Source organism: Neoarius graeffei, chromosome 24, assembly GCF_027579695.1.
Source record: "Neoarius graeffei isolate fNeoGra1 chromosome 24, fNeoGra1.pri, whole genome shotgun sequence".
Lineage (NCBI taxonomy): Eukaryota > Metazoa > Chordata > Actinopteri > Siluriformes > Ariidae > Neoarius > Neoarius graeffei.
In genome coordinates, this window is record NC_083592.1 from 30,795,294 (window position 1) to 30,867,382 (window position 72,089).

Here is a 72,089-nt window from a genome sequence, read left to right on the forward strand (position 1 = left end):
TTGCCAGAGTGGCTAGCATTAGCATCTGCCCACAGATACCTACACAAAGCACACATTAGCCACAGAGCTAATCCTTTGTTCTATTTAGCTAACATTCCTTTGTTTTAGCTAACATTCCTTTGTTTTAGCTAACGACAAGCTAGGTCACACACACACACACGCATCGGCTTGCCCTAGCCTCACACACGCACACACAAGGGATTCTTTTCTTTTTCCTTCTATCTCTTTCTCTCTCTCTTTCCCTCAAATTTATAGTCCAGGTGTAATTGTTCCATTGTTTTGTCTTGTTATTACCTTTGCTGACATTGAATGTATTTTGAGTTTATTATTATTAGTGAGTAGTAGACAAATAAAAGCTAATAAAATTGAATTGCATTTTACTTGTTCCTGTTGTTTATTCACAAGGTCAACTATTTAGAACTCCTTTTTCCTTCAGAATTTAGCTTTTGTATACAACTGGGTTTCCCATCTAATACAGAGCTACCATTAATCTTGAGTGTAACCATTCACGGTGAGTATTAAGATTAATAATTTAAGATTTTATGAGACTGATCTTTATTTATAAATTGATTAATTTAATTATCAATTATTACATAATTTATAATTTAATTAATCCCAATTCAACCTACATTAAAGTGGTGCCCCGTGTGAGGCATAGTTTAATGACCTTGTGAATTTCTCAACAATAACTTGTAAACTGCTGTATACCCAAAATCAACTGCCAAGGTATAACACAGATGACTTTAATGGTGAATCATTAACAGTGTGTTAATCACAGAACTGAAATTCAGCTGCCAACCACAGTTAGCTGATAAACTGGTTTAATTGATTAGTACATTAGAGTAATATCTAATCCAAGTACTTAATTAATATTATTAATAATAATAATCATTATTGTTAACTAATTATTAATTGAGCTAATTAATACAAGTGAAACATTAGTGAAAACAAAGTAGCTAAGAAACCACATCAATTATTTAGCAACTTGGATTAAATTAAATTCTAACCTAATCAACCCCTAGTATTAATTTCCTTTAAGTTAATTAATACATTTCGAACAAAATGTCGCGTTCCCCATCAAGGGAGTCAGAAGGGCCCCTCCTCTCTCTCTTCGACGTTGTAGGCGATTTAGGCCAAGTCCTGGAGGATAGGAGAAATTACTTCTGTGATCTGGACCAAAAGGCTCGCTTTGATGAAATACACATAGCCGTTAGGGAACTTAAGGAGCGTACTATGACTCTTCCAGAAGGGCTACCCAAATTGTTCATGATCTACTATAAGGAAATGGAACATGTGTGTATGACCCTCGAACAAGAGAAAAGAACACTAAAACGACAACTGGCCGAAGCTCAAAGGAGAGCAGAAAGCGCGGAGAGTAGCCTCGTGGGCCTGAGAGCCACACAAGATGAACTAAAGCGCGAAATAGAATACCTCAGAGAAGAAGTGACGCAAGCACGTCGCTCAGATGAGGGATCGGCCAAACCCTCCCAAGAACAGAGTTCCGCTCTGGAGGAGGAAGAACCTGAGCTTAGAACGGTAGATCAGACACCGCACTCAAGCTCAACTCGCGTGAAAGTCGTGCGATCGCCACCTCGTGGCGCTGGGAGTTTTTACTTTACTCCCCACTACACCCCCTCGCGCTTCAATATCGCTGCAGCCTCTAGCCCGCAGAAAACGCCGCGCTACGTACCCTCGGACTCCTCTGACGGAGAGGCCGCCTACAAGCCGAAACGCAGACATAGGCGATATGAGAGCAGCTCAAATAGCGAAGACAGCGAGGACCCCTACGGGTCAAAATCAAAACGCCTCGTCGCAGAACGCAAAACTAGGATCCGCCAAATCGACGTCCTTGCGAAAGACATAGAGCGTTTTGAGCCGGAAAATCATAGACACCGAAGCGTTAATGATTATTTCCGGGAAATCGAGCGTAGCCTCCTGGACCTGCCAGAGGCTACATCGCATGAAAAGGCCAGACTAGTCTGGAAAACTTTAGGTAGTGGCGTACGAGCATTCGTTGAGACCTTACCGCAGTCAGTCCTCGACAACTACAAGAAGATACGCAAGTACTTGAAAGAGGAATACTCGTTGTACGAGGACGAGACTGCTGCGACGATGGGTGCCATTCTGATCAGACAGAAACGAAGCGAACACCCTCGCGAGTACTACCGTCGGCTCCGTGCAGCGTACTTTCAGGGCAGAAGCGAGCCCGGGCTAGAGGAAGATCGCAACTTCAAGTCCCTCTTCCTCCATAACCTTCACCCGTGCATCCGTAACCAAGTAACACTCGCGTGTCGCCAGCGCCCCCATACTATGAGAGAAATGCGTCGCACCGCACAACTAACGTGGGAGACGTTCGTCCGACCCACAGACCGCCACGAGGACGATCCCAGAGTCCTCAGCCTATATGAGCAGGAAGATCAGTCCTTAGGCCTAGAAGGGGGTGAAGCCCCAAACCGCGGGCCCCCTTGGGCGAACCCAAACCCCGGCCACCGGACGTCGAGTCAACCCAAAGGTAACTGGAAAGTTCGACAAGCTGGAGCCAAGGGGGAACAGGGCCCCAACGCCAAAGGACAAGGTAACCGCAAACCTGGCAGTCACGGCCCTAAATCTCAGAATAGCGGACAGTCAAGGCCCCATCGCAACTCCTCTCGAAGGGAGCGGAGCCCTAAGCTAGCTACCGCTAAACAAGCCAACCAAGAGCCGCTTGGGATGGCAGAACTGAGGGCTGAATTAGCACGGATTAAACAAGCCAACCAAGAGCCGCTTGGGATGGCAGAACTGAGGACCGAATTAGCACGAGTTAAACAACTGCTGAGCAATAAGAACAGGAAGGGTAAGCCGAGCAAGGACAGGGACGAACCGTCAGCATGACTAGGCCGGGACCCATCCCCACCACCACCGCGTGTCTACCTCGTGGGGTGGGGAAAGGACCCCTGCCCAATAGGCAGCGATGAGTTGAAACCACCCCCTCCGTTAGTGAAGCCTGACCCGCAGGATGCACCCCTGACGCAGTTTCTTGGAGATTTGGTTAGGAAAGGCAACGCCAAGCGTATCTATACCCCAGTTGTGGTAGAAGGCAACGTTTCCCTCCAAGCTCTCTTAGATACCGGGTCAGAAATCACCCTGATGTGTTCCAAAGTCTTCGCAGAGGTTTCTGATGCGCGGCGCGCGCAAGGTAGACCCATCAGAACCGAACGTTGTGACGTCAACTTGGTTAGCTTCACCCAGAATCAAGCCCCAGTAACAACCATTGCATGGTTAGAACTCACCTTCCAGGGCATGTCCATCACTCACCCCACTTACATCTGCTCTGTTGGTGTAGAACCGTTCCTCATTGGCCAAGACCTACTAGATAGGCTAGCGCCCCTCATTGACTGTCGTCGTGGGCAACTGTGGGCCCAGGTCGCGTCCCCACAGACCCCAGATCCTCGTCGTCACGATCGAGCCTGTTGCGATGAAGTTAGGGTGGAGGCTACTCCACCGATAGCTGAGTCAGGGCAGGTCCCCGAGAACCTCGAGACCACTCCGCTCCACCCTGAGCCGAGTCAAGACGCACCAAACTCAACCGACACTCCTCTCAACCGCAACGCGCTTGATGGCCACCCGTCTTTCCTTTGCTTTCTTGGCGAATCTGCCCCAACCAGGTACTACCCCTGGATATCTGGCAACATTATTGTCAACGGCGTCACGGCACCTGGCGTCAGGTTAGCGCTTTGGTCAGAGAAGTCAGCCATCAGCCAAACGTGGTTCGACATAGTGCGTCAGAGCACTCCTTCCCCTGTCTTTGTGCAGAAGAGCCACCGGCTACTGTCAGCCGAACAACCCCAGAGCCCCATCAAAGCCACAGGCGTCTGCGCCGTGTCGCTCGCCATCGGTCAGAGAGAATTCCTTCATTTCTTGAGTGTCGTCCCCGGACTTCCTGACCCACTGGTCATTGGGGCAGACATCTTGGTCAGACTGGGAGCCCAACTGGACCTAGTCAACCGGGTCATCTGGACCCAAGCCGACGCTGCTAAGCACCCGTTCCAAGCTGACCTGGAACAAATGCGGTCAGGACAAACGATTCCCCAAGCCTGCCATGTCGCTAGCGAATTTGACATTGTCATTCCCGCTAGGACTGCTGGTTCCCCTCTTAAGCTGGTCATCATGAAAGACCAACAGTTTCGTAGCCCCCAGGCGTTCTTCCAGCCTCTCAGATTCTTCATGGAGCTCGATTTAGCCGTGTGTGGGACTCCGCTGCTTGAAGTGAGTCATCGTTCCGCTTACCTCCTGGTTCAAAACTCCACGCGGGACGCCATCACGATCCCCGCCCGTCGGCCTTTAGGCCTTCTGATAGACCAGGCATTCCATGACTTTGAACTCACCATTCCAGTCATTGGTGAGCTGCCAACGCCGGACACTCATTCCGATCCAGTGGAACCTCCCTGGATCACTCTTCCTTTCCACATGATCCGCATCGAACCTCACATCATGCTTTGCGACGAGCGCATAGTCATGACCAAAACTGACACCCCGAAACACATGCTGGTGTATGCTCTTGCCACGCAATCGAGCAACGACACCCCTGCAACTGAGGTCGTTGATTCAGCTCTAGGTGAACCGTACCCAGGCTTTGAACGAGAAGTTCAACAACAGCTGGTGAAAGCTGACAGCCTGACCACGGACGCCCAGAGACGACAGCTCCGTGAACTGTTCTACGACTTCAAGGCGATCTGGGCGCGAGATTCCAATGACTGCGGAGTCACGGACATCCACACCGTCCGAATCCCAACAGATCCGAACGCTCCACCGACGTTCGTGCGGCAATACAAAATCCCGTTAGCCGCATACGACTCAATACAAGAAACACTGGACACTCTGCTGGAAAAGCAGATCATTCGTGAGTGTAACTCGACTTACAACTCCCCCTTATGGCCAGTGCTGAAACCGAACGGCAAGTGGCGTCTCACCATTGACTATAGGCAGCTGAACAAGCAAGTGCCCTTGTCAAGATGGCCCATGATCCATCTGGATCAAGAACTTGCCAAGGTGAAGGGTGCAAAGTTCTTCTCCACCGCCGACGTGGCGAGTGGATTCTGGACCATGCGCGTGGATCCAGCTGACCAGCACAAGCTGGCCTTTTCCTTTGGGAACCGCCAGCTAACTTTCAACCGATGTCCGTTCGGCTACGCGAACTCCCCCGCTGAATTCAACATCTTCTTGCATAAGGCAATGAGCGATGCCGCAGCTCGTGGCAACTTGATCTATGTCGATGACATCCTCATTAGGTCACAGACTTTTGATGCACACCTCGAAGAGATACGCCATGTTCTGTCTCAGCTGTCCAGAGCAGGAGCGAAGCTCTCTGTCACCAAAGGGCAGTGGTGTCGCACCAAAGTTGAATACGTTGGACTGTGCGTCGGGCCAGATGGCATTGAACCCCAGTCAGGGAGGGTGCGGGCTATCCAAGACATCAAAGCCCCATCCAACGTACCCGAACTCAGGAGCTTCTTAGGGGTCTGCAACTACTCCCGACAGTTCATTGAGGACTACGCGGACATAGCACGACCGCTCACCGAGCTCCTCCGGAAGGATAAACCCTTCCAGTGGAGTGACCCTCAAGAACTCGCGTTCAAGAGCATGAAGCAGAAGCTCTGCTCCGCTCCCTGCCTCGCGTATCCCGACAAAGACAAACCGTTCTTCTTGGAGGCTAGTTTCTCCACCCACTGCCTGAGCGCTGCACTGTCACAGCAGCATGACAAAGATCGCCGTGTCGTAGCATACGCCAGTCGGCCCCTCAGTGCTGTGGAGTTTAAATTTTCAGACTGCGAAAAAGCCCTGCTGGCCACGGTCTGGGCCGTTGAACACTTTCGCAGTTACATTGGTGGCCAGAAGGTGGTGATAGAGACCAATCATCAACCGGTCTTGTTCTTGAACAGCCAGAGGCTGAGAGAGGGAAGAGTTTCGAACAGTCGCATCGCAGCTTGGATGATGGCACTACAGGGCTACAACGTCGAGGTGAAGTACGCCCAGAACCACAAGATGGCGCTTGACCGAGGCCTGGCGGAATGCCAGCATTGCGACTGTGAGAATAGTCCGGATCAAACCGAACTAACAACCGTACCTGCTCTCCCCTCCGACCACCACTACTATGACGAGAACGTCTGCAAAGACCTCCCCACCGCTTACATAGATGGATGCTCATTCCATCATGAACGCAAAGTCCAAGCCGGTGTCGGTATCGTATGGGCGAACGGCCCTATACAAGGGAAATACCAACACCGACTTGGGGCTAAGACTAGCCAATATGCGGAGGTAGCAGCCGTGCTCATCGTCCTGCAACAAGCTGCCCGTGAGAACATCAAGCGGTTAGTCCTCTGCTCTGATTCAAATTATGCCAGGCATAGCTTCGTCTCACACTTTCCCTCGTGGAAGGTGCAGGACATGAAAAACGCAAGGGGCAAGGAAGTGAAACACTCCGAACTCTTCCTAGCATGCGATCGACTCATAACCGAACAGGGAATGTGCGTCTATTGGAAGAAGGTGAAGGGACATTCTCAAGTCCCAGGACCTGACAAAGTCGGTAACGATGAGGCAGATGGCCTCGCCAAAGCGGGAGCCGTAGACGGCCCCCTTTGGGAATTCCAGCCGTCATGGCTTCCCGAGACGCCACGCCATAACGTAACCGCGATTACTCGCCGACAGGCTAGAGCAGGTCAAACTGACGCAGTACCCCAAGCAGGAACCGTGCAACTCGGCCGACTGCCCCAGGACGCCGACCTGGTGTCTATGCAGGAAAGGGATCCCGTGATCCACCAAATCCGTAAGTTCCTTGCGGACCCCGTGGCGTCCCCAATTTCCCCACAAGAGTTGCAACAGTCCCGAGACTTAAACCACCTTCACAATCTCAAAAACTGCTTAAAACTCGAGAAAGGACTCCTGGTGTACACACCACGCAACCAGGGACCTCCCCGGTGGGTCGTGCCCACAGATCATAGGGGGGTCATGTTGCAGTACGCTCACGACAGCCCGTGCGGGGGCCATAGGAACGCTCAGGCGACCTACCAGACACTCCAACAGATTGTCTATTGGCCCTTCATGATTCAGGACGTTACCGAGTATGTTAAAGGGTGCTTGATTTGCTGCCAATTCCGACCAGCCCAACCGTTGAACCGCGCCCCACTGCAAAGCAAAGGCATCTCATTCCCCTGGTCTAATCTCCAGATAGACTGGGTCGGACCGGTGCCGAAATCAGCTCGAGGTAATAAGTATCTCCTGACCGTCACTTGCGCGTTCACGAAGTGGGTGGAATGCTTGCCCGCCCCAAACGAAACCGCAGAGACCACCGCTCTCCTTCTTATGAACCATGTGTTCAGCCGTTGGGGCTTGCCCCTATCCATTGATTCCGACCGAGGTACTCATTTCACCGCAGAGGTCATGAGAGTGTTGTGGGAGATGCTCGGAGTCGAGGCAAAATTCCACATCGCGTATCATCCTCAGTCTTCCGGTCAGGTCGAACGCGCCAACCAAACCATCGTGAGCATGCTTCGCAAGTATGTGAGTCACCATGGCAAAGATTGGGACATCAAACTCCCTCTGGTGCTGATGGCCATTCGGTCCACTCCTCACCGCACCACCGGAGTCACCCCGTTCGAAATGATGACTGGCCGTGAAATGGTTCTTCCCTTACACCTCCTCTACCGACCAGAGGACCTAAGCGTTGCCACCGCGTACACTGCACACCAGTACGTCACCGACTTGCAACGCCACTTGCAGGCCACATTTGCGTGGGCCCAGGAACACCTCGAAAAGAGTGCGAAAGGACAGAAAGCTTACTACGACAGAAAGGCGACACACCGTGAGTACGAAGTAGGCGACAGAGTCCTATACTTCAATTTCACCAAACCGGTAGGAGTAGCCAGAAAATTCTTACCCCGTTGGTCCGGCCCTTTCGAAATCGTCGGTAAACTGTCCCCCGTCGCCTACCGCATCAAAACTTCGAAGCCCAGCCAGGCGCCTTCGTATAGATGGGTCCATAGCAACCAAATAAAGCTTTTTGAGCAGTCCACACTCCATAGGGGGGTGGACAAACAATAAGTTATAGCCTGCCCAACTTAGTTGCATGCCTCTCAATCCATAAGCGTGCATCTATAAGTAACCACCCTCGTTACCACTCAAATCGGAATAACAAACTCCTGTATGTTGCAGAATGGCCCCTCTCTGGATCCTCGGCATCTTCCTAGTCCTGCAGACCACATTGGCCGGTAACATAGTGGAACCAGGTCCGCCGAGTGGCATTGTTCTCCAAGATGCCCCAGGACTGCTCCTCACCAATTGCCGCGTCCATACCCAGCGCGTGTACACCCGCCTCGATCCTTGGGACGTGTACCGTAAGCATTTTAGATCGCCCACACAAACAAACCTCGAAACCGGGCCTGACTCCGAGATTGGGTCCAACATCGAACACGCCAAGCGTACCACAGTTCACATGCTCGAACAGTTACAGAAGTTCATAGTCACTGAGGAGGAACTCAGCGGCAAAACACGCCCTAAACGGTTCCTCGGAGGACTACTTACTGCTGCATCCGCCATTGGCTCTCTGTTCTCAATGGGCCTCTCTGCCATTAACACCGTTAGCCTAACCGCGGTCAAACGAGAAATGAACATTCTTAAGGAAGAAATGCCAGAAATCCAGGGTAGACTACTAACTCAACAGGAGGAGCTGCAGGGCCTAGGCAAAACCCTGCAGGGAACCATACTAACCGTTAACATGCATTCTACATTAATCAAGAACACAGTACATGCCGTAGACAGGCTAGCAGCAATCATGAGAAGCGAAGTCAAGTACGTCCGAGTAATCCGAGACCTAATGCAGGACCTGATGAGAGAAGTAAGTAGCTCTCTCAGCACCCTGAGTGGAGGTAAAATCCCACCATATTTGATACCCCTCAGCATGGTTGACAGCATACTCCGATCTACTACCACGACTAACGTTTACTCATCACAGATTCATCTGGCTTATAGTCTTGGCAGTGCTATCCCCATTTTTGTGAACCCTCAAAACCTAGAAATAGGCTTCATCCTCAATCTCCCTGTTATTGAACGGCAAAACATATACAGAATCAAATCTGTCCTTAATGTAGGTTTCTGGAACAACGACGTACACGTACGTTTGCAGACACCTTCCACCATAGCCTATCACGATGACAACCCCTCTATCTACCTCGTCCCTAATTTAGACATGTGCACCTCTACCAAAGATATCCACTGGGTCTGCCCCAGCAATCCCTTTATCCGAGACACCACAGGCCGTCTCTGTGGATTGACAAAAGTCCCCGAGCAGAAGTGTGCAGGCAAATTGTCTATTAAAGATGAAGGAATAGGAACTAGAGTAGAAAGAGCTGGTAATCGGTGGCTAATCAACACTCCCCAAACTGAGATTCTGGTATCATATGATCAACATAACACTGCCACTAGAATGAAGATACCTAACGAAACCTCTCTCCTAAGTGTCCCACTTGGAGCCACTGTTCACGTGGGTGACATCACCCTCCATCACCTTAGCGCTGACCAGTATGAGACCGAGATAGAAATGCCCGATGCCTTCCCAGGTCACGAACTTGAGATAAACTCCACCCTCCAAGCACAACTACTGCTGGAAGGGACCAAAACCGTGCAATTCGATCTTAAGCCCACTGGCATCGCTACCACTTTCTTGAATAACCGCGCAAACCCTTCTTCCGATCAAGGATCTTTAATAAGCCGAATTGCGCTGGGATTTCTAGCTAGCGGTTGGGTTATCACAGTCTTCATAGCCATCACTCTACATAGGTACATACTGACACTACACCGCAAACTGGACAAAATGATCTACGCACCTGAGAAATTAGATCGTGGCATTGTCCGATTCTCCATCAGGCCTAAGGCCTCCACTAACTTTCTTGAAGAGTAGGCTTGCTAACACGCTAACTAACCCCTCTTTTCCATTTTCCTTTATGGAGTTTTGATTATTTTTGTTTGCTGTGTGAAATATTGTATGTAGAAGGTAGTTAAGTAGCCATAGTGTAATTGTTTTCATGTCCAAGTGCCTATGCTTTCATGCCCAAGTGCCTATGCATCTTATGGACTGTATGAAATGAATTGAACTGTTGAACTGTGTCTGAAAGACTTTTCACAGAAAGGACCCTTGGAACTACCTCATTGTGGAACTACCTCATTGTGGAACTACCTCATTGTGGATTACTAGGGACCGTGGGCCGCAGACTAAACACCATGTGCCCATAGGGTATCACTCCTTTCAGCGCCTATGGCCAAGGGGGGAATGTTGGTAACTCGCCAGCGCCCCCTATAACGATCCCACAATTTCCTTGCGCGCTCCACCCGGATGTGACGTGAAGTGGAACTGCTTTAACTGTATCGAGAGCGCCTCGATTCGCTCTCTCATGTTCTGACTACTGGAGTGGTCGGACGGACTGTAGGCACGCAAGCTACAGTGTTGAGACTAACCGCTATTGTCTGAGAACAGCCTGTTCAAATTAGTTTCGGCCGAACTTTTGAACGACCCGCTAAGTTTCAGCGATATAGTGGTTTCGATTCTAAACCTTTGCAAAGTTTAACTACAGTTAAGTAGTTTTCCACGCTAAGAGGCATTTGCGGACAGCTTCGCTCCTCTCAGCCTTTTTCTCGTCGACGCATCACCGGAGGTTTCTCCTGAAGCACCGTGGGCCAGCTAGGCCTTCATCTCCCTGCTTCGTTAGCCGCGGTTGGACGCAGCGCGCCGCTAACCTCCTCTCCTCGGACCGCGACCCTCAGCGCGGACATCGGAGAAAGAACTTCCATCGCATTGAGTAGGCACTTGGGAAAATTTTTAATTTGTAGCTTATTCAGATGGTTGTTAGGGTCATGTTTGAGCTTTGAGCTATTTAGCATACCCGCTCAGACACGGAAGGTGTTTGTTTGTTTTTATTGTTTGTTTGTTTGTTTTTATTGTTTGTTTTGGTTCTGTTTTTTTTCTTTGAACTTGTTAGACAGGGTATCTTGCATGATATCTTTCCTTAACTCCATTGCTAGCTTCCCTATCTGATTAGCAGCGCAGCGACAAGTTTGTTATTTTAAGCTCCGAGGCTAGACCGCTACAAGGCCTAGTTCTCTCCATCCAACACATATACACACTCTCTCACACTCTTTCTCTCTCTCTCTCTCTCTCTCTCGCGTTGAGTTCTTTGCCTAGATAGTCTGTTGGAAATTGTTGTTAAGTGCAGTGTTTGGATCCAGCTGTAGCGTGGTCAGATTCTCCTTAGCAACTTATTGCTAGCTACCTCAGGGTGATACGCTAGCTGGTAGGCTTGTGTTCTCGACTAGGCCTGCAGGCGCCATTTTTCCGACGCCATTTTGATACCTTCCTCATTGAGTTACCTGTGATACGACACCTAGGCACTGACCGCCATTTTGTTTAAGCATTGCCAGAGTGGCTAGCATTAGCATCTGCCCACAGATACCTACACAAAGCACACATTAGCCACAGAGCTAATCCTTTGTTCTATTTAGCTAACATTCCTTTGTTTTAGCTAACATTCCTTTGTTTTAGCTAACGACAAGCTAGGTCACACACACACACACGCATCGGCTTGCCCTAGCCTCACACACGCACACACAAGGGATTCTTTTCTTTTTCCTTCTATCTCTTTCTCTCTCTCTTTCCCTCAAATTTATAGTCCAGGTGTAATTGTTCCATTGTTTTGTCTTGTTATTACCTTTGCTGACATTGAATGTATTTTGAGTTTATTATTATTAGTGAGTAGTAGACAAATAAAAGCTAATAAAATTGAATTGCATTTTACTTGTTCCTGTTGTTTATTCACAAGGTCAACTATTTAGAACTCCTTTTTCCTTCAGAATTTAGCTTTTGTATACAACTGGGTTTCCCATCTAATACAGAGCTACCATTAATCTTGAGTGTAACCATTCACGGTGAGTATTAAGATTAATAATTTAAGATTTTATGAGACTGATCTTTATTTATAAATTGATTAATTTAATTATCAATTATTACATAATTTATAATTTAATTAATCCCAATTCAACCTACAGTCTGCATGCACAATTTTCACAGCATGGCCAGCGAGCGTATGATATGCCTAATATTACTGATAAAAATATTTGTCTGGCATGCTTGAAACTGATATTAGCTTTCTCATAGCACTTACTTATGGCCCATATGCTGGTATGACTTGTGAATGCCACTTATATAACCGTACCATTGCAAAACCTCAAACTTAAAGACAAGGAAAGTCCAGTGTTGCAAGCATGCATCAGATCCTTTCAGGATCTAAGAGGGCATTGATAAAAATATATGTTTGGCATGCTTGAAACTGGTACAGGCGGTCCTGATTACTACTTGTTTTGATTAGTTCAATCCTTGAGATTTGTCTTCGTTTGGACATTCTGCTGTCTGCTTAATGAAGGTTATGTTGACCAGTAATGTATTTTTCTTTTCATAAGACTATGATCTTAACGGGTGATGTAATGGTACATAATTTCTCTCTTTTTTATACACTAGTGTAGTCTAAACCAGTGTTTCTCAACCACTGGGCCGCGGCCCATTAGTGGGCTATGAAGCACCATGGGCCTCAATTTTTTTTTTCAAGTTGAAGCTAATTTTTATTAGGGTATAATTTTTACAGTTTATGGTATTATTGCTGGGTTGCATCCGATGTCACATCTGCCTCATTAGATATGCAAGACGCGAAGTGGTGGTCAGCTACTGTAAGCTCACTGTTTACAAAGCATTACTATCGCTAGAGTACTTTGCTAGTCATTAAAATGCCATAGGCTTGCGTTGTTTAAAAAAAAGGGTGAAAGAGCAAAAGATTTTGCCAAAAGACGACGAGAAAAGTGGTTCTTGAACCTTTCACTGTGACGGAGGGGAGCGGAGTCAAAGAACTGCAGTGAGCACTTCGTGAAAGATTTGTAAATTCATCTGATTTATTTTGTTTGGATTCATAAAATACTTTTCTCGCCATTTTCCGTTATTTTGTGATGTTTTGAAGTTCAGGAGATGCTTAAGTCTTCAGATGTGTTTTTGTTTACTGCTTGATCATGGTCGCCATATTGTAAACTAACACGTCTACAGTGGGGAAAATAAATATTGAATGCATCAACACTTTTCTCAGTAAATATATTTCTGATGGGGCTATTGGCATGAAATTTTCACCAGATGTCGGTAACAACCCAAGTAATTCACACGTACAAAGAAATCAAAACATATATGTCCATAAATTAAGTGTAATAAAGTGGAATGACACAGGGAATAAGTATTGAACATGCTTACTGAAATTTATTTAATACTTAGTAGAAAAGCCTTTGTTCGTAATGACAGTTTCAAGACACCTCCTGTATGGAGAAACTACATTGTAGTTGCATGCATTGCTCAGGTGTGATTTTGGCCCATTCTTCCACACAAACTGTCTTCAAATCTTGAAGGTTCCGGGGGCCTCTCCTATGAACTCTGATCTTCAGTTCTTCCCATAGATTTTCAATTGGATTCAAGTTGGGTGATTGACTGGGCCATTCTAGCAGCTTTATTATTATTTTTTCTCTGAAACCAATTGAGAGTTTCCTTGGCTGTGTGTTTGGGATCACTGTCTTGCTGAAATATAGATGGCAGCAGATTCTTATCAAGAATGTCTCGGTACATTTCTCCATTCATCCTTCCTTCCATTATATGAAGTCTGCCAGTACCATATGCTGAAAAACAGCCCCACAACATGATGTTCCCACCTCCAAACTTCACTGTTGGTATGGCGTTTTTGGGGTGATGTGCAGTGCCATTTCTCTTCCAAACATGGTGTGTGCTATGACATCCAAAGAGTTCAATTTTGGTTTCATCTGTCCAGACTATATTCTCCCAGTATTTCATAGGCTTGTCCAAATGTTGTACAGCAAACTTTAAATGAGCTTCAACATGCTTTTTCTTCAGCAATGGAGTCCTGCGCGATGAGCGTGCATAGAGGCCATGGCGGTTGAGTGCATTACTTCTTGTGTTCTTTGAAACAACTGTACTTGCTAATTCCAGGTCTTTCTGAAGCTCTCCGCGAGTGCTCCTTGGCTCTTGGACAACGCTTCTGATTATTCTTTTGACTTCTCTGTCAGAAATTTTGCGAGGACCTGGCCATGGCCAGTTTATGGTGAACTGATGTCCTTTCCACTTCCGGATAATGGCCCCAACGGTGCTCACTGGAACATTCAGAAGTTTAGAAATACGTCTGTAACCAATGCCATCAGTATATTGTGCAACAATAAGGTTGTGAAGGTCTTGAGAGAGCGCTTTGCTTTTACCCATCATGAGATGCTTCTTGTGTGATACCTTGGTAATGAGAAACCTTTTTATAGGCCATCAATTAGGACTAAACCAGCTAATATTAATTTGCACTGATAGGGGGTAGGATTGCTTTCTAAATACTGACAGATTTCAGCTGGTTTCTTGGTTTTCTATGCCTTTTTGCACCTCCTTTTCTTCATGTGTTCAATACTTATTCCCTGTGTCATTCCACTTAATTTATGGACATATATGTTTTGATTTCTTTGTATGTCCGAATTACTTGGATTGTTACCAACATCTGGTGAAAATTTCATGTCAATAGGCCCATCAGAAATATATTTACTAAGAAAAATGTTGACGTGTTCAATACTTATTTTCCCCGCTGTATAATATGAGTAATACCCAGGTCTTTAAAGGTGTTTCTCTGGATCTCTGTGAATGATTTACTTGGAAGAGAAGAGCAGGGAGGATTGAGAATTGAGTAGCTGTGGTTTGTTTACACCCGATACTAAAACTTGTATCGTTCAAGCAATCATTGCAAAGATGTGTACAAAAAGCCCAAAAATGCCTACTTACCCAGGCATAAATGATACAGGATTTATCTTGTAGTGTCCTGATCCCCAGATCTTTAACCCTACCACAAATAAAAAGTTGTACAGTGATGTAATGGTACATAATGTCTCTCTTTTTTCATACAGTAGTGTAGTTTAAACCAGTGATGTAATGTTTCATCACCCATTTACATTATACTTAGATAGCTTAGCTTCATCAATGAAATCATCATCATCCAATCACATAGCTACAACACACTCTTGAATGTGAATATATACTCATGTTTGTCCTAGTTTAATCACCATTTACTTTCAAGGTTTTATGGTTTGACCTGTATCTGTCTCATCTCATCTCATTATCTCTAGCCGCTTTATCCTTCTACAGGGTCGCAAGCAAGCTGGAGCCTATCCCAGCTGACTACGGGTGAAAGGTGGGGTACACCCTGGACAAGTCGCCAGGTCATCACAGGGCTGACACATAGACACAGACAACCATTCACACCTACAGTCAATTTAGAGTCACCAGTTAACCTCTTTGGACTGTGGGGGAAACCGGAGCACCCAGAGGAAACCCACGCGGACACGGGGAGAACATGCAAACTCCACACAGAAAGGCCCTTGCCGGCCCCGGGGCTCGAACCCAGGACCTTCTTGCTGTGAGGCAACAGCGCTAACCACTACACCACCGCGCCGCCCACGTATTTTACTGAGTCTACAGAATCATGACCAAATTCCTTACAGGTGATAAAATGATAATAAAATAAAGCAATCATCCTGCACAAAGATTCATAAAGACCTCAGGTTACTGATTATGGGAGAGGCAGTCCAGTCAGTTCTTCCTAAAACCTAACCTGATTTGACTCTAAGATTTTCTATACAGTGATATTACTTAACATCAGCATAGTAAGTATCCTAAACCACACAAACCTATAACTTTCTTGCGAAAGTAATGAGACCTTTAGATGATTATTTTACACTAAATAAAATTGTTGGATCAGCCATGTTGCTCTTTGTATTCAGCAGCACTCCCTGCTACTATAATTTGTTCTAGCAACATTGCAAGGTTTTTGGAAGAGATCAGTGTTGAATGTGTATCAGGACAGGCTTGAACAAAAGAGCACATTAGTTCATAAGCACACTTTTGAACCCATACTGTATGTGGATCGCCAGGCTACAAGAGCACCATTTACAAAAGGGCTAGTTTTTTTTACCAGTGACTAAAACTGAGAAATTAGCGTGGTTTATTTTTTTGTATAACATAGTGTACATAATGTTTTGAATATCCATTTACATGATGGAATTAATCACTCATACAATATACATTATTTATACAATGAGTCCATGCCCTCTGAAATATCTTGGTAGGTAAAAATATCTTAAATATAGGCAAAATGTAAGTAATATTTCTCTTTATTAGTGTTTTCAAACAATATACAGTTTTTAAGCCTATTTCTAGATACTTTTATATTTATTTCAAGTTTGAAATTGTCTTGATTTATTGGCTGTCAGCTTACTACCAAATCTGTCTTGGTGTGAATTTGGTTCTCCTGTTTGTTTGTTTGTTTGTTTGTTTGTTTGTTTGTTTGTTTGTTTGTTTGTTTTTGACAGCCCTGACCTTTAAAAAAAATCATACAAGTTATTGACTGAAGTACATGCCCAAGATGGGATCATTTGCAATTTAGTCTTTTTCATACAGTCAACTTTCAGGCTTTCAGACATATTCATTCAGTCGTACTTCAATAATTGTTTTATTTTTGAGTAAAGCTGAGGCAATAGTGACAGGCCTGTCATAAAATTCAACTCATGGCCTTTCCACGGTGAAGGTATGCTGCAACCCCTCTTCTGAAACTTCTCTTTTGAAAGAGTATTGCTCAAGAGAGTTTCAAATTGTCAAATGGTACAAAATGCCAATATGCCATCCAATGTGGTCACATTTTCACATTTAACATCATTTAAAAATATATATATTATACACCATACAGTTGCCTCTGTTGTTCTAAATTCTGTATTAATTTCATGTACATGGGCGGCACGGTGGTGTAGTGGTTAGTGCTGTCGCCTCACAGCAAGAAGGTCCTGGGTTCGAGCCCGGGGCCGGCAAGGGCCTTTCTGTGTGGAGTTTGCATGTTCTCCCCGTGTCCGCGTGGGTTTCCTCCGGGTGCTCCGGTTTCCCCCACAGTCCAAAGACATGCAGGTTAGGTTAACTGGTGACTCTAAATTGACCGTAGGTGTGAATGTGAGTGTGAATGGTTGTCTGTGTCTATGTGTCAGCCCTGTGATGACCTGGCGACTTGTTCAGGGTGTACCCCGCCTTTCGCCCGTAGTCAGCTGGGATAGGCTCCAGCTTGCCTGCGACCCTGTAGAAGGATAAAGCGGCTAGAGATAATGAGATGAGATGAGAATTTCATGTACATGAATAAGCAAACCAAAAATTCCATGAATCTTTGAATCATCTCACTATATAATGTCATTACCATATTTAATATCTTTTATATTATCATATTATATCATGTTTTCAACTGTGCATACAATCTCAGAAATAAAGTACTGTACTTGTCATTGTGTCTGGAGTGGAACCATCAAAGTGTTACTTTAAGGTGTTACTTTAATCATGTTTAAGGTCTTAGGATCCTTAAAGGGGTGGGCTCACCCTTCCTAAAATACAGTTCTTTGTTTTTGTTTTGAAAGCACATGACCACCACTGTGCTAGCTTTCTGTGCATCAAAATATCTGCAAATTGTGGGTTAGCGATCCCTTCAAATTCCATCTCAAATATTCCATCGACATATGTGGAAATTTTGAGTAGAATATGCCCGATATTTCCTTTCCTCTGTGGGTGTCCACAAGAGAGTCGAGGCCAGTTCTAGTCTATTACAGTGGAATAACCAAATGAAAACAGAATGGATTGGTCAAAAGAATTTAAAATATAGCTACTTTGAAAAAATATCTTCAATTTCATGTTACAATTTATGATCTGTGGCTTAGGATGTGGCTAGATTTTTTTAAGGTCCAATAATGCACCTTATAAAAGGTTTCCAGGAAAAATAATCATACTAAAGGTACAAAGTATGGGGCGGCACGGTGGTGTAGTGGTTAGCGCTGTCGCCTCACAGCAAGATGGTCCGGGTTCGAGCCCTGTGGCCGGCGAGGGCCTTTCTGTGCGGAATTTGCATGTTCTCCCCATGTCTGTGTGGGTTTCCTCCGGGTGCTCCGGTTTCCCCCACAGTCCAAAGACATGCAGGTTAGGTTAACTGGTGACTCTAAATTGACCGTAGGTGTGAATGTGAGTGTGAATGGTTGTCTGTGTCTATGTGTCAGCCCTGTGATGACCTGGCGACTTGTCCAGGGTGTACCCCGCCTTTCGCCCGTAGTCAGCTGGGATAGGCTCCAGCTTGCCTGCGACCCTGTAGAACAGGATAAAGCAGCTAGAGATAATGAGATGAGATGAGGTACAAAGTATGTCCCCTAGGTGGCACCAGACCAATGACAGGCAAAGGTGACAACTTGGTCCTTTTATTTTAGAGAGTTTAAGGCAAAACTGAACGGATACTTATCGTGTTTGAAATTGTCCCTGGTTCTACATCATTTCATTATGAATTATATTACTTTACATAAAATTACATTTGTATGGGTGGCACGGTGGTGTAGTGGTTAGCACTGTTGCCTCACAGCAAGAAGGTTCTGGGTTTGAGCCCAGTGGTCGGCAAGGGCCTTTCTGTGTGGAGTTTGCATGTTCTCCCCGTGTCTGTGTGGGTTTCCTCCGGGTGCTCTGGTTTCCCCCACAGTTCAAAGACATGCAGGTTAGGCTAATTGGTGACTCTAAATTGACCGTAGGTGTGAATGTGAGTGTGAATGGTTGCTTGTCTCTACTGTATGTGTCAGCCCTGCGATAATCTAGTGGCTTGTCCAGGGTGTACCCCGCCTCTTGCCCATAGTCAGCTGGGATAGGCTCCAGCTTGCCTGCGACCCTGTAGAACAGGATAAGCAGCTATGGATAGATGGATGGATGGAAACCCTATATTTCATTGAAAATAGTACAAAGACAACATATCAAATGTTGAAACTGAGAAATTTTATTGTTTTTTGAAATATATACTGTATGCCCATTTTGAATTTGATGTCAGCAACACATTTCAGAAAAGTTGGGACAGGGGCATGTTTACCACTGTGTTGCATCACCTCTACTTTTAACAACACTCTGTAAATGTTTGGGAACTGAGGAGGCCAACTGCTGTAGTTTTGAAAGAGAAATGTTGTACCATTCTTCCCTGATATACAATTTCAGTTGCTCAACAGTTCGGGGTCTCCTTTGTCATATTTTGTGCTTCATAATGGAAGACAGGTCTGGACTGCAGGCAGGCCAGTTTAGCACCTGGACTCTTTTACTACAGAGCCATGCAGTTTTAATAATTATGTGCAGAAAGTGGTTCGGCATTGTCTTGCTGAAAGAAGGAAGGCCTTCCCTGAAAAAGATTTTGTCTGGATGGCAGCATATTGCTCTCAAACATGTATATATAATTTAGCATTAATAATGTCTTCCTAGATGTGTAAGCTACCCATGTTATGGGCACTAATGCACCCTCATACCATCATAGATGCTGAATTTTGAACTGTGCACTGATAACAAGCCAGATGGTCCCTCTCCTCTTTAGCCTGGAGGACGTGGTGTCCATGATTTCTAAAAATAATTCCTACTTTTTATTTGTCAGACCTCTGGACAGTTTACCACTTCGCCTCAGTCCATCATAAAAGAGTTTGGGCCCAGAGAAGGTGGCGGTGTTTCTAGATATTGTTTATATCTGATTTTAACTTGCATTTGTGGATGCAGTAATGAACTGTTTTTACAGATGATGGTTTTCTGAAGTGTTCCTGAGCCCATACAGTGATTTCCACTACAGAAACATGTCTGCTTTTAATGCAGTGTCACCTGAGGCCCTGAAGATCACAGGCATCCAATGTCAGTTTTCAGCCTTGTCTCTTGCATACAGAGATTTCTCCAGATTCTCAGAATCTTTTCATGATATTATGGACCATAGATGATGTGATCCCCAAATTCTTTGCAATTTTACATTGAGGAACGTTGTTCTTAAATTGTTGCACTGTTTGTCCATGCAGTCTTTCAGAGTGGTGAACCCCTCCCCATCTTTACTTCTGAGAAATTCAGCCTCTCTGGGATGCTCTTTTTATACACAATCATGTTACTGACCTGTTGTCAATTCACCAAATTAGTTTCTTTTCAGTCTTTTGTTGCCCCATCCCAACTTTTCTGAAATGTGTTGCTGACATCAAATTCAAAATGAGCATATATTTTTCAAAAAGCAATAAAATTTCTCAATTTCAACATTTGATATGTTGTCTTTGTACTATTTTTCAGTGAAATATAGGGTTTCCATGATTTGCAAATTATCACATTCTGTTTTTAGTTATGTTTTACACAGCGTCCCAACTTTTTTGGAATTGGGGTTGGATATCTGTAAAGCTTTTAAACTGTTTTCATTTCACCCTTTTCTGCTTATTGTTGAATTATTGTACATTTACCTTTGTCATTCAGTATCTTATTTAGCTAAAATGCACAGTTGAAAGATATTGTAGGTTGCCAATTTATATGCCATCTGTACCTTCTGAAATGATTACTCTTCTGCTCCAACACTCTTGTACATATACTTACTGTAATATGACACTAACAGTTTTAGGTTTTTTGTTTTTTAAATATGACGTGAGATGCAAACCCTGAGCCAAAATGTTTCACATTATAATAAGATGTAAAGAAGTACTTTTATTACAATGAGCCTGAAACAGGTTCAGCAACTATGAATGAGAGTGAGATGTAATTGGACAGGCTTTTGTGTAGAGGCGAAATAAAGCCATTCTATACAGAGCCACACTACAAGATAGGAATGTGTAAGTGAACATGATCACTTTCTTCACCTGCACCTGTTAATAGTTTTGATGTAATGGATCAAGTGGAAAAATAAGGAGGCATTAATGAGATGCTTTTCTTCAATATACATGTCTGATTTGTTTTTAATTTAAGAATTGTAAGATTTCTTTTCAAAAATAAAATCATTTGAAAGTTCATACACACACACACACACACACACACACACACACACACACACAAGTTCAAACATATATATTAGAAGTTACATACATATTTCTTGAGTACACTGAAAACATGTTAACTTCAGGGTCATGCAATAGCATCTGTTAGTATTAACTGAACCATAATATAGCATAAAATGCACACATACAACATTACATATCAGTAAGGATGCTCACTTTGGAATTTGAACTGTGGCCAGAGTAAAACCAGTCACTCTTGGGCTTATTTTTTAAACTTCTATTGTGAGGCATTTAACATTTACAAAGCTCTTTACCATAAATTATATGGATGGTATGGAAAGTATAAATAATTTACTAAAAATAGATAACAAGCTCACTGGGATCATTATTTAGTTGCTAAATGCAATTTTATTCCTTCCTTTGTGGCAAATCTAAACTTGTTGCATCTGAATGGTTTAACAAATAGCAACTGATGCCATCTGAAAAGAATAAAGCAGCTTGAGGCAGTTTTTAAGTAGTAAAAAATATTGCTACAGACACAGCAAGTGAACACGGGTGTGCAAATTTTCGGGTACTAGGTTTAGCTGTGATCGAGGTTAGTCTGTACCAAATGTCCAAGCTACAGCAGAAAGTCTTCTACATATGTGGATGCGTTGAGATGAGAGAGGCACTCCTGTTAGTTGTGTATGTGGTGGAGTGAGGAAAGGCCAATACAATATTTACCAATGCAAAAGGAACTGGATGTGCATGAGATTTTTTATCCAGCTTTTGATGTCCTCAACTCAAATTAGTCAACTAGAAGAAGTTATACTTCATAAAACTTGTCGATTTCTTCTTTGTACATTTCTGAGACAACTGGCCTTTTGAGCTTCATAGTAGGACCTGAAAAAGGCACATACAGGGAGAACAATATTTGTCATGAAACCTGTAAGCTTTTCCAGTTAATATACTGTGGAATGGATTTAAATTATAACATGAGCTGTAAAATAATTATAAACGCTCTGCAATAAGCTTCAGGAACAATATAGAGTCCTTTAGGATTTATTCTTTTTCATTCATAGCAATGTTTTTATAAATTCATTCATCCTCAGTAATTGCTTTATCCTGCTCCGGATCTCATGCTGGATCTGGAGCCTAAAACTAGAAATGGAAAAACAGTTTCTTGTAAGGCACCATGCATATTTATACACTAATTCACACCAAGGGACATTTTAGTGTAGTCAGTCCACCTATTGGCATGTTTTGGGAGGTGGGAGGAAATCGGAGAACCAAGAGGAAACGCCACATGCGAAACACCACAAAGACAATAAACCAAAAACTCAGGATAAAACCAAGACCCTGGAGCTATGAAGACGAAATGCTATACCCACCATGCCTCGCACAATGTTTTTAATCTCATCTCAATACTGCAATGATTTGCTCATATATTTTGTTGTCCAACTATTATTACAATATGAGTATAATTATCGAATTGCATACCAAAGTGTCTGGTCTATTGTATTTGCTGTTTGCAGAGTCGCAAAATACTCTTACTTGACTACTGTGCTTTGAGTGGTGGGGTTTTTTTGTTTTGTTTTTTGCCTCTGTGTCAAGCCTTTCACAGGAAAGCTATTTTATATATAAAGACAAATGTGTGTGTGAACATCTATTATTTGGTTTTCACAGTATTATCATCCAGAAACACACATACATTGAAAAAAATGGGCTGATGTCCCTGTCTTACAAATTTCTGACATAATCAAATCATGGCATAATCCAAGGCATGTATGTACTAATTAATAAATCCTTACCAAGCTCGCCTCCAGATATCGAGAAATCATGCAGTAAGAGTGTCCACTTCTGGACCTTCTGAGCATTGGATATGGCCTTGGCATTGACCCTGTCCACACCCTCCTGGATGACTTTGTAAATGACTGGCTCTTTGTTGTCGATGATCTCGGAGACTTTGCCTGCTGTGACGCCATGTTTCCTGCAGAACTCGACAGCCAGTGGGGTCAGCTCATCTGTGGGGTCTCCATTGTCATCAACCTTACACTGTGGATTGCAAAAGGACTGACTTATGAATTTTCTGAACGAGCGCTTAATTAAAGATACTTTTTCTTCGAAGCTGTTAAAAATGAATGGGGCCATGATAAGCATTTGTCTCTTTATCTGTTACAGTAAGGCAGTTATCATTTTTGGATGGAATAGCTTGAAAGACATATTGCTTGTCTTACTTTGAGAGTGAGAAGCATGGAGAGGAATTTCTTTTTGTCTCCCACCAACATGGCATTGCTAATGATGGGCAGTTCCTCCTTGACTGCATCCTCAATGGGGACTGGTGGGATGTTCTCACCTCCAGCAGTGATGATTAGCTCTGTTAAAAAAAAAAAAAGCATGCAGCAAGCATTCTTGTTTTAGTTTAAGAAGTCATACCTCCAAGTTGTTCTCAATATGTAGGTAAATAAATCAAGGACTACAGTTTTCAGTATAGGTGTAGTAATTTCCTATTTTTAGTAATAATTCCAAATTGGAGCCATTTATTTTACAAATTTGGCAGCTCTATTAGTGACTAATGGCACTAACCATCTGGTCATAGTAATGAATGAATCAAGCAAAACCTGCAGTTTAAGCGTTCCTACCTTTTATCCTGCCTGTAATGTAAAGGAAGTCATTTTGATCATGCTTTCCCAGGTCTCCTGAATGCAGCCAGCCTTCTGAGTCCAGTGTCTCTTTGGTTTTATCAGGCATATTCAGGTAACCCATGAAGACATGACGACCCCAGAAACACACCTCCCCAATTCCTTCTGCATCTGGCTTGTCCAACTTTGTTTTGCAGCCAACCATTACCTTACCACAGCTGTGGAAATACATTGAGATTATGAATAAATTTTATGGTTGCATGAATTATAAGTAAACTTGTGCGTTTTTGTGGTTTCTGGTGAATTGCAATCAGTAGTTGTTAGTTGTTGTTTTTTTAAGTTCACATTATTTGTTTGATAAAATTAATTTTAGTAACATTATATTGTACAGTATCACTGAGTGCATTTACATGCATACAGTACCTTGCAAAAGTATTCATCCCCCTTGGTGTTTGTCCTGTTTTGTTGCATTACAAGCTGGAATTAAAATGGCTTTTTAGAAGGTTAGCACCATTTGATTTACACAACATGCCTACCACTTTAAAGGTGCACATTGTTGTTTTATTGTGACACAAACAATAATTAACATGAAAAATCAGAAATCTGGAGTGTGCATAGGTATTCACCCCCTTTCATATGAAACCCCTAAATAAGAGCTGGTCCAACCAATTCACTTCATATGTCACATAATCAGTTGATTAAGAGCCACCTGTATGCAATCAAAGTGTCACATGATCTGTCACATGATGTCTGTATAAATCAACCTGTTCTGGAAGGACCCTGACTCTGCTACACTACTAAGCAAGCAACATGAAAACCAAGGAGCACTCCAAACAGGTATGAGACAAAGTTGTGGAGAAGTATAGATCAGGGTTGGGTCATAAAAAATATCCCAAACTTTGAATATCCCAGGGAGCACCATTAAATCCATTATAACAAAATGGAAAGAATATGGCACCACTACAAACCTGACAAGAGAAGGCCGCCCACCAAAACTCACAGACTGGGCAAGGAGGGCATTAATCAGAGATGCAACAAAGACACCAAAGATAACACTGAAGGAGCTGCAAAGATCCACAGTGGAGATGGGAGTATCTGTCCATAGGACCAATTTAAGCCATACACTCCACAGAGTGGGGCTTTCTGGAAGAGTGGCCTGAAAAAAGTAATTGCTTAAAAAATCACGTTTGGAGTTTGCCCAACAGCATGTGGCTAACTCCCCAAACACATGGAAAAAGATTCTCTGGTCAAATGAGACAAAAATTGAACTTTTTGGTCATCATGGGAAATGCCATGTGTGGCGCAAACCCAACACCCTGAGAACACCATTCCGACAATGAAACATGGTGGTGGCAGCATCATGATGTGGGGATGTTTTTCATCTTCAGGGAGAGGAAAGCTGGTCAGGACTGAAGGAAAGATGGATGGCACTAAATACAGGGCAATTCTGGAGGAAAACCTGTTTGAATCAGCCAGAGTTTTGAGACTGGGATGAAGGTTCACATTCCAGCAGGACAATGACCCTAAAGATACTGCTAAAGCTACACTTGAGTGGTTTAAAGGAAAACATTTAAATGTCTTGGAATGGTCTAGTCAAAGCCCAGACCTCAATCCAATTGAGAATCTGTGGCATAACTTGAAGCAGTTTTGCCTTGAGGAATGGGCAAAAATCCCAGTGGCCAGATGTGTGACGCTAATAGTCACATACCCCAAGAGACTTGCAACTGTAATTGTAGCAAAAGGTGGCTCTATAAAGTATTGACGGGGAGTGAATACCTATGCACACTCCAGATGTAAGGATTTATTTCTTTGTAAGGATAAATAATTGTAAGAATTTATTCTTAATAATTGTAAAGGATTTAGTCTGTGACCCTCTGTTTTGTTTAAAATGACCTTCTGTCTCAGCTAGACACAGTATCTTTGTTTAAAAATTCCATTCTGTCTGAACATTGCTATCATATCATGAGATCAGGCTGTGCGTCAGGGACAACCCTGTGCTATCATATCATATCATCAGAATATTCTGCTTATTTTGATATGAAATGTGTATTATTGATCAGAAATGTGTCTGAACAGCGCCAAGGTTTCACTCACACACACACACACACACACACATCTGAACATTCATCAGAACAGTGATGTAATTAAGATGTGACCTGCTCAAGGTTTCACTACAGTCTCTGAAGCATGCAATGATGTCATACACACACATAGACACAGATATCAAAATGATGTTACTCACTCACACCCCCCATACACACACACACATACACACCCTCTGCAGTGATGTCACTTCATCCACACAGATAACACACATATATAAAATCCCCTGTATTTTCTTGTCTCTTTGGGGACTTGCGAATAAAAGATTGTGAACTCATGGGGTTCCTGTCTTTTTTTTGCGACTCACCCCCAGAGCTCTGTGTGACGCGAGGGGACTGATCTCGAGATGGTGAAGAAACCCTAACACCAGATTTCTGTTTTTTCATCTTAATTATTGTTTGTGTCCACAATAAAAAAAAACAGTGTGCACCTTTAAAGTGGTCGGCATGTTGTGTAAATCAAATGGTGCTAACCCCCCAAAAATCCATTTTAATTCCAGCTTGTAATGCAACAAGACAGGACAAACACCAAGGGGGATGAATACTTTTGCAAGGCACTGTACTATTAAAACATTTGAATACAAATTGAACAAAAAGCAAACAAAAATAATCTCAGGCATCTACAGGAAGTAAAAGTAAGGGACAAACCTCATAATGCGGAAGTTATCAGGCCAGGATAAGGTGTGAGGGCCTGTACTCTCACTCATGCCATACAGCTCATAGATGGGGATGTTCAGACTCATGAAGTATTCCAGTGTGTCCTTAGTGATTGGTGCTGCCGCTGTAAAGCAGTGTGTGCAGCGATCCAGCCCAAGAGCAGCACCTACCCTCTTAAAGAGTATATTATTAGCCAGTGTGAAGCCCCAGGGCACTGAGGTATTGCTGGAGATCAGAGCATTGGAACATTACTCATTCACATATTTCTGTAAAATACTCCAAACTTTAAGAAATACCTCTATAAGGTAATTATTTGAGCCAAAACATACTTGTTCATTGCGTTGTAGCTGGCCTTTAGTCCTATACCCTTGGCCCAATTTGCAATTGTCTTCTTCATGAGAGAAGACTTTGCACCGGTGTCTTTCATTGCTTCATGCATCTTCTCCCACACACGTGGAACACCCAGGAAAATTGTGGGACGTACTTCTCTCAAAGTGGTGGCCAAAGAACCCTGCAGGGACATAATATTCATCTCACTTCCACTTACCCCACATAAAACAACTGCAGTGTGACAGTACATCATACACTCTTGTATCACTGCCATTGCTTAGCATGTATTTTTATACTGGGATGTAATGAAGATTATAACTAGAATCTAAATCTAAATTCAATGAGTATAAATACGCAGGTGATTATAGAAAATTGTGCATGCTGACTGGTTGAGAAATTTGGACTGTTTCTCGATAATCACCGAGAGTGACTCAGCAAAATGGTGGCCAATTGCTTCGTCACGAGTGAGGAAGAATTCTAAACTATGAAAGAAAATGTTGTTTCTAAAAGAACTAAAGATGCAACAAAGTTTGGTCTAAAACTATTCAAAGGTAAGCTGGAATTGTGATTTATTTTATGTATTTTATGTATTTCATAACAAAGTGACTTGGCATTGATGAGTGACAAGTTTGCGCCGCGTCTTTATTGCATTCGAATGCCGCCTTTGAAGTTTGAAATCAATAATTTTTAAATATGATTTTTTTTAAATAAACACCTGTGTATTTATACTAAAACAATTATCCGCCCCAGGCTCAGTGAATATTGGTGAATAATAACTTCGACTTCATCTCGGTTATTATTCATCAATATTCACCTCACCTTCTGCGAATAACTGCTAATATTAACTGTACCGTTTATGCTTCTTTAATATTTGATCTGCATTTATATAAATAGGAGGCACGGTGGTGTAGTGGTTAGCGCTGTCGCCTCACAGCAAGAAGGTCCGGGTTCGAGCCCCGTGGCCGGCGAGGGCCTTTCTGTGCGGAGTTTGCATGTTCTCCCCGTGTCTGCGTGGGTTTCCTCCGGGTGCTCCGGTTTCCCCCACAGTCCAAAGACATGCAGGTTAGGTTAACTGGTGACTCTAAATTGACCGTAGGTGTGAATGTGAGTGTGAATGCTTGTCCGTGTCTATGTGTCAGCCCTGTGACGACCTGGTGACTTGTCCAGGGTGTACCCCACCTCTCGCCCGTAGTCAGCTGGGATAGGCTCCAGCTTGCCTGCGACCCTGTAAAACAGGATAAAGTGGCTAGAGATAATGAGATGAGATGAGATGAGATGAGATTTATATAAATACAGTACTAACCTTCAGTGCATCTGGTTGGGCAAAATAGGTGGTGCCTGCATATCTAATGCAGATCCACATGTCGATTAATTGGGCAGCCACATGACTGAGGGGCAGATAACTCACTACAGATTCCTGTCCATTGTTCAGATTGATTGTAGATCCTGCTGCGGTTGTAATCCAAGTGATCTGAACAGAGGAAGGGCATCAGATTCCATGTATTAACCGAAGCTCTTCTTTTGAACAACGAAATAGCACCTTATTAATTAAAAGTTGATTTACTAACAGTTGGTATAAACAATGTTATGTTCAAGGATCTCTCAAAGCCCTTTTATGAAAGCACTTCAGTTATAACTTACATTGTCGTGACTGAGCATGACCCCTTTAGGGTTTCCTGTGGTTCCTGAAGTATAGATAAGGGTGCAGCATTCATTAGCCTTCTGACTGTTAATTACTGCATCCAGCTGAGCATCTGAAACTTCCTCCCCAACCTTCATAAACTCAGTCCACTAAAAGAACAGATAATACATCAGTTAAACTTTGTGTGTGCGCGCACACACACATTATATATATATATATATATATATATATATATATATATATATATATATATATATATGGGTGGCATGGTGGTGTAGTGGTTAGCGCTGTCGCCTCACAGCAAGAAGGTCCGGGTTCGAGCCCTGTGGCCGGCGAGGGCCTTTCTGTGCAGAGTTTGCATGTTCTCCCCGTGTCCGCGTGGGTTTCCTCCGTGGGTTGTGCTCCGGTTTCCCCCACAGTCCAAAGACATGCAGGTTAGGTTAACTGGTGACTCTAAATTGACCGTAGGTGTGAATGTGAGTGTGAATGGTTGTCTGTGTCTATGTGTCAGCCCTGTGATGACCTGGCGACTTGTCCAGGGTGTACCCCGCCTTTCGCCCGTAGTCAGCTGGGATAGGCTCCAGCTTGCCTGCGACCCTGTAGAAGGATAAAACGGCTAGAGATAATGAGATGAGATGAATTATATATATATATATATATATATATATATATATATATATATATATATATATATATATATATATATGGGCGTCACCACTATTGAATGTGAAGGGGGCGTGTCCCCTTCACATTTCATAATTCTTCGTTTGGACCCGCCCACACACACACACACACATAACATAAAATATTAGTTCACCCAGCACCGTTTCTATTGCTTCGTGAAAGAATCCATTCCACTTGATCGATAAGAGAATACACAGAGCACTGAAAATCCATTCCGGGTTTTCTGGGCGTTCCCTACAACAACTCACCGCACGCGAGTGAATCTCAAAGCGAGCAGAGAAATGTTGATGCAGCTGCTTGAAAGTAGAGGAGGTGACGTCAGCCCCATTGGCACCTCACAATGTCTAGCTTTTGCTAAAACCTTATTCTTTTGTTATATGCCCTCAAAATTAACCCTAGGCCACGTTAAATTAATGTTCAACTACAACCCCGATTCCAAAAAAGTTGGGCCAAAGTACAAATCTCATCTCATCTCATTATCTCTAGCCGCTTTATCCTTCTACAGGGTCGCAGGCAAGCTGGAGCCTATCCCAGCTGACTACGGGCGAAAGGCGGGGTACACCCTGGACAAGTCGCCAGGTCATCACAGGGCTGACACATAGACACAGACAACTATTCACACTCACATTCACACCTACGGTCAATTTAGAGTCACCAGTTAACCTAACCTGCATGTCTTTGGACTGTGCGGGAAACCGGAGCACCCGGAGGAAACCCACGCGGACACGGGGAGAACATGCAAACTCCGCACAGAAAGGCCCTCGCCGGCCACGGGGCTCGAACCCGGACCTTCTTGCTGTGAGGCGACAGCGCTAACCACTACAACACCGTGCCGCCCATGTGTGAAATTATGAATATTCTTATTTTTAAACATACAGTTCAGTGTCACTATTGCTTGGCACAGTGGCATGTTGTGTTATATCTAAAACTAAATAAAAAAGGAAACACAAAATAAAAAGTAAAATGCACCCATAAAGTCATTGTTGGTGATAAATTGTGTCACATTCATCTCATTATCTTAGGCATAGCAGTGGGTTTAAAAACAGGCTGATGAATATATGGACTAGTTGAATGAGGACTTATTGTTGAGTCTCTAAAATATTCATTGAATTAAGTGACTTTTGTAGGTAAAATTAGGTGTTTAATAACCTGTTAAAAATACACCAGAATGCAGGAAATGGTATCTAATTAATAAAAAATTTTCTGGGGGATGGACCCCCAGACCCCCCCACCAGTGTGTCCCCCCCACATTAAAAATGCTTCTGACACCCCTGTAATATATATATAAAATCACGGAGAGAGGGAGAGATACAAGTGTTTTACTGGGAACATACGGTACAGACACGAGAGTTTTACTTTTTCATCTGAATTACATCGAGTGAAATATTTAAATAATATCGGCTGCTGGAATATATCTTGAATGGAATATATCTGATATACTATGAAAAAAAGCCATTATTATTATTATTATTATTATTATTATTATACATACACATTCGATGGAACAATTATAGATTTCACAAAAAAGTTAAGAACGGGGATTACATACCAATATCCAATGCTAATTATGATCCAGTGTAATTCAATGTTCTGTTAATCCAATGTACATGTACAAAGTCAAAGTTGATAGAGCCACGAGCAAGTGCAAATCTGGCGGCCATGTTTGTTTACAAATTGTCCCAGTCACTTGCTAGCGCAGACGTTTTACATGTAATACGTATCTTATGGCATTTTCAATTCACTGTGACAGTTTACTGCAGGCGCTGCTGGCGAACAAAGAAATGCTTCTGCACATGCACAGCACAAAACTCTCTCATTGAATATTCGCATCAGCTCCGACATGTCACGTCATGTTATCTTGACAACCATGCAATATCTTAAACCATATTCAACGCTCCTTCTCCATTGGGTAGAATGACGTAATACACGTAGGATAAGCGATATGCTAATGATTTTGCATGCTATCAAACCAAATGAATGAAACCCGCTAGAAGGGAAGAGAATGCATTGTGTTATTTACCAGCTGGGAGGGCCGTATGGTGAAATACCGTGACCAGGGGCGGTCTTAACATAGAGGCATAGGTAGGCAGCTGCTTGGGGCCCCCCACCAGCGGTCTTTGTAGGGGGGCCCCCAACCAACCTCAAAAAAAAAAAGAAAAAGCCCTTTATCATGATTCATGAACACTTCAAAAGTATGGTACATTTTACTAATATTCCTAAGAAATACGTTGAAGTAGTAATTAAAATGTCCAGTTCATGGTTATCTGTCCCTACACATACACCCCATACTTTCACAATGAAATGGACTAGTCCATAACGCAATGCAGCGCAGCGCGAAAGGTAAACACATAGTGACCGGAGTCTGAACAACGCGAAAATGAAAAGGAGTTACCCAAGCGGATCAAAAAAAAAAGAAAGAAAAAAGCGAAAAGATGCTGAGAAATATGTGACAATGCTGCCTAAGTTGGGAAACTTTTTTACAACTACTGTTAGCAATAGAGACCACGACAACAACGCCAACATCATTCAAAATGCTGAACATGATGCCGGTACAGCAGCAGCTGCTGTGAAGTGGCACTAGCTGAGGAGGATAACGTCAAGCAAGACACGTTGTTGCCACCTTCCATCACCGACAGTGTCAACGTTGACACAAATGAGGTGGAAGAGTTATCCAGTGATGGCCATTTTGACACCAATGATGATGACCATATTGTTAGTTGGTGACAATTTTTTTATTATTATTTTACATTTTCCTACATCTGGCTGTGCACCATGTACGTGTGAAGACCTGTGAGAAGACATCAACAAGTAGGACTCTGATGTGGAGAACAATCTCTCTTTTCTCTCTCATAGACTCTCTCATTCATTCACTCACCCTCTCTGTCTCACACACACAGAACACTCTCTCTCTCTCTCTCTCTCTCTCTCTCTCTCTCACACTGTCTCACTCACTCACTGACACATACATTCACATGGATATGGAGTTGCTTAGAGCCAAATGCCACCTCATCTCTCCTCAGTCCACACTTCTTACCTCCCCTTACTCACTCACTCACCCACGCACTCTCTCTCACACACACACACACACACACACACACACACACACACACACACACACACACACACACACACACACACTCACAAACACTAACTCACTCACACACACAAACACTAACTCACTCACTCTCACACATACCGTACACACACACACACAAACACTCACACACACTCTCACACACACAAACACTAACTCACTCACACACACACACTCTCACACATACACACACAAACACTAACTCACACACACACACACACACACACACACACACACACACACACACACACACACACTCACTCACTCACACACACAAACACTAACTCACTCACACACACACTCTCTCACACACATTCACACATACACACACAAACACTAACTCACTCACACACACACACTCACACACACTAACTCACTCACTCACACACACACACAAACACTAACTCACTCACACACACACTCACTCACTCTCACACACACAGAGAAACACTCACTCACTCACACACACACACACACACAACCATGTACATAGTTTTATTTATAGAATGTTTGAAATGTTCTGATCTTTAAAAAAAAAATAAACAGTGCTGGTTTTCCTGGCATTTTGGCAAAGACAGATGTTATCTGAAATCTTATTGTCTGTTGGATTCCATCATGACTATTAGTTTGTGTAGTGCTACACTTTGTGTGTTCTCTGCTTTCCATCTTCATTTTGGAGCAAAGAAGTGTATGCAGGGTTTAAAGGGGAATGTTTTTTTTCTCCTCTCCAACCTTTACTTCCCTATAGATTAGCTTTACCTGCCTATCCACCATGCAGTCGGTAAATTTTTTTTTGTTTCGGATCGGATGAGGGGGGCCCCATACATACCTTCGCCTGGGGCCCCCAATTTGCTAAATCCACCACTGACCGTGACCGAGGTCTTGAAAGTACTGAGCGAGGCCCTCTGGGCCGAGGTCAGTATTCAAGGCCGAGGTCACGGTATTTTACCATACGGACCGACCTTAAGCTGGTAAATAATATATTTATTTTTTTCTTTACCAAATTCTAACAGAAAACGGGAGCACCTGAAAGGGAAAACCGAGGCGAGCCGCCATTTTGAATCCTCATTCACGGCTGTAATGCAAATTGCTTCCTTCTCGGTATACAAGTGCACTTCCATGGCAGGAAAACAACTACATTTTACCGCCTACAGTATGTAGTCCCCTATTTATACAAATTTGAGTCATTCAGGATTCAGCCATGTTTTTGCTTGGTGTTAGCAAGTTAGATGTTTTTAGCTTTCTCCTGAAATGTTTTATTTAATTTTGTCTTCCTCAGGGTAGTAAAACTCGGTTTCGCTGTGAACATTATTGTTATCGCTATCCATGCTGTAAAATTAATGCTATTTTGAATCCTCATTCATGGCTGTAATGCAAATTGCTTCCTCCTCGGTATACAAGTGCACTTCCATGGCAGGAAAACAACTACATTTTGCCGCCTATGTAGTCCCTTATTTATACAAATAGGAGTCATTCAGGATTCAGCCATGTTTTTGCTCGGTGTTAGCAAATTACAGGTTTTTAGCTTTCTCCTGAAATGTTTTCTTTTATTTCTTCTTCCTCAGGGTAGTAAAACTCGCTTTCACTGTGAAGACAGTCGTTATCGCTATCCATGCTGTAAAATTAATGCTATTCTCCTGAGAAATGCTGGCAAAAATTTATAAGCTTTTTGATATTATAAAGAGCGGCACGGTGGTGTAGTGGTTAGCGCTGTCGCCTCACAGCAAGAAGGTCCGGGTTCGAGGCCCGTGGCCGGCGAGGGCCTTTCTGTGCAGAGTTTGCATGTTCTCCCCGTGTCTGTGTGGGTTTCCTCCGGGTGCTCCGGTTTCCCCCACAGTCCAAAGACATGCAGGTTAGGTTAACTGGTGACTCTAAATTGACCGTAGGTGTGAATGTGAGTGTGAATAGTTGTCTGTGTCTATGTGTCAGCCCTGTGATGACCTGGCGACTTGTCCAGGGTGTACCCCGCCTCTCGCCCATAGTCAGCTGGGATAGGCTCCAGCTTGCCTGCGACCCTGTAGAACAGGATAAAGCAGCTAGAGATAATGAGATGAGATGAGATGATATTATAAATAAATCTTATTAAAAAAAAGATAAATGTTGACAAAAAATGCTACTATGCTTGTTGTTGTTGTGAACGAGCGAGTCGCCAGAGGTCCGTACCCGCTCGCCAGCCAATCAGAGCGCAGGATTTGGACCGCAAAAAAAAAAAAGTTTTTATTCCATCAAAAAACTGTCCTGTATGTATAATAATTTTCAATATCCTCACTCGTGAGGATATTGATGAATTGTTTTGACACATTTGGATACTTTGTTTGCGAATGTGTCTATATAATAAAAAGAAAATCACACGGCTTGAACTTGAAGACATGAAGTTTATCTTCTCGTGTTGAGAAACTCGTATTTTTTTATACTAAATAAATCACAGATCTGAATGACATATTTAAATAATATTAGCTGGCTTTGAGTGGTATATCAGATATATTCCATTCAGCTAGCATGATATTGAACAAGTCGAAGACGAGTTATATACCGTATATCTGATAGACCACGGAAAAAAGCCAGGTCAATGCTAATTAACTTCAGGCCTACCGTGTATATGTTTGGCATCTTGTTCTTCACGTCTCCCTTGTACTGAACGATTGCCTTCAGATGTGGTAGTTGGTCTTTAATCTGAGAAACAGACATTGGCAGCAATTTAAATGTGTTAATTTTTCAAAGAATTGCTTTTTTTCTGCAAAAACATCACAGTTCTAAACAGTCTTCATTGGTAGGGAATTTTGCAAAGTGACCATATGTTTTAGGATTTTTTTTTTTAAATTGCAATTCTGTAATTGTAATGCATTTATCAGCTAAATACCTGGAGGATTTTTGTGAGTTGTTTGTCGTTCTCAACCACTAACACATTGGCTTCACAGTTATGAGCCACGTAGTGACAGGCTTCTGGAGAGCTGGTGGTGTAGATTCCAGCAGCAAGGCCTCTGAAGAACAAACCGATCATCTGTCATTCTTTGAACTATGATTACACCATGCATCCTTTTTCATATTTTAGCTTGACTTCTACAATTCTATGCAAAAGTTTGGACACCCCTCACCAAATAACGTTTTGTTGAGTTTTAAAGTGAAAAGAACGTAAACACAGTAAAAACAACCTTTACAACTATTTTATAATCACACTTTTCTGCAAATGTTAATGCACAGTTACTTTATATTTGATTAACTTAAAAAAATAGAAAAAAATCAGTAATTGTGGCATGCGCAAACATTGCCAGTCTGCATGTCAGTATGCAACACTTCCTTTGACAGTTTGCAAATGCTTTTTGTAGCCAGCTAGGAGTGTTTCTAATCTTTCTTTAATGGACCTTTAACCACTATTCCTTGTGGTATGTTTCTCGTTCTGAGACATTCCTGAGCTGTCTTGCAGCTACAGCATGTTTAAGATCTACAGACAGATTTCCAGCGATGTTCAAGTCAGCAGACTGTGATGGCCATTCCAAAACCTTCAGCATAAATTCTTCAGAAGCTAATGGTGGATTTTTATGAATTTTTGGATCATTTTTCTGTTGTAGAATCTATTTTCTTATCAGCTTCATTTCTTGACCAACTGTGTCACATGTGCGTCAAGAATTTGCTGGTATTTACTGGACTTCATTCTTCCATCTACTGATGAACTGTATTCTGTGCCACTGGCTGCCACACTATCCCAAACTCTTCTGACCAAAAGAGTTCAATTTTTACTTCATCAGCACTTGTTTCCAAGATGCCTCTGGTTTCTGGAATTGTCAGTAGCTGACATTTACTACTGACAATATTTGGCCTGAATAACAAGTCCTAGCGAGTCAGTTAAGGCCTTGTTCTACAAGTGGAAGGGTGGCCAAACCACCAGACATGTCATAATTACTTTTTTCGGTTCTCAAATATAAAGTAACTGTACCTTAAAATTTGCAGAAAATTTCATAAAAAAACAGTTTGTTGCAGTGGCTGCATTTACTTCTTTTCACTTCAAATGTCAACAAAATACATGTCTGGTTTGGTCAGGGTTGCCCACACTCTTGCATAACTATGTCCTGTAGATAAAAGTGTCTGGATGTATATGTGCACTGAACAAAGAAACGTGAATACAGAACAGGAATATAAGAAATAATACCCTGCCATGATGCAACCAATGTCTGCAATGAACCACTCAGGAGAATTGAATCCCAGGATACCAACACCATGAAAGCGCTCCAGCCCCAACTACACACACACACACACACACACACACACACACACACACACACGACACTGAGTTTCAACTAAGCCCTTTTTTTTAAAGTGTTTTAAATGCAAAAATATTATATTGGGTTTAAATTCAGAAGTTCAGTCTACTTCAGCACGATATTTATGTTGTCTGAACTCAGCATTTCATTTAAATTATCCAAACTGAACTGTTAAATGCCTTTGTATCTGCCCTTCCCATACTAACTTTCTTTGAGGAACATTGTTTTTAAATATTTCAATAATTTCCTCATGCATCTGTTGACAAACTGGAGATGCTCGGCCCATCTTTGTGCTTCAAAGACTAGGCCTTGCCTGGATACTGATTTTGTACAAAATTATGATTACAGTCACCTGTTGCCATCATCTGTTTCAAATCACATCATTATTTACTTGTTTTGCTTCATTACTAGCCCTAAAGTGCCCCCGTCCCAACTTTTTTGGAATGTGTTACAGGTCTGAAATACGAGGGTGGATGTATATTAACAAATGAAATGAAGTTGACCAGACAACACATGAAATATCTTGGGTTCATACTGTCTGCAATAAAATACAAGTCAAAGTACATTTAGAAATCACTGCTTTATTTTTTTATTTTTAATTTTGTATTTATATCCCTACTTTTTTGCATTTGGGGTTGTACATATGCTTTGAGGGTTGTCTTTCACCAGTAAGAGGCTCACCCGAGCAGTTGTACATTGAATGGGGACTGAGTTCGGGGGAACACGACACCTTGTAAGATCAATCCCATGGCAACATTGCAGACTACAGATTTTCTAAAGTATGTCTGAAATCATTTGATTTTACTAAGTCTCGAAATATGCTTAAAGCTCACAAACTGCAGCTTTTAAACAGAACGCACACGAAGCATTACATTTTTCATGCATTCAGTGCAGACAATGAAAAACCTGCATTCAGAGTTTGCATGACGCCAACAGACACCTTCTGTGCACACTGTAGTGTAAACGAGTGAAGGCCTTTATGAAAAATGATATTTTTAGTTTGTTATGGATTTAAAGCTAGTTACAAAACATCATGGTTTTATGCCCTGTATGATAGACCCTCACAAGGCCACTATGCATACTGATATCAATTTATGAAGCATTAATTATCAGACATCAGTGAAGCTGAAAACAAATGGTACAAATACACCCTCGTGTTTAATGGAGAATTTCAATAAGTTGTGAAGTGAAATGTCATGGACTAATTCAGTTACAGAATACCTTAGTTTGGAGGCCATGACACTACACTATACTACACTACACTATACACTACACTACAAAGAGAAAACTGCTTTAGATAGTTTTGGCATTCCAGTCCCAGAAGAACTGGGGGCACACTGAACTATGAGGGTAAAATAACCGAGCTGTAAACGTTTTAAACCAAATGAATGAATGTGCCAGTAAGGCTGATAGAGAATTGGGCTTATATTGAATAAGGTTGTTTTAAATAAAGTCTGTTGACTTCCAATGCATTTAATTTACCCCAAATCCTTAACTATATCTACTTTATATACATCTGTGCACTCTAAATATCTCATCTGAACGAGAAACTGCTGTCTGTCACTGTCACATCTAAGGGTTGCACTACAGCACAACGATAACTGATATAGTTAATAACCTCAATTCTAAGGTAATAACAATACATTTATCCAAATTGTGCTATTTTTGAAGACTCAGTATCTACATTCCCACACTATACTGGTTTTGTTGCTGCTTTGTACATCTGAGCTGTTTTACTATTACTTCCAAACACTGTTTATACTTTTTGTACTGTATATAATATTACTTTGTTGCTACAGTTACATACATAGGATATATACTCTTTAATATATATAATTTCTCATATATCATCTATTAAGGAAGTTACAAACCCACTCGTGCAATGACAATAAAGATATTTTAGACTCATACCTTGAGAAAGCTCTTGGCTGCAGCTCGGCACTGCTGTTGGTATTGCTTATAGGTCAGTGTAACCCAAGCGCCGTCCTTCTTTGAGCAGAGGGCTGGGTGATCTCCGAAATTGTCCACCGTCCACTGGAACATCTGATGGATGGTAAGAGGAGGATCAGCGCCCCGACCCGACTCACTTATCTTTAGCTTCACTGGCTCGTCCCTTGTCGTACTCCAGTACTGCTCGGCCGGAGCCAAGCGCACTTCGCCTGTAATTGGGATTGATTCATCATCTGGTGGACCAGAATAGCATTCTGGACAACATTTTGGCATAATTAGGCTCTCAAAAATGTTCTCAAATAAGCAAGAGAATAGGAAATGAAAGATGAGGTTTCTGTCGTCTCACACCTGTCAAATAATATTAAAGCAGCTTATCTCAAAAAAAGTCTGAGATTAAGTTACAGGAAGGATATGGAATGTCTGAACAAACCAAGCAGGTTTCTGTTTGTGAGAACAAAAAAGTGGGTGTGGCTGTCACCAAGTTACACGAACAGGCCTGTTAAATTCTGCACTCACACTTAAATAATCAGGATGCCACTTAGTCCTGCTGTTCAAATATTATTAGTAAATCCATAATGATTGTCTACCAACACATAAATAACAAAATGGTACTTTTTATTCATTTGAAGGACAATGGCTCTCATTGTCTCACCATCCAAACAGGGCTTCAAATCCTATGAACACCAAGAATCTAAACCTTTCTGTGAATCTGCTGAAGGACAGAAATATCAGTACTTGTCAGCTCTGATGTAAGAATTAACAAGTATAAGCTCTGAATTTTACCTGCAGCCTTGGAGGCCCTTCCTACAGTAGCATCAACTGTAGCTTCCTCAAAACCCTTCACAGATGCGTCCTCATTTTCAGTGATGGTATTGGTCAGTGCTTCTGTTTTCACTTCCCTTGAATTCTCAGTAGGGGAGAGCGGGGTAAGATGAGCCAGGGGGTAAGATGAGCCACCCCCTGTTTCTAAGAAACAGTAAACAAATGTGACCATGTGACCACATTCAAAGGGGGCCGGGACCATTTACTTACACTTGTGGCGAGGAGCACCACATGTCAAACTAGGTGAGGGACATATTTATAAAAATGTGTTTTTGTGCTTTCTAAGTCAATTCCATGTTTGTCCACAGTGAAGATGATTTAGAGAAGACAAAAGTAGAATAATATTTAGACACATTAGGGTTAAGTTAGTGGCTTTCTAAGCTATGATATGAATGCTAATAAAAATAATTTTGATTAGCCTAATCCCCTTTATTAGCATTTTTCTACAAAATGGTGGCCATGGGGTAAGATGAGCCATTAGATGTGGGGCAAGTTGAGCCACTGGCTCAACTTACCCCATTGGTGGCTGAGCTTACCCAATATGGATGACACTTAAGTTTTCACATTTACTGGTCATATATGACAACAACATATATATATATATATATATATATATATATATATATATATATATATATATATATATATATATATATATATATGACATCAGATGAGGAAGACCAGTTGTTAGATGTGGGGGATTATGTTGTGGCAAAATACACGGGGAAGAAGAAAGTGCATTTCTTCATTGGCCAGATAATCAAATTGGATGTCTTCGAAATAGAGGCAAGATTTCTCAAAAGAAGCCGGTCATGCCATGGCTCTGCAAGAAAGCCAACCTTTGTCTTCAAAGAGAAAGATAAGGCTGTCCTGTCAAGACAGGATATTGTGAAAAAATTGCCCCACCCCTTTACTGTTGGGGGGACAGCACGGAGGGAGAGGCAAATGGTGTTCCCTTGCCATTTGAACGCTTGGAACATTGAATAATGATGAAATGATTGAATGATTGATGGAATGATTGCTGCATGTTTTAGCAATGTTTTAACCTACTGAAAGAAATAAGATTCTTTTGGCACTGTTCTACTGTTTTAGTAATTTCTATAATATAGTATATCTCTCATTCCCTCTCTAACCATCCCTCTTTCTATCTATCTACGCATATATCTCTCTCTATCCATCTATCTATCCCTCCCTATCCCATCTCGTTCTATCACCTCTCTCTTCATCTCCCCTTCTCTATGCAACGGCCCTATCCCCCACTTGATTGACTTGACTTGATTCATTGATTGCATTTCTAATAATAAAAGTTGTTTACTTTGTTAACCTAACATGTTTTGTGTTGGCTCAATTTACCCCACACAGTGGCTCATCTTACCCCGTGCATGGGGTAAGTTGAGCCACTTGACATTTTTTTTTCAAGAGGTAATATCACTCTAACCATAAGAGCTTATCAATTATGTTTTGCTCAGATAGTAACAGTACACTTTGAAATTTGGTATGGTGTGTAGACTGGAAGCAAAAATGGCTTTAACATGTAGTTATGATGAAAAATGTAAAAAGTGGCTCATCTTACCCCACTCTCCCCTATTCACATCTCCAGTTGGACTGTCAATCCCGGAATCATCTGATAAACTGATTTCTTTCATCTTGTCGGCCACCGAGTCCATGATATTGTTTCCGATTAAAGAAGTCATGCAGTTGCTGTTACTTTGTGCTCCGGAGTCTTGGAGTGCCTGCTTTTCTCTGAGATGGTGCTGAGTATCTTTTACAGTGCTAGCAGTAGAGCAACAAAAGAAACATGACTACCACTGTTCACTTGGAGACAAACACATGACACCTAATCCATGGTATTTCTTTAATTGGTATGTACAAATTAAACAAAAACTACAATATGCAAGTCTACATACCTGTCTGAATTATTTTCCAAGTTGTTTGAAAGCTTGGGTCCACTGATCAACATTACAGATTGGCTTTAAAACAGCAAAATACTTCAAAAATGAAGAAACAAAAAAACGCATTTATTAGTTAAAACAGAATCTAGCTTCTCATTTACAAAATATTTGCAAAACAAAGTTAGTATAATCTATACATATAAGATTTTAATCATATAAGTTATCAAGCTTAAATAATAATGCTTAGCTTCCAGGTTTGTATCTCTGTTATTACCCCAATACTAAATTGACATAACTCCAATGGTGTGCTTTTTATGAGAGCATCTTGTTGCAACACATTGACAGTATGTGTTAAGTAAACCAGTGCTGAGCCAGGAGCAGAAGAATGATGAAAGCATGGTGCTTAAACCTAGCATGGGGTATTTCATGGTCAACAGTCTACCTTTCACCCATATCTGTTCATACCAATTCAAGGACAGTGGTATGAAATGTATTTGCACAAAACACTTTCTTAAAAGCAGTTCACATTCATTTGGTTGCACAGCCAAATAAAACCTAAACCATCGGTGCCATCTAGAGTAGTTCAGAGCTCATGCAATTACAAACAAGCAGGAGAATTAATTACATCATGAAGATCCTTGAATTTTTTTTTTAAAGGATGGGACCTGAGCACATCATTTGGACAGCAAGGACACACATTTTGCCTTCTTTCCCAATTGTTTATCCAACCAATTTCCATTGCAGCGATGGGTCTCTAACCTACATCTTCATAACCAGTGTGAGAGGGTGAAAAGGCAAAGTTAATCATTACAACACTGGAGTGGCAACATCGAGGTCTGCTCTCGAATGAACTTTTGCAAAAACCGCCACATGTCATGGACTGCAACAGACGTGCAGAGGGAAATGAAATTATTATTGAAATAAGGCAGGCTTCCTAAAGAGTTCACCCGAGTTCAAATTCTGTTGATATAAAGGTCACACATGCTATAAAGACAGGGATGCTATGTGCATTTATTTCATTCTTACAACTGCGTAGTACATCATATTAACCAAAACAACCATCATACTACACCAAACTAGAAAACCATGTTTTGTTTTGATTTATACTCACAAAAACACAGATGATATCAAAGCATTAAATTATTAAAATCAGTGTCAACATTGTTTATTGTTTAAGCCAGCTTTTTTCTTCATTTCTTCACTATCATTAATATTCCTCAAAAGAATATTAGTTACACAGAAGAAAAACATCCTACTATTACACTCACAGTTAATATTTATTCACAGTTAACACATTTAAGGCTAGGTTTATGAGAATATTAGCCTTGTTTACTTTTCAGTGTTAATTTACAGATGTGACATTTAATGGAAAAAAAACATATACAATACTTACAGGTAGGCAGGTTTTCTCTTATTTTCTGTTAACAATTCAAAGATACAGTAAAGATATAGATGACCATCTGTAGATGCCACTTGGTTCAGGTACACACTTGGAGGTTGAGGAAAGACAGAATGAATTATTATCTGGAAATTGTGGGATCATGGTTAATGCTTCATTGGTCATGTGACATGGTTGCTTGCGCAGGTTATAGCAACGTGAGGTCCACAGGTGGCATGCTCAGCTCTGGCATGCTATTTAGTACGGTAGTATGTGTCGCTGGAAGGCACCATGGCGGCACATATAAACATGGTCATTGGTGGCGCGATGCAACAACATACTGTTTAGTAGACTAGGGTGCAGCCTGGGGTGTTGACGCGTGATGCTTCTCCCAGTTGGACAAAGAAAAGTTTCCGTCTACTCTTCACAAACTGTGTATTAAATCACATTAGAATTGCTGTTAATACTATTGCTAAAACTATTATAATCTTTAAGTGAAGTGGAAGAATTGGTGCATTGAAATTTTCCCTGAATAACAGGTCTGTAACATGATCTTCAAGGATTCGATGGAAACAGACATTGTTAGTTCATCATCAGATTATTTCATGCATTTACATTTCATTTGAATTCTATCTTAATCGTATCTATCCCTAAGAGCTCCTGCATCATGACCAACTTACAGTGCTCAGCATAAATGAGTACACCCCCTTTGAAAAGTAACATTTTAAACAATATCTCAGTGAACACACACAATTTTCAAAATGTTGACAAGACACAGTTTAATATAACATCTGTTTAACTTATAACGTGAAAGTAAGGTTAATAATATAAATTTAGATTACACATTTTTCAGTTTTACTCAAATTAGGGTGGTGCAAAAATGAGTACACCCCACAACAAAAACTACTACATCTAGTACTTTGTATGGCCTCCATGATTTTTAATGACAGCACCAAGTCTTCTAGGCATGGAACGAACAAGTTGGCGACATTTTGCAACATCAATCTTTTTCCATTCTTCAACAATGACCTCTTTTAGTGACTGGATGCTGGATGGAGAGTGATGCTCAACTTGTTTCTTCAGAATTCCCCATAGGTGTTCAATTGGGTTCAGATCAGGAGACATACTTGGCCACTGAATCACTTTCACCCTGTTCTTCTTCAGAAATCCAACAGTGGCCTTAGATGTGTGTTTAGTCATGTTGGAAAAGTGCATGACGACCAAGGGCACGGAGTGATAGTAGCATCTTCTCTTTCAGTATAGAGCAATACATCTGTGAATTCATGATGCCATCAATGAAATGCAGCTCCCCGACACCAGCAGCACTCATGCAGCCCCACATAAGGACACTGCCACCACCATGTTTCACTGTAGGCACCATGCATTTTTCTTTGTATTCCTCACCTTTGCGACGCCATACAGTTTTGAAGCCATCAGTTCCAAAAACATCTATCTTGGTCTCATCACTCCAGAGTATAGAGTCCCAGTAGTCTTCATCTTTGTCAGCATGGGCCCTGGCAAACTCTAGGTGGGCTTTTTTGTGCCTGGGCTTTAGGAGAGGCTTCTTTCGTGGACGGCATCCATGCATGCCATTCCTCTGCAGTGTACGCCGTATTGTGTCACGGGAAAAAGTCACCCCAGTTTGGCTTTCTACTTCTTTAGATAACTGCAGTGAACTTGCATGCCAATTTTCTTCAACCCTTCTGATCAGAAGACGCTCCTGTTGAGGTGTTAACTTCCGTGGACGACCTGGACGTCTCTGTGAGATGGTTGCAGTTCCACCTTTCTTAAATTTTTGTACCACTTTTGCTACAGTATTCTGACTGATAAGTAAAGCTTTGCTGATCTTCTTGTAGCCTTCACCTTTGTGGTGTAAAGAAATTATTTTCTTTGGGGAATTCTGAAGAGACAAGTTGAGCATCACTCTCCATCCAGCATCCAGTCACTAAAAGATGTCATTGTTGAAGAATGCAAAAAGATTGACATTGCAAAATGTCGCCAACTTGTTTATTCCATGCCTAGAAGACTTGGTGCTGTCATTAAAAGTCATGGAGGCCATACAAAATACTAGATGTAGTAGTTTTTTTGTGGGGTGTACTCATTTTTGCACCACCCTAATTTGAGTAAAACTGAAAAATGTGCAATCTAAGTTTATATTATTAACCTTACTTTCACGTTATAAGTTAAACAGATGTTATATTAAACTTTGTCTTGTCAACATTTTGGAAATTGTTTGTGTTCATTGAGATATTGTTTAAAATGTTACTTTTCAAAGGGGGTGTACTCATTTACGCTGAGCACTGTATATTATATATATATATATATATATATATATATATATATATATATATATATATATAAATAATAGAATAGACCTAAATAAAAGGAAATTTGCTATCACTAAATCTGACTAAATGGAAGTTAAAGGTATTTTTCTTTATCTACAATGACCAAGGGTTGTGTTAAACACAAGATCTAATCCAGGAGATAAGGTGCAAGGCAGAGAAGGGAAATCAAGTGCAATCCAAAGTTGTACTGATAAAAAAAAAAAGAATGACATCCCTATTTTTACTATACTGCTATAATAAATGAACAAGGACATAATTGTGTCCTAAACATATATGCCAACTGTACTAAAATATATCAAGAAAGGAAAGTTGATCATAATCCTATTTTATTTCAAGCCACAACTCCACTGTCATTATGTAGTAAGGTTGGTCCCAGTGATTTTTTTTCCTTGATCTTTCTAGTGAATTATTTGCCTAGGACATTATGCCTCTATAGAAGAAAGCTGCAATAGCCTTTAGACATGGATTTCACAAATATTTTATTCCTATAATATAAAATAACACATAACCCAGTATGTTGACACAGTATGGGTCTTGCTTAAGGATCCAATCAAGGCATGGTGGTGGTACTGGGATTTGAAGCCTTAACCACTGAGCCACTACAGTTAGCTCAACTAGATAGATTATTTTGCAATGATTCATGACAATCTTTTAGTATAGTTCATCCAGATGTTGAATCAATGCAAGTCAGTTGTGGTAGCTCAATGGTTACGGCTTTGACCATATCAGAAGCATATCAGAAGGTTGTGTGTTCAAAACCCAGTAGTGTCAAGCTATCATGGTTGGGCAAGGCCCTTAATCTTCAGCTAAGGTGTATCCTACATCATCCATCCATCCATTACTTGTAACTGCTTATCCTGTACAGGGTCGCAGGCAAGCTGGAGCGATGGGCGAGAGGCGGGGTACACCCTGGAGAAGTAATCGCAGGGCTAACACATAGAGACAAACAACCATTCACACCTACAGTCAATTTAGAGCCACCAATTAGCCTAACCTGCATGTCTTTGGACTGTGGGGGAAACCGGAGCACCTGGAGGAAACCCACGCAGACACGGGGGAGAACATGCAAACTGCACACAGAAAGGCCCCCGTCAGCCACTGGGCTCAAACCCAGAACCTTCTTGCTGTGAGGTGACAGTGCTAACCACTACACCACCATGAACATGCAAAACTCAACACGGACAATAAGGACTGTAGCACTGAGGTAACAACAGTATCTTCTGTGCCTCTATGTTACCCTAATTTGCAAGATTCTTTGTGGTCTAAATTCCAGCTCATGTGTTTTCCATTGAAATATCTTTCATGATTTCTCTCTTCCATCCATAGAGTCTATCTGAGATCCATTAGAAATGAAAAAAAAAAACTATCCATGGACTTGCAAATCATCATGCAGCTCCTTCCCAAGTGCAGGACTAACAGATTTAAAAACTCCTTTGTCCCTCACGCCATCAGACTGTACAACTCCTCTCTGGGGGGGGGGGGGGGGGGGGGGGGGGGGGGGAGACAGGAGGACAGAGGACGGGAAGGAGCAGTAGCCTACCCTGACAAAAAGCAATACTGGACAATGTGCAATACCTCTCCTGCTGGCCTTCCCCCCCCCCCCCCCCCCCATTTTATTATTTTTTTATATTTGTATATATAAATACTTAATTTAATTTTTCTAGAAGTTTTCTCTATTTTCTATTCTCTGTTTATCCTGTAATGATGCTGCTGGAATTTTAATTTCCCTGAGGGAACCCTCCCAAAGGGATCAATAAAGTTCTATCTAATCTAATCTAATCTAATCTAATCTAATCTAATCTAATCTAATCTAATCTAATCTAATCTAAATTAGATAGAGTACTTATCATCTCATCTCATTATCTCTAGCTGCTTTATCCTGTTCTACAGGGTCGCAGACAAGCTGGAGCCTATCCCAGCTGACTACGGGCGAAAGGCGGGATACACCCTGGACAAGTCGCCAGGTCAGAGTACTTATAAATTTAGGATTACTTTACCATTTCTTGAACATTAATGTTGGATACTAAACATGAATTTAATTTATTTTCTTTCATAAGCATCTCATCTCATCTCATTATCTCTAGCCGCTTTATCCTTCTACAGGGTCGCAGGCAAGCTGGAGCCTATCCCAGCTGACTACGGGCGAAAGGCGGGATACACCCTGGACAAGTCGCCAGGTCAGAGTACTTATAAATTTAGGATTACTTTACCATTTCTTGAACATTAATGTTGGATACTAAACATGAATTTAATTTTTCTTTCATAAGCATGTTTATCTTTATATGTAGGATATAATTAAGCTCTAATGGATAATAATTGCAAAATTATGGCATAATGTACTTTGTCTACTCATACTACAAAGTGTGTAAGTGAAGATTTAGTAGTTAAAGCTGTGAATTGAACAACAACTGCAATTGTAGCAATTTATGGCAAAAAGTTATTAAAAATGAACAAAACTTCATATTTTCAACACACAGTGACTTTGTAATTGCATGCAAACTTCTTGCATTATGCTTTGATATTTTTATTTAGCCATGAATCAAGTTTATTGTAACTTTATATGGTGAATTCAGCAATGGTGTTATTATGACTTGTCTATCTTGTCTTCTTCTTCACATTCCTTCCTCTGGTCGAGGGTGGGATGTGATGAAACACCATTCTTTCTGGTTTTATGCTTTTCATACTGCCTCTGTGTAAGTCATGCCAGTCCGTTCCCTGATGTTTGTAACCCATGATATTCTGGGCTGACCACCAACCTCACCTGCTGTTTATCTGGCCTTCCAGTAGAGTACAATGGAGGTTGTCATGTCTAACTATATGACCAAAGTACTTGAGTTTTCTCTCTTTAATTACTTTCAGAAGCATTCGCTTAGCACGTACCCTCTTCAGCATATCTTCATTTGTTAATTTTCAGTCCAAGAAATCTTATTCATATGTCTGTAAGCCCACATCTCAAAGGCATCAAGTCTTTTTTGCATTTGGTTATTTATTGTCCATGTTTCGGCTCTATATAAAAGCATAGACCAAACATAACACCTCAATAATCTTCTTATTTCTAAGCCAATTCTATGTGAAGTAAGGGTTGCCTGCATTTTGTTAAAGACACCTCTTGCTACTTCTTTCTCACATTTGGCATCTGCGGTTATGAGTTGACCCAGGAACACAAATTTCTCTTCCTGCTCAACATTGGTTTCATCTGTCTGTATGTCTACTTTAGGATTATCTGTCTTTTTACTGATCACCATTGTCTTAGTTTTCTTTGTGTTTATTTTCATACCAAGGTGTTTGCCTATCTTATTAACTTGGTCTACTATTTTTTGTAGTTGTTCCTGATTTTCTGCCAATAACACGATGTCATCTGCATATCTAAGATTATTTATAGTTGTATCATCAATATTAATTCCTCCAAAATTTTCAATGCTTCTGAAGATCACTTCTGTGTACAAGTTGAACAAACAAGGAGATAAGACACAACCTTGATGCACTCCCCTCTTTATAAGTATTTCTTCTGGTAGACCATTGTGCAGTCTTATACATGCCCGCTGCTTCCAGTATAAATTTCTAATCAAGCTTAGATCTTTTCCTTTTATTCCAAAGGCACTGCATCAGTTTTGTATGGTTTACCTGGTCAAACGCCTTTTCATAATCTATAAAACATCCATACACATCTTTGCCCATCTCACAATATCTCTCACCCCAGTACCCCGCCTATCTTGTACACTTACTTTATTGGCTCTTACTACAGAAATGAGATGTCAGTGTTATATGACTTAAGATATGAGAGTGCTTAAGGTTTTTCTTAGACTTTTTAAAAAAATGTTGCCACTGTCAAATTAAAAATGAGCATATATTTTTTCAAAAAACAACATTTCTCAGTTTCAATATTTGATGTTGAATAAAAAAAAATCATTGGTGTACAGCAATCTTCAAGTTATGCCACAGATTCTCAATTGGATTGAGGTCTGGGCTTTGACTAGGCCATTCCAAGATGTTTAAATGTTTCCCTGTAAACAACTCCAGTGTAGCTTTAGCAGTATATTTATGGTCATTGTCCTGCTGGAACATTAACCTTCATCCCAGTCTCAAACGTCTGGCTGACTCAAACAGGTTTTCCTCCAGAATTGCCCTGTATTTCGTGCCATCCATCTTTCCTTCAGTCCTGACCAGCTTTCCTGTCCCTGCAGATGAAAAACATCCCCACAGCATGATGCTGCCACCACCATGCTTCACTGTAGGAATGGTGTTCTCAGGGTGTTGGATTTGCACCACACATGGCATTTCCCATGATGGCCCAAAAGATCAATTTAGTCTCATTTGACCAGAGAATCATCTTTCATGTGTTTGGGGAGTCTGCCACATACTGTTGGGCAAACTCCAAATGTGTTTTCTTAAGCAATGGCTTTTTTCTGGCCACTCTTCCATAAAGCCCTGCTCTGTGGAGTGTACAGTTTAAAGTGGTCCTATGGACAGATACTCCCATCACTGCTGTGGATCTTTGCAGCTCCTTCAGTGTTATCTTTGGTGTCTTTGTTGCATCTCTGATTAATGTCCTCCTTGCCCGGTGTGTGAGTTTTGGTGGGTGGCCTTCTCTTGTCAGGTTTGTAGTGGTGCCATATTCTTTCCATTTTGCTATAATGGATTTAATGGTGCTCCCTGGGATATTTTTTATAACCCAACCCTGATCTATTAGACTGGTACCAAAATCCAGAATTGTGACACCCAAAGGCATTTTTGAGACAAAGTCGGCAAACAGTCTTATTTTGTCAATTTGGGTGTACCGAATTCAAATCTGCAATATGCCGAGCTCTATCTGACCTCTGTTGACCTCTAGAGGTCATTGAGCTTTGGGCCTGTAAACGTCTCAGCTGAACCCAGTTTCTCAGCTTTCTAAGGAATGAAATGTACTAAAATGATTAATGAAGTTAGCAAATGGCCTTGTTTGTTAAATGTTTGGGTGCTGAATTCATTTTTCATTTGTAAAACGACATATGACCTCTGATAACGTCAAGGTCATTAAACTTGGCCTATAGGCCTATGCATTTAACGGCATTTTTAAACTGACTTTACTCCCCCAAAAAGAATATGAACAGACAAAAAACAAATAGAAAGGAACAAATACAACGTTAAATGCCAGTCCATGTACATGTGACTTACTTTTCACAATGAGAATGCCTAGGCGATCACCTTACATAACATTGCATTACATTTAGCGGTTATTGTTTATACAAAGCTACTGAAAAAAGGACAGATTCAGCAGCATACAAAATGTGGGGGCATACAGGGTATACAGGTTAATCAGGGTTAGTATATATGAGAGTTTTTTTCTTTGTTGTTTGTTTTTGTTTTGTTTTAAACGGGGTAAAGCCTTTGCAAAAAACAAACAACAAAGAAAAAAACTCTCATATATACTAACCCTGATTAACCTGTATACCCTGTATGCCCCCACATTTTGTATGCTGCTGAATCTGTCCTTTTTTCAGTAGCTTTGTATAAACAATAACCGCTAAATGTAATGCAATGTTATGTAAGGTGATCGCCGAGGCATTCTCATTGTGAAAAGTAAGTCACATGTACATGGACTGGCATTTAATGTTGTATTTGTTCCTTTCTATTTGTTTTTTGTCTGTTCATATTCTTTTTGGGGGAGTAAAGTCAGTTTAAAAATCCCGTTAAATGCATAGGCCTATAGGCCAAGTTTAATGACCTTGACGTTATCAGAGGTCATATGTCATTTTACAAATGAAAAATGAATTCAGCACCCAAACATTTAACAAACAAGGCCATTTGCTAACTTCATTAATCATTTTAGTACATTTCATTCCTTAGAAAGCTGAGAAACTGGGTTCAGCTGAGACGTTTACAGGCCCAAAGCTCAATGACCTCTAGAGGTCAACAGAGGTCAGATAGAGCTCGGCATATTGCAGATTTGAATTCGGCACACCCAAATTGACAAAATAAGACTGTTTGCCGACTTTGTCTCAAAAATGCCTTTAACTCCTTAAATAAGCACTTTTTTGAATTTTGGTACCAGTCTATATACTTCTCCACAACTTTGTCTCTAACCTGTTTGGAGGCTCCTTGGTTTTCATGTTGCTTGCTTAGTAGTGTTGCAGAGTCAGGGTCCTTCCAGAACAGGTTGATTTATACAGATATCATGTGACACTTTGATTGCACACAGGTGGATCTTAATCAACTAATTATGTGACTTATGAAGTGAATTGGTTGGACCAGCTGTTATTTAGGGGTTTCATATGAAAGGGGGTGAATACCTATGCACACTTCAGATTTCTGTTTTTTCATCTTATTGTGTCACAATAAAACAATTTTCACCTTTAAAGTGATAGGCATGTTGTGTAAATCAAATGGTGCTAACTTTCCAAAAATCCATTTTAATTCCAGCTTGTAATGCAACAAAACAGGACAAACACCAAGGGGGATGAATACTTTTGCAAGACACTGTACATATCATAAAGCAATCACTGTATGTTACTACAGAAACAACATGAACTGAAGATCAGAGGAAGCTGAAGGTCAAATACCTTGCTATCATAATATATCAGTAGTCATCAAGATTATTATTTATTTCAGTTTTTTAAATGGAACTGACAAATTAGCACAAAGGCCATATTTGGGGTCAAGGTCCAAATAAAATGTCTGAGTGCTCCAGCTGGATTGGTACATGTTTAATGGCAGAGGAAACTAGGTCAAGGTAAAATGCCTTTTTGCAGTTGAGGCACTTGTGGAGTGGCACGTAATGAACCAATAGCAACCTGCATGATGATATTAACTATAATAAACTGAGCAGTGAGGTTCACACTAGCATGTTCATACTGACAAATCAATTTAGAAACCATAATGCAAAAAAAGTAAATAAATAATTATATATATATTTTTAAAGGCACAAACCCTTATTGCATGCCACATTTTTTACCTATAATTATTATTTTTGATATGCTGTACCTAACTACTTATTTAAATTGACTGCATATTGAATATTTGAACATTCTCTTCACAGTTAAACACTAATGGACAGAGTGGTCATCTATCCTGGAGGCCATTGCATCTGTCTTCCTCCAAGGACATGAAGGTGCAGGTGATACACAGACTGAGCCCCATGTTTCCCATCATTGATAACTACAGCAGAAACACACACAGTCTGTTAGCTTTATGTGATCACTGCGGGTAAAAACTTAAAATTAAATATTCTAAAACCATACGTGATCATAAGAATATTTTTATGATAAACACTACAAACATACCCAATCTGTATCCCTCACTTAATCCTTCTTTCTTTGCCAGATTTTTTGCTACTACCAAGAGATGTCCAAGGAGCTAAAAGAAAAATATTTTATATATATAAAAAAATTGATGTCTTCAGAGTGCATGAAACAACAAAACGTAAGAATACAGCACAGAGACACAAACCGGTGAATCATCATCATGAGCGTCACTTATCCTTGGGATAGGAGTTCTGGGAATAACCAGGAAATGAACAGGAGCCTGTGGACTGATGTCCCGAAACGCTAAACACTGAAAGAGATGTTAGAGTAGTCCATTATCTGAAGCTCAAGTTCAAAAGAAGAGGAAATAAGAATTTAATTAATATAAAATTCTACCCGTGTACTTGTCATAGTAAATTTAAAAAAAAAAAAGGCATATGAAAATGTTGCAAATCATTGAGAGGGTTCAGATGACCAGTCTGTCTGAAAACCAGTTAGTCATTATACATTTAAGGTGAATGCCTTTTTCTGAACGCTACCCAGCTGCAAATGTGCCAAAATGTAAAAGCAATTAAAGAAGCTAATTAAAATTTAAAGCAGAAATCAGGAAAAGGAGACAAAATGCAAAAATTGTGGCAAAATTATAGAAAAAAGGAAAACCAGCTGATTCACATTAGAGTGGCACGATGGTGCCGTGAGTTTGATTCCAAGCGCAGGTGTAAAGTTTGGTATGATCACCCCGTGTCTGCGTGGGATTCCTCCTACCTACACCTCTAATTTCTATACTCTGAGAAAATAAAAGTACATTATTGTACCTTTAGATGGACAACGGCTTGTCACTGGGGCAGGACCCTCTAGTGTACTTATTTGTACCCTTTATATAGTGCTTTGGAACATATATGTACCTTTTTGGTCCTACAGAAGGTACACACAGTTACCTTGAGGCCCAATAACAAGCCCTAGGAGATACATTAGTGTAAATTGTACCTTGGGGGACAGAAGTGGACTCCTTCTGTCCCGTTATTTCTGACAGTGTAGGTGTGAATGTGTATGTACATGGTGCCCTGTGATAGACTGGCATTTCATCCAAGGTGCTTTCCCACCTCATGCCCTGCTCCATATCCATACAACTCTGACAAGAATAAAGCAGTTACTGAAGATGAAATCAGGGCGGCACGGTGGTATAGTGGTTAGCGCTGTCGCCTCACAGCAAGAAGGTCCTGGGTTCGAACCCCGGGTCCGGCGAGGGCCTTTCTGTGTGGAGTTTGCATGTTCTCCCCGTGTCCGCGTGGGTTTCCTCCGGGTGCTCCGGTTTCCCCCACAGTCCAAAGACATGCAGGTTAGGTTAACTGGTGACTCTAAATTGACCGTAGGTGTGAATGTGAGTGTGAATGGTTGTCTGTGTCTATGTGTCAGCCCTGTGATGACCTGGCGACTTGTCCAGGGTGTACCCCGCCTTTCGCCCGTAGTCAGCTGGGATAGGCTCCAGCTTGCCTGCGACCCTGTAGAAGGATAAAGCGGCTAGAGATAATGAGATGAGATGAAGATGAAATCACTGAGAATTATGTACTGAGGAAAATATGATGAGAAAATTACATGTAAATATGTAGACAAAACAAACAACAACAGGGCATGGCTGTCTATTTTCTACCTTGCCAAGGTAGAATGCTCCACCCAGCTGCAAAAGTGCTAAAATTGAAATAGCAGAAAAGGTGTTGACGGATTTTTTTTTTCTTTTGTCAAGATGAGGTTTCACCTAGGCGGCACGGTGGTGTAGTGGTTAGCGCTGTCGCCTCACAGCAAAAAAGGTCCCGGGTACGAGCCCAGCAGCCAGCGAGGGCCTTTCTGTGTGGAGTTTGCATGTTCTCCCCGTGTCTGCATGGCTTTCCCCTACAGTCCAAAGACATGCAGGTTAGGTTAATTGATGGCTCTAAATTGACCGTAGGTGTGAATGAGAGTGTGAATGGTTGTTTGTCTCCAGCCCTGCGATGACCTGGCGACTTGTCCAGGGTGTACCCCGCAAATCTCACCCATAGTCAGCTGGGATAGGCTCCAGCTTGCCTGCAGAACAGGATAAGCAGCTAGAGATGATGGATGGATAGATAGAGTTTGCACCTTTGCTAGTTGACTTCAATACTTATTATCTCCTTATATGCATACAGTAAACATGTAGAAGATTTCTGAACTATTGTTCCTCATAAATAAGTCACTAGGTGGGACAAAAACGTTCATAACAAGCAAAAATTACCTTGTTATCTTCGTAAATTATATCTGCAGGAATAGATCTGTCAATAATTTTGGAAAATATAGTCGGAGCAGGACTTCCATATTTCTTGCTGGCTTCCTCCGCTAAGTGAACTTCATCAGTGTGTGAAGACAGACAGAGATTCTGAGACAAACACAACACACCAAACAAGTCAAAGCAACAGATAAACAGCACTAACACTAGTGTGCACCATCACGAGCTAACTTTGCTAACAAGTTCTCAGCTTGCCGACTTCCTAATCTTACACAACCCGGAAGTATTAACTAATATATATATATAGCTACCTGGACTGTTATAGCACGCCGTTGTAAATTATACACAAAAGGCAACGAGAAACCCCGTCTCTGTATAAAAACACGCGAAATCATTGCAGAATTAAATGTTTCACACCAGTTCGTCCACAACACTATACGCATGCGCACTTCCAGGAGCGTCACGTGAGCAAGCCCTGTCAGGTGTCTAGTCAACCTGGTCTGGAATGTCATGTCCTTGAAACAAAAAGGAAAATTTCTTTTTTTAAAATGGTTCAGTCAATATATATCATTATCTCTAGCCGCTTTATCCTTCTACAGGGTCGCAGGCAAGCTGGAGCCTATCCCAGCTGACTACGGGTGAAAGGCGGGGTACACCCTGGACAAGTCGCCAGGTCATCACAGGGCTGACACATAGACACAGACAACCATTCACACTCACATTCACACCTACGGTCAATTTAGAGTCACCAGTTAACCTAACCTGCATGTCTTTGGACTGTGGGGGAAACCAGAGCACCCGGAGGAAACCCACGCGGACACGGGGAGAACATGCAAACTCCGCACAGAAAGGCCCTCGCCAGCCACAGGACTCGAACCCAGACCTTCTTGCTGTGAGGCAACAGCGCTAACCACTACACCACCGTGCCGCCCAAGAGAGAAATCATGAAAGATATTTCAATGGAAAAAACAAATGAGCTGGAATTTAGACCACAAAGAATCTTGCAAATTAGGGTAACATAGAGGCACAGAAGATACTGTTGTTACCTCAGTGCTACAGTCCTTATTGTCCGTGTTGAGTTTTGCATGTTCACGGTGGTGTAGTGGTTAGCACTGTCACCTCACAGCAAGAAGGTCCTGGGTTCGGCCCAGCGGCCGGCGAGGGCCTTTCTGTGTAGAGTTTGCATGTTCTCCGTGTCTGCGTGGGTTTCCTCCGGGTGCTCCAGTTTCCCCTACAGTCCAAAGACATGCAGATTAGGCTAATTATCTTCTTTTGGTATTACTGGCTTAGCTTTGTCCCAGTTTCAGTCATATCTAGCAAACAGGCAACAGTTTATTTCTATTGGTGTTCATAAATCATCCACTGCTACTGTTGCTCAAGGTGTGCCTCAGAGTTCTGTCCTTGGTCCCCTTCTTTTTATATGTTTCTCTTATAGACCAGATTATTCGTAACCATGGCCTTAACTTTCATTGTTATGCTGATGATATTTAAATCAACATCACTATCACCCCTTCCATAGCCTCTGTTCAGCTGCTAAGGACTTGCATCACTGACCTTAAGCAATGGCTGCATAAGAACTGCCTTAAACTTAATGCTGGCAAAACGGAGGTTCTATTAGTAGGTACCAAAAGACAGGTTCAGAATTTCTCCAGTTTTACTATTGATGTTGATGGTGTGTCTATTCATCCTTCCCAAGTTATAAAAAACCTTGGAGTTATCTTTGACTCCACCCTTACGTTTGAACCCCATCTTAAACTAATTACTAAGGATACTTTCTTTCACCTCCGCAATATTGCACGTCTCTGCCCTTTTCTCTTGGAAACTGATGCCAATATGTTGGTCAATGCATTTATTTTTTCTCATCTTGACATTTGCAATTCTCTCTTTTATGGTCTCCCTGCCACATTGCTCAATTGCCTGCAGTACATCCAAAACTCAGCAGCAAGAGTCCTCACACTCACCAAGCGCACTGCTCACATCACTCCTGTTTTACAGCAACTGCATTGGTTGCCAGTTATCTCTCGGATCAAATACAAAATCTTGCTTTTAACCTATAAAGCTCTTCATGGTTTCGCCCCTTCCTATCTCTGTGAGCTAATTCATTTGTACTGTCCCTCCCGCTCCCTCAGATCTTCTGTCTGTGGACTTCTGACTGTTCCACATTTTAAACTGGCATCTATGGGTGGCAGATCATTTAGTGTTGCTGCTCCTAAACTTTGGAACTCGTTACCACAATCACTTCGTGACTGTTCCACTCTCTCTTCCTTCAAAGCTAACTTGAAAACTTTTCTCTTTACCTCACACTACTCTTCCTAGTTTTTTTTTTTTGGTGGTAACTCTTGTGTAAAGCATCCTTGGGTTTGTGAAAGGCGCTATATAAATTGAAATTATTATTATTATTATTATTATTTTTATTATTATTATTGGTGGCTCTAAATTGTGAGTGTGAATGGTTGTTTGGCTATGTGTCAGCCCAGCAATGACCTGGTGACTTGTCCAGGGTGTACCCCGTCTCTCACCCATAGTCAGCTGGGATAGGCTCCAGCTTGCCTGCGACCCTGTAGAACAGGATAAGCGGCTACAGATAATGGATAGATGGATATTTGAGTTATTTTGACAACAGAAGTTGACTTAACTTTGAAGTTCAAATGAAAATGTAAATCTTTTAACAAATGTGCATGTGCACTATTATTCAACCCCCAGCTTCAGTACTTTGTGGAGCTTTTATAACTTCTAACAAACGTTTTCGGTAAGTGATGACAAGCTTCTTACACGTCTCGATTGGAATCTTTGCCCATTTTTCATGTGCAAAAACCTCTCACTCAGTGATGTTTGATGGCTTCCGTGCTGCAATTGCCTTCTTTAAATCCCACCAAAGATTTTCAATCGGATTTAAATCTGGTGACTGAGAAGGCGACTCCAGGATGTTCTAGGATCTTTTTCTCAACCAAGCTTTGGCTGGCTTGGAGGTGTGCTTGGGATCATTGTCTTGCTGGAAAGTCCCATTGATCACCAAGGTTTAATTTGTCAACAGAAGGCATCACATTCCTCTTTAAAATGGCCTGGTATTTCTGGGAATCCATGATGCCAGGTACACAGCAGTTCCTGCCGCAGAAAAACAGCCCCACATCATCAATGACCCACCTCCATGCTTGACTGTGGGGATGGTATTCTTCTGGTCATAAGCCTGGCCTTTTGCACGCCAGACATACCGCTGGTCCATGCTTCCAAACAGTTCCAGTTTGGCTTCATCGGTCCATAGAACTGTCTCCCAGAACTCTGTAGTCTTATCCAAATTCCTCCTGGCATATTCTAGTCGACTTTTGATATTCCTTGTGGTCAAGAGTGGAGTGCGTCTTGGAGTCCGGCCATGAAATACTTGTTTATTCAGTACGTCTTATAGTTGCCACTGAAGCACTTGTACCAGCCTTCATCATGTCATCCTGTAGGTGTCTTGCACTCACATGGGGTTTTTTCTTAGTTGTCCTAAGTGGCTAAGGGCCCTTGATGAAATTTTGGGCTTTTTTCCATGTCCAGGCAGGTTTGCAGCTGTTCCATAAGTTTTAAACTTCCTTATAATGCTCCCAATGGTGTCTCTTGGAATGTTAAATTTTTTTGGAAGTCTTCTTATACCCAAGGCCCTTTAGGTGTGATGAAATACTATCCTCTCTCTCAGCTTTTGTGGAAGCTCCTTTGTCTTTCCCATGATTGCAGCTGACCTTGAATACTTTCATGGGTGGGGTTTATATATGCATCACAGCTAAAGCAAATGAAGGATCATTATGGAGTTCTCAAAGGTTTAATTATGTTTCAACTCCACTTTAGGCCAAAAAAACTGTCAGAAAGCTTTAAAAACAACAATATTATATAGGGATTTAATAATTGTGACATGGCTATCTTAACAAAATATACTGTTACACACAAATACTACATCATGCATTTTCTGTGTTGATTTAATGTATCACTCAACTCATAAAGAAGTCATCCAAAGAAGAATCTTGGTCTCTGAAAAAACTAAAAAAAAAAAGTATTTAGTCAGTCACCAACTGTGCAAGTTCTCCCACTTAAAAAGATGAGAGAGGCCTGTAATTTTCATCATAGGTATACCTCAACTATGAGAGACAAAATGAGAAAAAAAATCCAGAAAATCACATTGTCTGATTTTTAAAGAATTTATTTGCAAATTATGGTGGAAAATAAGTATTTGGTCAATAACAAAAGTTCATCTCAATACTTTGTTATATACCCTTTGTTGCCAGTGACAGGGGTCAAACATTTTCTGTAAGTCTTCACAAGGTTTTCACACACTGTTGCTGGTATTTTGGCCCATTCCTCCATGCAGATCTCCTCTAGAGCAGTGATGTTTTGGGGCTGTTGCTGGGCAACACCGACTTTCAACTCCCTCCAAAGATTTTCTATGGGGTTGAGATCTGGAGACTGGCTAGGCCACTCCAGGACCTTGAAATGCTTCTTACGAAGCCACTCCTTCGTTGCCCAGGCGGTGTGTTTGGGATCATTGTAATGCTGAAAGACCCAGCCACATTTCATCTTCAATGCCCTTGCTGATGGAAGGAGGTTTTCACTCAAAATCTCACGATACATGGCCCCATTCATTCTTTCCTTTACACGGATCAGTCGTCCTGGTCCCTTTGCAGAAAAACAGCCCCAAAGCATGATATTTCCACTCCCATGCTTCACAGTAGGTATGGTGTTCTTTGCATGCAACTCAGCATTCTTTCTCCTCCAAACACGACAAGTTGTTTTTACCAAAAAGTTCTATTTTGGTTTCATCTGACCATATGACATTCTCCCAATCCTCTTCTGGATCATCCAAATGCTCTCTAGCAAACTTCAGACGGGCCTGGACATGTACTGGCTTAAGCAGGGGGACACATCTGGCACTGCAGGATTTGAGTCCCTGGCGGCGTAGTGTGTTACTGATGGTAGCCTCTGTTACTTTGGTCCCAGCTCTCTGCAGGTCATTCACTAGGTCCCCCCGAGTGGTTCTGGGATTTTTGCTCACCGTTCTTGTGATCATTTTGACCCCATGGGGTGAGATCTTGCGTGGAGCCCCAGATCGAGGGAGATTATCAGTGGTCTTGTACGTCTTCCATTTTCTAATAATTGCTCCCACAGTTGATTTCTTCACACCAAGCTGCTTACCTATTGCAGATTCAGTCTTCCCAGCCTGGTGCAGGTCTACAATTTTGTTTCTGGTGTCCTTTGACAGCTCTTTGGTCTTGGCCATAGTGGAGTTTGGAGTGTGACTGTTTGAGGTTGTGGACAGGTGTCTTTTATACTGATAACGAGTTCAAACAGGTGCCATTAATACAGGTAACGAGTGGAGGACAGAGGAGCCTCTTAAAGAAGAAGTTACAGGTCTGTGAGAGCCAGAAATCTTGCTTGTTCGTAGGTGACCAAATACTTATTTTACCGAGGAATTTACCAATTAATTCATTAAAAATCCTACAATGTGATTTCCTGGATTCTTTACCCCCATTCTGTCTCTCATAGTTGAAGTGTACCTACGATGAAAATTACAGGCCTCTCTCATCTTTTTAAGTGGGAGAACTTGCACAATTGGTGGCTGACTAAATACTTTTTTGCCCCACTGTGTGTGTGTGTGTGTGTGTGTGTGTGTGTGTGTGTGTGTGTGTGTGTGTATATATATATATATATATATTACTGTCTAGGGGCGGCACGGTGGTGTAGTGGTTAGCGCTGTCGCCTCACAGCAAGAAGGTCCTGGGTTCGAGCCCCGGGGCCGGCGAGGGCCTTTCTGTGTGGAGTTTGCATGTTCTCCCCGTGTCCGCGTGGGTTTCCTCCGGGTGCTCCGGTTTCCCCCACAGTCCAAAGACATGCAGGTTAGGTTAACTGGTGACTCTAAATTGACCGTAGGTGTGAATGTGAGTGTGAATGGTTGTCTGTGTCTATGTGCAGCCCTGTGATGACCTGGCGACTTGTCCAGGGTGTACCCCGCCTTTCGCCCGTAGTCAGCTGGGATAGGCTCCAGCTTGCCTGCGACCCTGTAGAAGGATAAAGCGGCTAGAGATAATGAGATATTACTGTCTAGGCACATGCAAAGAAATGCTGTAGACCAAAAATGGCTTAAAAAACAATGAAATAAAATGTCTCAACATAAAAACATACTATAAACAACAGTACATCATAATAAACCCTTTGCTTTAAAATAAAACCGTAGTCTGAGGTACAGTGAGTGCAGTTTTATAAGGAAATGAGCTGTAGGTTTTACTGAAAATCTTGCAGAACCAGCCTTGGTTCTTCTGGACACTTTGACTGTCACACTTGCTTCTTAATTTTGCACCAAAACCCATCAGCCTTCATTATGTTTTCTTTTTTAATCTGAAAAGTGCTCTCTTATAATCTGCTGCTCAGATACAAACTTTTCTTTTCCTCTAAGATTTAATTTTGTCCTGGAAAATGAGCATTTGGAACTCTAAAATGTTTTTGTACTGACTCGTTAAGGTAGAAGTCATAAAATAGAAATCTGTAACAAAGTTTGTATGGGAGAGAAAAAAAATATGGTGCCAAAGACTTTTGCACAGGATACCGTATGTATGTGGATCCAGGATTGATTTTTTTTTTTTGTCTGTTCCTAACGTAACTCCAAAAGTAGTGAACAGTTTGATGAAATGTTGAGGAAAGGTGATCCATGTGCCAAGGAACAATTGATCAGATTTTGATGCAAATCCAAATATATGGCTTGGCGGAGGTACCGTATACACAGATGTATTTGGACCACAATGGAAATACGTGTTTACACTTTATTGTGCTATCCATGTATTTTAATGTGCACTATACTTGTATTTTGTACATTATTTTTACTAAATAAACTCATCATCATACACTCTCCCAAGTGCCCTTCTATTTAACAGCTCAGTCTGTACTTACATTATACAAATGTTGTTTAGAAGAAGAAACCTTTATTTGTCACATGCACACTTCAAGCACAGTGAGATTCATCCTCTGCATTTAACCCATCTGAAGTAGTGAACACACACACACACACACACACACAGAGCAGTGGGCAGCCACACTACAGCGCCCGGAGAGCAGTCAGGGGTTGGGTACTTTGCTCAAGGGCACCTCAGCCTCAGGACTGTGGGGGAAACTGGAGAACCCGGAGGAAACTCACACAGACACGGGGAGAACATGCAAACTGCACACAGAAAGGCCCTCGTCCGCCGCTGGGCTCGAACCCGGAACCTTCTTGCTGTGAGGCGACAGCGCTAACCACTACACCACCGTGCACACTGTGGCCTAAAAGATGTGCCAAGGGACAAAATTCCAGAAGAGCAGCAGTCTCTGACACCATTATGAAGTCACAGATTTTCACATACTGCATGATATGATTCATATACATTAATAATGTTTGATATGAACATTAACTGAAGCTCTTGACGTGTATCTGTATGAACTGCATGCTGCCACGTCACTGGATGTTTGGATAACTGCAGGAATGTCCTGGTGTTCCTATTAAAGTGACCGGTGAGTGTGGCTGTTCTCCGAACTCTGAGCTCTATATTCCAGTCCAGTTGGTGGCAGCAATGGACCCAATACTAGGTTTACCAACCACCATGAAACCTGCAAGAAGAAGAGGAAGAGGCGGAGCTCCATGGCTGCATGGGAGGAGCAAAAAAAAAAACATGGCGGCTTACAGTAGAGCCTCCTTGCAGTTATTTTTATCAGCTCAGACCTCGTGTGTGAGCTCTATCAGAAATGTACAAGTGAAAAGTGCAGAAGTGAATCCGTTATATCCACCGATTTTACCGTCTCGGACAGCGAAGAGTAAATCCGCGAAACGGCGGGTGTTACTGGAGTTTTTCGAGCGGCTGCGATCAGTCGAGCCCCAGGAAAAGATCCGAGCTCTCACCCGCATCCAGCGCATGAAATATGTGGTTCCGGCTCAGGTTTCGGCTATAGGAGCGGATCAGTGGTACCAGCATTTCACCAAGACGGCGTACCTTCCGGCTCTTCCGGAGAAGTTGATCACCACTGAGATAGAGGAGGCTGCGGTGTCTGATCTGAGCTCCACAGTGCGCAGCTCTCTCCTGCAGGAGCACTGGTACATGAAGAAAGGCAGGACGTTCATTTACAAAGAGCAGAAACAGTTTGTTGCACCCTTTTTGATGAACACTGTGTCTGGGCTTATTGCCTCGTTGGCCAGCAGAAATCCTGTGCTCCAGCTGTCTAGTTTAGGTAAGTCTCCTGATCATCACCATGCTGATCTCTTCTCGATCATCACCGTGCTGATCGTCTCTTCTCGATCATCACCGCGCTGATCGTCTCTTCTCGATCATCACCGCGCTGATCGTCTCTTCTCGATCATCACCGTGCTGATCGTCTCTTCTCGATCATCACTGTGCTGATCGTCTGCTGATCATCACCGTGCTGATCGTCTGCTGATCATCACTGTGCTGATCGCCACCGTGCTGATCGTCTGCTGATCGTCTCTTCCCGATCATCACCGTGCTGATCGTCTCTTCTCGATCATCACCGTGCTGATCGTCTCTTCTCGATCATCACCGTGCTGATCGTCTCTTTTCGATCATCACCGTGCTGATCGTCTCTTTTCGATCATCACCGTGCTGATCGTCTCTTTTCGATCATCACCGTGCTGATCGTCTCTTTTCGATCATCACCGTGCTGATCGTCTGCCGATCATCACCGTGCTGATCGTCTGCCGATCATCACTGTGCTGATCGTCTCTTCCCGATCATCACCGTGCTGATCGTCTCTTCCCGATCATCACCGTTCTCATTCTCATCCAGCCACTAGTCTGTTGAAATACCAAAAAAAAATTGGTCTGATTACAGATCAGTCTCCTCATGTCAACTTCTACTGGGTGAACGGAGAGAGGACTATTCTCAGAGGACACCGGCGAGGCAGAGTCGAGCCACAGAGGTTCCAGATTGATGACCGACCTCACAGCCAGATCCGCATCAGGCAGCAGCTACCTGAGGTAGATCTGTTCAGAAGGTTTTCCTCGCTTTGATTAAGCGTAACTGCACACAGACTCAACAGTTAAGTGTAAAACTCATTTGCACTCTAAGTTCACTTGCATCTTTAATAGTAATTGAGTGAATGCCTTTCTGTAGTTTGTACCACTTGAGACAGAGGTAGCTGCTGAAGTGCCAGTCATCCAGTTGGCGCCTGATCGTCTCCCTTTGTTCCAAAAACAGTATGATAATAATATCTCGACAGGTTTGTATGCTTTCTATGATTAAACATAATGAAAAGATGTATTGCACGTATACACACACACACACACACACACACACACACACAGTGGAGTCTGAGAGTACTAGTGAAAATGCTTCCATTTTCCATTTTTTTCTTATTAATACAAACATTTTCATTACAAATTATATTCTTGACAACAACTTCAATGAATATGTATGAAATTTACATGAATTTCAGTTTCATAGTGTTTGGTTTGTCTTCATTTTGCTTTAATGACTGTGCACACGAGCTGGCATGGACTCCACAAGCTTGAGTAAAACTTTATTATTCATTTTAGATCAAATCTGTTGGAGTGTCATATGAACACGCTTCAGTAGAAGAAATTAGACATGAGGACAGTCGGACCTTTTGTACAAGCAGTTAAAATGATCAATGTCACGTGCTTAAATTTAAATAGGGATCTAGAAATAGTGCAGAATCCTGAATATTAAGTATTTGAGATATTGAACATTTTTTATTTTCTCTGCTTTAAATATTTCAAAAATCTAAAACCTTCTGTTTATTTCCAGTTTTAAATGACTCAGACTTTTGGACCCCTCTGTGTGTGTGTGTGTGTGTGTGTGTGTGTGTGTGTGTGTGTGTGTGTGTAAAGTGTTAGATGAAACACCCATTCTTCTAGAGTTGGGTTTGTGTCTGTGTAATGTAGAACTGTGCAACAATCATGTTCTGTAACTGTTTTGTAACCTGTATAGGTGCTAAAGTGCCAGACCCATGCTGCTATGGTCACACACAGTTCCACATGGTCCCTGATCAGTTCCGCAGGGACAAACTAATTAATAAAAGACTCTCCGATCACATTGAGGTGTTTTTGAGGGCCAACGCTATTGCAAGCCTCTTTGCATGGACTGGAGCACAGGCCATGTATCAGGGTGAGTTTATATAGCACTTATATTTCTTATTATTCTATCCACATTCACTAGATATGAACAATCATGTGCTCTGATTGGCTACTCTACTACTAGGATATCAGCACATATGCCATGAGTAGAGAAAAACAAAATGGCGGAACGTGTTGCTGAACCAACCAAGGACGGAAAAAAACCTACTCGAAAACAAAATCCCAAAAAATACAAAAGAAAGCAACAAAATATGGAATAAAAGTATTTTATGGTAAGAATTTGTGTGTGTGTGTGTATATATATATATATATATATATATATATATATATATATATATATATTTTTTTTTTTTTTTTTTTCAATAATTATTATTGTTATTATAGCGGGGGGCGGCACGGTGGTGTAGTGGTTAGCGCTGTCGCCTCACAACAAGAAGGTCTGGGTTCGAGCCCCGTGGCCGACGAGGGCCTTTTTGTGCAGAGTTTGCATGTTCTCCCCGTGTCCGCGTGGGTTTCCTCCGGGTGCTCCGGTTTCCCCCACAGTCCAAAGACATGCAGGTTAGGTTAACTGGTGACTCTAAATTGACCGTAGGTGTGAATGTGAGTGTGAATGGTTGTCTGTGTCTATGTGTCAGCCCTGTGATGACTTGGCGACTTGTCCAGGGTGTACCCCGCCTTTCGCCCGTAGTCAGCTGGGATAGGCTACAGCTTGCCTGCGACCCTGCACAGGATAAGCAGCTACAGATAATGGATGGATATTATAGCATTTTTCACAAATTGCTACAGTCATTTCACCAATTTGTTTACATTCTAAGCAGAAATGATTTTGTCAGATGTTTTGTATAAAGTTTTTATTTATAGAATTTGCAAAAAAATAAAAATGCTCTTTTTCTCAAAATCCAGTGAATGTGGATAGAATAAAACAGTTGTTCCACTCAATCTCGTCGCTATGCGCCTTGTGGGATTTATGACTTTTGGCTGTAATTTTGTCATACTCAAATATCATGTTTTTGGAAAACTCTGACTTGGCTGTGTGACATCATGAGCAAAACAACCACATCAGCTTCCATGTTAAAGGTAGTATGTATGAGGATTTGTAAGGACTTAAATCTGTATGTTGAAGAAGTCTTTATTTGTCATACATACACTCGAGCACACATTGGAATTTAACATTTGCATTTAACCCATCTAAAGCAGTGAACACACACAAGTAAGCAATGAGCGCGCGCACACACACACACACACACACACATCCAGAGCAGCAGGCAGCTACGCTACAGCACCCGGGGAGCAGTTGTGGGTTAGGTGCCTTGCTCAAGGCCACTTCAGCCCAACCTCAGGCCATGGCTGCCCCATGTTAACCTAACCACATGTCTTTGGACTGTGGGGGAAACCGGAGCACCCGGAGGAAACACATGCAGACACAGGAAGAACATGCAAACTCCACACAGAAAGGCCCCCATCGGCCACTGGGCTCGAATCCAGGACCTTCTTGCTGTGAGGCGACAGTGCTAACCACTACACCACCGTGCTGTGTATTGATCATGTAGTAAATCATTTAGAGCAACTTGACTTTCAATCTCTAACCCAGTGAAAGAGTGGATGTGTGATGTTTTTTTTCTGTAAACTAATCTTTTAATTATAATGCAATGTAAACAGAATATTCGATTTCATACCTAAAGGTTGGTCAGACATGGATTACAGAGAATGTCATTGAAGTTTACTTGAATTGTTGAATGCAGTTGTTGACAGTGGTTCATATAACAAGTGATCATAAAACTGGTGACAGTAACGAGCAAGACGAGGCTTCTAATGGCCAGCGAATACTATATGACTTTCTACCTGCCAGTTCCCACCCACCAGTTCTCTCCTGTCACATGATTGCTACCAACCTAGGTGTGTGAAGACTAACACATGCTCCCTCTGAGACACATGAAGCCAGCCCCATCTTTTCAAACTGCTGCATCACGGGGCAACATAACACACTTAAAAATAAGCAATATCTACCCTCTTCTACATGCAGTGGATATAAAAAGTGTACACACCCTGTTAAAATGATAAGCTTTTCTGATGTAAAAAAAAAAAAAAGAGACCACGATAAATAATTTCAAAACTTTTCCCACCTTTAATGTGACCTATAACCCGTACAATTCAATTGAAAAACAAACAAATCTGTTAGGGGGAAAAACATAAAAAATAAAAAAAATGTATAATAAGCTGGTTGCATAAGTGTGCACACCCTTAAACTAATACTTTGTTGAAGCACCTTTTGATTTAGTTACAGCATTCAGTCTTTTTGGGTTCACACCTGCCATCAATTAAAATGACTCTGATTAACCCCAAATAAAGTTCAGACATTTTACTCAGTTGCATCCTCCAGCGAAAGCCAGCGTTCACAGAGAGCTTACAAAGCGTCAAAGGGATCTCATTGTTGAAAGGTATCAGTCAGGAGAAGGGGACAAAAACATTTCCACGGCATTAGATATACCATGGAGCACAGTGAGGACCGTCATCAAGAAGTGGAGAACATATGGAACAACAGTGACATTACCGAGAACTGGACGTCCCTCCAAAATTGATGAAAAGACAAGACGCAAACTGGTCAGGGAGGCTGCCGAGAGGCCTACAGCAACACTGAAGGAGCTGCAGGAATTTCTGGCAAGTACTGGTTGTGTACTACATGTGACAGCAATTTCTTGTATTCTCCATATGTCTGGACTATGAGGTAGGGTCAAAGAAAAACATCCAGGCCCGGCTAAATTTTGCAAAAAAAAAAGAACTCTCCCAAGAGCATGTGGGAAAATGTGTTACATCTGATGAAACCAAGGTTGAACTTTTTGGCCACAATTCCAAAAGGTATGTTTGGCGCAAAAACAACACTGTGCATCACCAAAAGAACACCATACCCATGGTGAAGCATGGTGGTGGCAGCATCATGTTTTGGGGTTGTTTTTCTTCAGCTGGAACAGGGGCTTTAGTCAAGGTGAAGGGAATTATGAACAGTTCTAAATACCAGTCAATTTTGGCCCAAAACCTTCAGGTGTCTGCTAGAAAGCTGAAGATGAAGAGGAATTTCATCTTTCAGCATGACAATAATCCCAAAAAAGTTTTGGAACGGCCCAGCCAGAGCCCAGACCTAAATCCAATTGAAAATCTGTGGGGTGACCTGAAGAGGGCTGTGCACAAGAGAGGCCCTCGCAATCTGACAGATTTGGAGCGCTTTTGCAAGGAAGAGTGGGCAAATATTGCCAAGTCTAGATGTGACAGGCTGATGGACTCGGACCCAAAAAGACTGAATGCTGTAATTAAATCCAAAGGTGCTTCAACAAAGTATTAGTTTAAGGGTGTGCACACTTGCGCAACCAGCTTATTGTACGTTTTTAATTTTTTTGTTTTTCCCCCTGACAGATTTGTTTGTTTTTCAATTGAATTGTACAGGTTATAGGTCACATTAAAGGTGGGAAAAGTTTTGAAATTATTTATCATGGTCTCTTAGGTTTTTTGGATGTAAAAAAAAAAAAATCATTTTAACGGGGTGTGTAGGGGAGAGCGGGGTAAGATGAGCCAGAGGGTAAGATGAGCCACCCCCTGTTTCTAAGAAACAGTAAACAAATGTGACCATGTGACCACATTCAAAGGGGGGCAGGACCATTTACTTACACTTGTGGAGAGGAGCACCACATGTCAAACTAGGTGAGGGAGATATTTATAAAAATGTGTTTTTGTGCTTTCTAAGTCAATTCCATGTTTGTCCACAGTGAAGATGATTTAGAGAAGACAAAAGTAGAATAATATTTAGACACATTAGGGTTAAGTTAGTGGCTTTCTAAGCTATGATATGAATGCTAATAAAAATAATTTTGATTAGCCTAATCCCCTTTATTAGCATTTTTCTACAAAATGGTGGCCACGGGGTAAGATGAGCCATTAGATGTGGGGCAAGTTGAGCCACTGGCTCAACTTACCCCATTGGTGGCTGAGCTTACCCAATATGGATGACACTTAAGTTTTCACATTTACTGGTCATATATGACAACAACATATATATATATATATATATATATATATATATATATATATATATATATATATATATATATATGACATCAGATGAGGAAGACCAGTTGTTAGATGTGGGGGATTATGTTGTGGCAAAATTCACGGGGAAGAAGAAAGTGCATTTCTTCATTGGCCAGATAATCAAATTGGATGTCTTCGAAATAGAGGCAAGATTTCTCAAAAGAAGCCGGTCATGCCATGGCTCTGCAAGAAAGCCGACCTTTGTCTTCAAAGAGAAAGATAAGGCTGTCCTGTCAAGACAGGATATTGTGAAAAAATTGCCCCGCCCCTTTACTGTTGGGGGGACAGCACGGAGGGAGAGGCAAATGGTGTTCCCTTGCAATTTGAATGCTTGGAACATTGAATAATGATGAAATGATTGATGGAATGATTGCTGCATGTTTTAGCAATGTTTTAACCTACTGAAAGAAATAAGATTTTTTGGCACTGTTCTACTGTTTTAGTAATTTCTATAATATAGTATATCTCTCATTCCCTCTCTAACCATCCCTCTTTCTATCTATCTATGCATATCTCTCTCTCTCTATCCATCTATCTATCCCTCCCTATCCCATCTCGTTCTATCACCTCTCTCTTCATCTCCCTTCTCTATGCAACGGCCCTATCCCCCACTTGATTGACTTGACTTGATTCATTGATTGCATTTCTAATAATAAAAGTTGTTTACTTTGTTAACCTAACATGTTTTGTGTTGGCTCAATTTACCCCACACAGTGGCTCATCTTACCCCGTGCATGGGGTAAGTTGAGCCACTTGACATTTTTTTTTCAAGAGGTAATATCACTCTAACCATAAGAGCTTATCAATTATTTTTTGCTCAGATAGTAACAGTACACTTTGAAATTTGGTATGGTGTGTAGACTGGAAGCAAAAATGGCTTTAACATGTAGTTATGATGAAAAATGTAAAAAGTGGCTCATCTTACCCCGCTCTCCCCTACACTTTTTATGTCCACTGTACATGAGCTCACAGACACACTTGGGCTAGTGTGACTATGATTGACAGGGAAGCTGGAACATACAATCTCTCCCACCTAATTTTGCTCTCTGGGCTCACGGCTGTGGATGACTACAGCATCATTAGGGTTGGGTTTGGCAATTTCTTGACATTAAGGTGAATGCTTTTCTGCTGTACCATTTGGGAAGCCTCCTACGTGACTTTGGTGATTGAAGTGATGCTGGTGCATGACTGAGCTCATGTATACGAAACAGGGAATTAGCACTCTCCTCTGAGAGCGTTCAGCAGCTCTGTGAATTTACATTAGCAATTAAAAAGATGCAATGGCTTTATGTGTCTTGAAGGAATCCTCTTTTATACTCACTCTTGCAGGTTGCTAACTGTCATGCAATATACAAAATGTCACTCGATCAATGAGAAACAGTGAAAGATGCTTGACGCTTCATTCCGCTTTTCTCTCCAGGCTTCTGGAGTGAACAGGATGTGAGCAGGCCATTTGTGTCCCAGGCTGTGATCACCGATGGGCAGTACTTTTCTTTCTTCTGCTACCAGCTCAACACACTGGCGCTGAGTTCGTTTTCTGTTCCCGACAACCCACGTAAGAACCTGTGCTGGGGCACAGAAAGCCTGCGCCTCTACGACAGAGTTACAGATGGCAATGTGATCGGCTGGGATAACGACGTGTTTAAGCTCCTTGTAAAGTTTCTGCTGAATCAGCCATAAATTAATTCAAGAGAGCCTGAGTGTGGAAAGGTGGTGGAATTTTCCTAACATAAAATAAATATAATGTAATATAATATGCCACTGGGTGTTGCAGTTGTTATTTGAAATTGAACCCATGTGCAGTTTAAATTTTCACAATAAATGAAAAATACCAGTATACTCTAATGACTGGTTTTGGATTGCCTTTATTATTTAATGTAATGGGAGAGGATTATTGCAAGAGAGGGAAGTCTGGGCTGCTCTGCTTAGGCTGCTACCCCCACGACCCAGATAAGCGGTAGAAGATGGATGGATTATTGCACGTTTTGCAGAGCTTATTTCTCCGCTCTGTGACATGTTTGCTCTATTAAACGTGTAACTGCCAGTGAGACAGCATTTCCAGCATTTCATCTTTTGATTTTATTATTCGAGTGATGTCATCTCACAACTGTCATTTAATACAAGGACACACAACAGCGTTTTACATTACACTGCAAGCCACTGGTAGTTTTGCTGTATATTATTATATACAGTCAAAGTAAAAAGTTTGTGAACCCCTTGGAATTTTCTATATGTCTAATTCCCATAGAAAACATGGTCATATCTTCATGTAAGTCACAATAATGAACAAAGGCAGTCTCCTATAACTAAAGATACACAGATTTTCAAAGCATGTTTGACCATATCGAATAAATCATTCAAACTGTGAAACTGAAGGTTGGAAAAAGTAAGTGAACCCTAAGCTAATGACTTTTTAAAAAGCTCATTGCAGTCAGAATTTAGCACACCTGGGTTCCATTTAATGAAATGAGTTCAGAGGTGTGGCCTAGAATTACTTTGATTGATAAAAAACCCCAAAGAGTTTGAACTTCTGACAAGAAGCATATCCAGATGGGACTAATGCCTCGCACTAAAGAGCTATCTGAAGACCTAAAATCAAGAATTGTTAACTTGCATAAGGCTGGAAAGGGTTACAAAGTCATCTCAAAGATTTTAGGTATTCATCAGTCTACTGTCAGGCAAGTTGTCTATAAATGGTGACGATTAGGTATTGTGGCTACTCTGCCTAGAAGTGGGCGCCCCGCCAAGATGACCCCAAGAGCACAACGCAAAGTCATTAATGAGGTAAAGAAGAACCCTAGAGTGACCGCAAAAGACTTGAAGATGTCATTAGAACTGGCTAACATCTCTGTTCATGATTCAACAATACGCAAAACATTGAACAAGAAAGGAGTCCATGACAGGACACCAAGAAGGAAGCCACTGCTGTCAAAAAAGAATATTGCTGCACGTCTGAATTTTGCAAAAGAGCACTTGGAAACTCCACAATGGTACTGGGAAAATGTTGTTTTGTGGAGTGATGAAACCAAAATGTAACTATTTGGGAGGAACAAGCAGAACTCAATTTGGCGTAAAAAGGGCACTGCATATCAACATCAAAACATCATCCCTACAGTAAAGTATGGTGGAGGAAACAACATGATTTGGGCCTGCTTTGCTGCGTCAGGGCCTGGACAGCTTGCTATCATTGAGGGGAAAACGGATTCCCAAATTTATCAACAAATTCTCCAGGATAATGTGAGGGTGTCTGTCTGTCAACTGAAGCTCAGAAGAGGCTGGGTGATGCAACAGGACAATGACCCCAAACATCGCAGCAAATCCACAGCACAATGGTTTCAGAAGAACAAAATCTGCCTTTTGGAGTGGCCTAGTCAGAGCCCAGATCTCAATCCTATTGAGATGCTATGGAATGACTTGAAGACAGCCATACAAAGAAGACAACCCAAGAATATGGAAGAGTTAAGGCAGTTCTTCAGGGAAGAATGGGCTCAAATTCCCCTGCACGATGTGCAGGTCTGATCTGCAGTTACAGGAAGTGCCTGGTTGAGGTCATTGCTGCCAAAGGAGGGTCAACCAGTTATTAAATCCAAAGGTTCATTTACTTTTTCCACCACTACTGTGAATGCTGAATGCATTTGTATAATAAAGTCATGAAAAAGTGGAATTTTTTTGTGCTATTGGCTTAAGCTCCTTGTGTATATCAGTACCTGTGACTTGGATGATCAGATCACTTTTTATTACCAATTCATGCAGAAA

General features: G+C 41.7%; 3 protein-coding genes across 4 annotated transcripts; 1 reads left to right on the forward strand and 2 right to left on the reverse strand.

Annotated features, from left to right (window-relative positions):
• Nucleotides 1–20,856: 20,856 nt before the first annotated feature.
• Nucleotides 20,857–41,322, reverse strand: LOC132872292 (long-chain-fatty-acid--CoA ligase ACSBG2-like). Of its 2 annotated transcripts, XM_060907040.1 has the most exons (16): nt 41,241–41,322; nt 40,982–41,062; nt 40,648–40,847; nt 39,036–39,218; nt 38,214–38,461; nt 36,191–36,279; nt 34,904–35,024; nt 34,636–34,716; nt 28,265–28,414; nt 27,927–28,094; nt 26,623–26,804; nt 26,285–26,518; nt 23,535–23,752; nt 23,130–23,269; nt 22,704–22,947; nt 20,857–21,795 (listed from the first exon to the last, which is right to left on the reverse strand). In XM_060907040.1, the coding sequence occupies exons 2-16, from the start codon at nt 41,032–41,034 to the stop codon at nt 21,719–21,721; spliced, it is 2,388 nt and encodes a 795-aa protein (XP_060763023.1). In that variant the 5' UTR covers nt 41,035–41,062; nt 41,241–41,322; the 3' UTR covers nt 20,857–21,718. The 2 variants fall into 2 exon arrangements, with proteins under 2 accessions (XP_060763023.1, XP_060763025.1); XM_060907042.1 differs by lacking the exon at nt 41,241–41,322 and having other exon boundaries at nt 38,214–38,485; nt 40,982–41,080.
• Nucleotides 41,323–51,065: 9,743 nt separating this feature from the next.
• On the reverse strand, nt 51,066–54,596 carry hint2 (histidine triad nucleotide binding protein 2). The gene is made up of 5 exons (XM_060907904.1): nt 54,463–54,596; nt 54,161–54,301; nt 52,118–52,222; nt 51,952–52,024; nt 51,066–51,826 (listed from the first exon to the last, which is right to left on the reverse strand). The coding sequence occupies exons 1-5, from the start codon at nt 54,592–54,594 to the stop codon at nt 51,735–51,737; spliced, it is 543 nt and encodes a 180-aa protein (XP_060763887.1). The 5' UTR covers nt 54,595–54,596; the 3' UTR covers nt 51,066–51,734.
• A 7,187-nt stretch (nt 54,597–61,783) lies between these two features.
• Nucleotides 61,784–70,178, forward strand: mrps30 (mitochondrial ribosomal protein S30). Its single transcript, XM_060907905.1, has 5 exons — nt 61,784–62,371; nt 62,989–63,134; nt 63,271–63,376; nt 64,108–64,284; nt 69,754–70,178. Exons 1-5 carry the CDS (start codon nt 61,819–61,821, stop codon nt 70,011–70,013), a joined length of 1,242 nt encoding a protein of 413 aa, XP_060763888.1. The 5' UTR covers nt 61,784–61,818; the 3' UTR covers nt 70,014–70,178.
• The last annotated feature ends 1,911 nt before the right edge of the window (nt 70,179–72,089 follow it).

Coding starts and splice junctions, on each gene's coding strand:
- LOC132872292 (XM_060907042.1), bottom strand. CDS start 41,034: ATGTTGATCAGTGGACCCAAGCTTTCAAACAACTTGGAAAATAATTCA. Junction 35,025..36,190: donor ATTGGTTGCATCATGGCAGG/GTATTATTTCTT, acceptor TTTGTTCTTCAG/AGGCCTTGCTGCTGGAATCT. Junction 26,519..26,622: donor AGCTACAACGCAATGAACAA/GTATGTTTTGGC, acceptor TCTGATCTCCAG/CAATACCTCAGTGCCCTGGG.
- hint2 (XM_060907904.1), bottom strand. CDS start 54,594: ATGCGTATAGTGTTGTGGACGAACTGGTGTGAAACATTTAATTCTGCA. Junction 54,302..54,462: donor GGCGTGCTATAACAGTCCAG/GTAGCTATATAT, acceptor TGTTTGTCTCAG/AATCTCTGTCTGTCTTCACA. Junction 51,827..51,951: donor AAGTGAGGGATACAGATTGG/GTATGTTTGTAG, acceptor TTTCTGCTGTAG/TTATCAATGATGGGAAACAT.
- mrps30 (XM_060907905.1), top strand. CDS start 61,819: ATGGCGGCTTACAGTAGAGCCTCCTTGCAGTTATTTTTATCAGCTCAG. Junction 62,372..62,988: donor GCTCCAGCTGTCTAGTTTAG/GTAAGTCTCCTG, acceptor GTCTGATTACAG/ATCAGTCTCCTCATGTCAAC. Junction 63,377..64,107: donor TGATAATAATATCTCGACAG/GTTTGTATGCTT, acceptor TAACCTGTATAG/GTGCTAAAGTGCCAGACCCA.